Here is a 72,089-nt window from a genome sequence, read left to right on the forward strand (position 1 = left end):
AGTCATCCCACGTTTGAATCAGATCAGTTCATCCCTTGATTTTAAGGAATTTTTAAAATAGAAATTAACAAAAACGTTTACATCTGTGTAAGTTTTAAAGAGAAAGATATCAAACTTGGCACAGTGATAGCTCTTAAGGAGGGCTTTAGGCAGGCCAAATTTGATTCAGATTGGTTCATCCCTTGATTTTTAAAGGAATTTTTAAATTCCCCCCTTAAACCCATTTTCCTGATATTCCACTAGTGCAAAGGATCAATGTTCCTTTCCTTTGGTCATGTGAAGCTGTGTCTCTCCAAGTTCATAAAATAGAGATCTGCTGGTTCCCTTAATCAAGAGTAAATCCCATTGATTTTAACTTCATTTACATCCAAGTCATACTAAAATCCCATGCATGCTTACCTTTGAGTAAACCCCATTAAACAGAGAGAGACTTACTTCTGAGTAAACAGAAGTAAGACCTCAGAAGTAAGCATGGGCTTGCAGAGCACTTCTTTCTAGTTTACTGTTTTAGACTTTTAAAAACTTCTGAGTGACCACACTATTAAAAGTCAGTTCTATATGTGTTTACTCAGAAGTACGTCCCTCTTTGTTCAACGGGGTTTACTCCAAAGTAAGCATGCATGGGATTTTAGTATGACTTGGATGTAAATGCAGTTGAAACCAATGGGATTTGCTTTTGAGCAAGGGAACCAGCAGATCTCTATGTTATGAACTGGAGAGGCACAGCTTTGCATTATCAAAGGAAAGGAAGATCGACCCTTCACAAATGCAAACAGGTGGACTTTCGCATTGGTGAACTATGGGGAAAGGGTTTAAGGGTGGGAAATTTTAAAAATCCCTAAAAAATTAAGGGATGAACCGATCTGATTCAAACTTCGGGTGGCAAAAGCTATCACCATGCCATGTTTGATCTCTTTATCTTTAAAAATTACATAGATGTAAGCATTTTGGTTACCTTGGAGCGAAGGAGGGGACCTGACCATCTTTGCAAAAGAGATTAGTTAAAATGATTGTTCGTCTGCCCACCCTCTGAAACGAGCAAAACAAACGTTCACTCCAAACGTTCACTTTGGCAGCAACAGTCTCAGCCAGTACTTTTTGTAAAAATGTAAAATAGTTTCACACATTATATTGTTTTAAAAAATCTTTAATTTTGCATTCAATGTCCTAAATTCCTTTTTCAGTAAGATAGAGAACATCTGGATTACAAAATCATATCATTTTCACTGCTTTTCATACATTGTTTTCCTCTCAATTTACAAAGAAACTTTGTTATACACAAAAAGGATTAATTCGCAGCAAAAACTGAATGGATAAAAAAATAGTTCAATATTTTAATGAGTTACATACTTTCATCTTTTAAGAACTGGATTTTGCTTTTTCAGCAAATCTCATTAAAAACTAAATGACATTGCCACCAACACATTTCTTTACATGAAGTATACAGACATACAAACACGATTTAAACATCTGTTTTATAAAATACACTTACTTTGGTTTCTTAAGGAACAGTGCAACATATTGGAATGTGCAATATAAAAACCAAATCTTGTAAGATGTTCCTTACAGAACCTCTGAAAAACTGTACGGTAAAATTTTAAAAAAAGTATAAATAGTGCAAAAAGCTAAAAGAAAAGATACGCCATGATAGAAAGTTTCCACATGGGACTCTGGAGGGCACATAGATTTCCACAGACAGCAAAGACCATTGTCAATTAACACAAGACAGGGATAGCTTAATGTATGCAGCACTCAGAATTGAAGAAAATGGGGAATCCAACGGGCAACCAGAGTTCTAAATCATGTGGGGAGCCCTACACGGTCTCCCCTCATCAGTCCTTCCCCTCCAGTGTGTAAACAGTGGCAGAACTGGGCCTGTGAGAATACAACACAAGGATGGGATGGACCAGTGAGCACAGCTCCATTCTCCCTCCTCATGCAATTGTAATCACATGAATGCCCAATTAGGCCTAGAGATGTACCCCAATCTAGAGCGGCAAGGGCTGCACCTCCACAAAGCTAAATTTTTCCCATCCGACATTTAATAAGGCAGAAGAAATGGGAGGGGAAGGAGAATTGGTTCATGCGCTCCCACTTCTGAACAGCTGATCTGTGGAAATGTTGAATGGGCTCCATTCATTCAGCCACGAAAGGATCTCTCTCTCTCGCACACACACACAGAGAGCATTTGTACACACACAATTCCAAATCCAGCAGAAGTCACACATGTGGAAGCCTATTTCCATCTGTAGTCCCCCGAGTGGGACTAGGGTTATAGTCTATGCAAACACAGTTCCTATGATTGTCTAAAGTAGAGCAATGAACCCTTCTGTTCACTAGTTTGATTTTCTTTGGTAAATCAGGCTATGAGCACCATCAGACGCTGGTGGGGGGGTGGGGATCACGCTTGCCTACAGTTGCTTCTCCTGCTTTTGTTGCTCAATACTTCCTCTTTCTCTCGGAAAGGAAAGAGGAAGTAAAAAATAGTGCATGTGGCCCATTCAGGGGCCGTCTTTATCGTGCTGCTTCTCCTGCACACAGCAGGGGATAGCGGCAACTTCCGCCTTTAAAAATAATACAGACTTACTGGGGGCTTTTTTTGTCTTGCGAAGAAGGCTAGAAGGAGCGGGAGACGCACAGAAGCCAGATGATGTTGTGACAAAAATCCGCAAAAATCCGTGAGCGCCCAGTGACAAGCATGCAATAAAACACTCATCTGTGTCTTATTGTGCAATTGACAGAATAAGAGCCCGTGTATAAAACAGGACAATTAAGTGATAAAGCTTTCTGAATCATATCACTCCAGATTGCATGTTTGCATGCCTTTCCACCCAAGAAGCAACATGCAAAACTAGCAGCTCAGGAGGAAGGGTTTAGGGCTAAGAGCAAATAGCAAATAGTTGATGTGGCAATAGCAAATCTCTTTGTCTGAACCTGGATCTGCAGTAATTATGGAGAAAGAAGATAACAGGGAATCCCGTTTAAGGAGAAAAAGAAGTGTACAGCTGAGGAATGCAGAACCCTCCTGACCACTCAGTTTATTTTCTGGCAGCCTCTCCCTGCAAAGACTTCCCGCTCCACTGGGCTCACTTTTAGGACGGGAGCCAGTTGGGAGGTTAAGAATTATTGGGGGAAACACGGTGGAGAGGCAAGCTACAAGGAGCGGAAGGGTTCCACCTTCACCTGCATGCAGTTTTTGCTCTTAACGTTGGACTCTTCCAACCCACTTTCTACATTATTGCAACAGAAGAGGGTTTAAATACATGGATACACTACTTACTATCACATCTAGTTTGTTTCTAGACTACCTTCCCTATTGCATGCTATATTTTTCTATGTGGAGAGAGATACCTTTTCATACGGGAGATGTCACATACAATCACCAAACCAGCCAGAAGTGTTTCAGTCCAGTAAAAGTTTTATCACTTGTTTCTGCCACTTGTATAAACGGCCCCAAATACACAATCTATTGATCATGGTTCTCATTCAGCCCTCAAATGAAGAAGCTCTGCATAGGAACAATATTGTACCCATAAAGTACAAAGAAAAATGACACATTAAAACTGTGTTTTAGCCGGGCCCTTGCCTAATTCTATGTATACTAAGTCAAAGAACAGATACTTTTCCCATTCGTAAACACGTCCTGTTTCATGAGGTTTAATGAATAAGCTCTCTAAATCTGGGGGGGCGGGGGGCGGGCTATTGTTGGACACAACCACCATCATCCCTGACCACTGGACATGCTGGCTTCGGTTGATGGGAGTTGGAATCCAACAACATCTGATTCCCCATCCTTGCTCTAAAGACTAATATAACTGAAAAGAAAAGGAGGTAGATAAGGTTAAAACAATGTAGCCTATGATTAACTTAGGATGCAATCCTAAATGCTTGTAAACCTCTGAACTTCCAGAGTGGGAGGCACAGAGGAGGCAATCTTTGCCTCAGCCCCACTTCTGCTCTGTATTTCAGCTAGACGGGTTTTTTATCCATCTAGCCTGGCCGTCTTGCAGAAGGAGGCTGGGGAGGTCTCAGGATACTACATAAGCTGCCTTCTCTAGTCCCCTCTTCTCCCTGCCCACTGGAACACTCCCTTTACTTCCTCTCTGAGATCTGCTTTTGCAACGGAGAGGCAGCCAGTGCAGGTCTATCCATGCTGGCTGCACCGGGACCTTGAATCCCAGAATTCAAAGTATCCTATGGCTCCCCAGAGGGGCAAAAGGAATGCTCCCTTAACCAGTAATGAGAGAGACTGACTACAAATATATTTGTCTTTTTCCCCTAAAATTATTCAGGAAGTGTCAACACTCTATTTGACAAATACATCCAATAAACTAATAATGATTAAGTATGAAATCAATATTTCCCACCAAAAAACAATATAAAACATATTTAAAAAAAGATTACAGGCATGCCAGAGTTAAGCCCCATCAAATTCTATGGGAGAGATTTAAGCATATCCCTAAAACTCCCATTGAAATAAAAGGGGTAAAAGTGCTTCATGTTGGGTGGATCAGGCCCTTTGTTCCAGGAATAAGCTGTTGTTAAAACCATAGCATTTCCCCCTTTATAACATGGATGAATGTTTAACTATATACAAATTATACTGTGCCATCCCATTAGTAAAACTATGTGATATAGATCCATTTCATTTTAGTATGACTGTGCAAACAACATTACTTGTAAGGTTGTCAAATTGGACAAAGCCTACAACCTTTATTTATTAACAACATTTTAAATACTAATTTTCAACTCAAATTTACTTGGGATTAAGCTCCATCGAACACAACAGCAGTTACTTCTGAGTAAACATGTATAGGATTGGGCTGTATTATTTCTTTCATTGTAAACTTCAATGAAGAAAAAGAGGATTCATATGATTTAGATTCTAGACATATTTAAGCACTTTTAAATCTCACTGATTTCAACGGAAAGGATTCAAGCAAGTGCTTAACTCTCCCATTGTAAATAATGGGACTTAAAATACTTAACTTTAGCTGGTTATTATTTTTAGCTAGTTAGCTAGCATTCTGTCCCCCATGCATTAGGTAGCTGAGGTAACTTTCTTTTGCACTGATTTTTTTAAAAAATGGGGCATGATCCAGCCACAGCTGAGCACTTTTAAGACCGACTGATTTCAACAGGAGAGATTCCTATTTCAAATAACAGGACTTAAGAGTCCTTCACCTTTGACTGAATCATGCAGATGTAATGTTGCCATTTATTCTGATACATCCCCAGAGGTTAAAGTTTAGACGTGTGTCCCCAAACTTGGCATCCTCCAGTTGGATTGCACTACAACTTCCAGCATCCTCAGCCAGCATGGCCATTGTCCAACGCACCCGTAGAATGCCAGGATGGCTTAGACAATACCACTCATACAGTATGCTACATACAGAGAACGGCCAGATAATGGCCAGGTCCTGCAACTGTTCTCTCTTTCTAAACTCAGCCTTCCAACATACCGTATTAAGAACTCTGAGAGACAAGTGCTATAGAAAGTTAATATTTACATTTCGGCTTCTAGCTAAAAGGCACAAATGACAGAAACTACAATGCTAAATATTCCTTCCCCTCCCCCCCACCCCCCTAATCACTTCATCTTTTGATATTATAAAATATTCATCCAGTGGAAGCCCTTCTCTTATGGAGAATTGTACCATATGTTACTGCTTAGATTTTGTTCCAATAATGTGTGCCTTGACTTTCATTGGATTAGCGTCACTTTGGAATCCACTAATAAAATACCTTTTGAGTCATACATGAACGGCTGACTATGAGCGGCTCAGGCAATTGCAGTTTGTAGCAGTATTAAACCAGAGCAGAAAGTCCGATAGGCCTCGTTATAGCACTGAGTCAGACCTACACTTCACCACTACGCTACTACCTGCTTCCTGGTTCGGCAGGTCAGTGGGAAGACCACACAAGGCACCTGGGACCGCGTATATTCTTAATGTGCAACAAATACTTTGGACTTGATTCGCTTCCTGCTAGCCATCGCCAGTGCATTCTTTTCACTAGATGCAAGAAGCAGGCATCCATCCCCCCCCTCTTCTTTTTCCTTTGTCTTTGAGACCTTAACTCTTTGTCTGCTATAAGGCGGTAATACTCAAGTCCATTTGGTTTGACTCCGTTGCCTGTTGTGCCTTTGAAATACTATTTTCTTCATCAGCCAGCGATACTGGGTTTTCATGAACTTCCATAACTTTGGTTGACTTTTCTTTTGCTGTTTCTTCATCTTCCTTGCCTCTACAACATTTGCAACAGCAGCAACAGTACCTTCCACAGGCAGAGCTTGCAAGAGTAACAACGTTATCCAAGGGCTGCAAGGAGTGCATCCATCTAGGGAGGAAGTGCCAGTTTCTGAGCTTCTGCGGCAGCAACTGTGGCCATTTCCTTTGCAGAATGCTGATGATGATAACAGCGATTATGACCACCAAGATGGGAACTGCAACGCCCACAAGGTACTGCCAGCCAGCCACGGACAGGCCAAAGACAGCCAAAGGGATCAGGAAGAAGCAGAGGACAAGGTAAAAAACGGCAAACCATCTGTACTTGGCAGTTATGTTCCCCAAGGCTTTGGACAAGCGAATTGGGAGGCGCATGAAAGGGATCGGGTACCAGAGGAGAATTCCAGATATATTGAAAAAGAAGTGACACAGAGCAATCTGAAAACAAACACAGTAAAGGAACATGAATATGGTAGCATAATTGTCAAACAAGGCATGACTTGGGCTGTAGCTAGACCTAAGGTTTATCCCAGGATTGTCCTGGGGTCAAACCTGTTCATCTAAGTGCCACACAGGGCATCCAGCGCTCAGGCAGGGACGAACCCGGGATGATCCTGGGATAAACCTTAGGTTTAGCTACTGCCTTGGTTTCAGATGTTATTAATGGTTTTTTGTTTGATTGATTTTTGTTCTCTCTTCCGTCAGTAGACCCTCTGTTACTATCCAAGCTATTGTAACTTTCAAAACTACAAATAGCATAAATCAACTGGAAATTCTCCGACACAATTTCTCCCGCTGAAGTTAATAAGAACTGAGCAAAAGCAAATCTTTAATTCCACGCAGTTCATATATTTGTTTAAAACCGAAGGTCATAACAAAACACATACACCAAACATAAAGAGCATTCATGGCTTCATTACCAAACCGTGAATTAATACAGATATTCAAGATGATACAAAAAATCAATTGTTTCTTTTAACTTTCAAACACTGTTTATATAATTAAAACTTCAATTATAGTAAGGTCCATGAGAGATTCAAAAAACAGAAATTAAAAGTAGACTGAGGGAAGGGAGAATTTGGATCAGGGACATGGCTCCTAGGTGAGGGGGTTAACACTTTTCCCCTCCACTGTTTTTAAGATTGGTGAAAGCCTTCAAAGTGTTATTTGCCCCATAGGACAAAACATACAGGTGGCCAGTGCTGTAGGGTCTTCCATATCAAATCTACTTGAGTGTCTTTAAAAAAAAAAACAACTTAGTTCGAAATGAAATTTGAATTTAGAAACAAATTAAAGCCTACACTTACAATCTAATAAAACTGAATCACTTGAGTTAAAGGTGGCTTAATATAAAAAGAACCATAGGAGAAAATATCAGACTGCTGAGGTTCAGTATTGTAAGTGACACAACGGCCCAGTTTGCACACAACCACCACCCATGGATTGTTTAAACCATAGATTGTCTGGGCTGAGTGCAAGTGAGCAAGCACGCTGCCTCTCATGTACTTGACACTTCTATCTAGGGCCATAGCTAGACAGGGCCCAAGACACACCTGATGCACACTTTAGGACCGCTTTTTTCACAGTGTCGGGATGATCCCGAGACCGCGGAAAGTGTGGCCCACCATCACTATTTGTCACAGTTCCTCGCGGTTACTCATGAGGAGCTGGGCCCACACACAGGGCGCAGAGCTCCTGAGGAGCTCTGCGCCCATCAGGGGGTGGGAAAAAATAAAAATAAAAAGCCCCTTACCTTTTGCGCACAAGCACTCGTGCGCTGCTTCCTCATTAAAAACAAAAAACAAAAGGGCGGGCGCGATGTCCTCTCCCTCTGAGATCATCACGTGCCACATGTAAACAGAGGGGGAGATCTCACGTTAAAAATATCGTGAGATCTTCACCCCTCCATCGTGCTAGACTGGTATGTCTAGCTGAGGCCTAGGTTGTCAGCCATGACATTCGAACAAAAAATACCAAGTAAAGTGGCTTCAGCCACTATACTGGGTTGACAGGCATTCTGGGGTAAAAAAGATGATGGCTCCTTCTGCAGCAGTTACTTCACTCAGCACATGCTCAGTTGAATGCCAGGCTGAGCACTGCTGTCCACCTGGATTGACCTAACAAGCTAACAGTGGGGGCAGGCTGTAAGTGGCGGTAATGGGCAGCAGCTGGTGGTGAAGCCCAGTCCCAAGATCAACAGAGACGTGCTGAGGGAAGTAGCTGCAGCCCCCATCACTATCTTCATTTCCCAGGGTGGGGAAAAAGCAGGGAGCCATTAGAGTGGTGCTAGATGAGGTCCTGAGGACAGGCAGCATCAGGATCATTCAGAGTACATATGAATACTCTTCTATTCCTGTTTTATGACCTCCAACTATGTACTGCAATGTGTTTAAAAAGTATGGACATTTATTTTCCATCTCACCAAGAACCACAATTTTGCGGTATGTGGAGAAGCCATGTTGTGTAGGAAAACAGCTAGAAGGAAAAGGATTAAACATCTCCTCTCCTTTCAGCATTTCACCAGTGAAACGTGCAATTCCAATCCAGGCAAAATGTGAATTAAGTCCAAATTATCCCATTAAGACCTTATGTTTACAACTAATAAAAGCAGAAATCAATGCTAACCTGTAAGGAATACTTCAATCTACTTCCCGGACTAGCTAAAGCAGCAAGAATAGCTGTTGTGGTTGTACCAATGTTGGATCCCAGCGTTAGAGGGTATGCCCGTTCAATGCTTATAACACCAATTCCTGATAAGAAGACGCAAGGATTAATTACATCATCATTCATATAGTGCTACGGTGTTCAAAGTGTGCCATATACATCATCTCTCATTTACAGCTTGTATTACAATAGCCCTGCAACTATAAAACTAAGAGATAGTGGTTTCCATAAAGCCATCTAGCAAGCTGAGAGCTATACTTCATCAGCACTGTATTGTTATAGAATATTTGCATTTTATTATTATACAGTACAGCATGTAGAATCCATTGCTTACTTACCTTAGTTTTAGATGCATAATCTATGTTCCAATGGACTGTTGGTCTAAGTCGTAGACTGGGTTCACAGCACTGTTTCACCCTCCAAGGAGCCAGGTGGCATGGCTTTTTAGAGGGGGAAACAACCCCCAAATAACCCAACAACAGCCCACGGGACATGCAGCCTGGGTTGAGACGACATGACAAGCCATGACTGGGCAGATGATTACGCAAATGTCACCCAGCATGCACTGCAGCTTAAACAAGTCACCATGGCTTGCTTAAACCACAGTGATTGTGTGAATTGGCTCAGTGGGCAGAAGACTAAGGCCACAGCTAGACCTAAGGTTTATCCTGGGATCATCCGGGGTTCGCCCCTGCCTGAGCACTGGATCCCCTGTGTGTCACCTAGATGCAGGTTTGACCCCTGGACGATCCAGGGATAAACCTTAGGTCTAGCTATGGCCTAAGATGTTTCTATTTCCTTCTTAGTCATATGGGACTGGTTTTTGTTTTAAAGAGACACCGCAACATTAAATGCTATGATATAAAAACTGAAATTTCTCCACTCGCACTGAAATCCTGCAGTTAACAACCAGACAAATACCCACCAAAAGGCATTTATTTAAAATACTTCCATGTAATACTTACCAACAAGTGGGGTAATAGCAGATGTGAACACTGAACTGCTTTGAACAATGAAGGTCATGCCAGCTCCCACTAGCATAGCCAAGTATCCTGTCACCCAAGAAAATGGAAAAGGAAAATCTAGAAAACAGAAGCATGAGAGGCATTAGAAGCAGGAAAAACATTCTGACCTAAATAATGTGCTAAACTAGCCTTTTTGTTAAGCGTGACTTTATGGTGAGCAATGGTCATAGCAGTGCCAAAGCAGATCTTTGGGGACAAAATGGGAGGTAAATGAGCTCAGCCTCCGGAAACGTGTGCATAGAGGAAATTGGCACGTCTGTTTTGCTACACACTAAAGTTAACATATCCTGCTTCCAGAGCTTGGCTAGACAGCTTGGAAGTCACTTGAGGCTTGTTCTTTACCCTGACCTAAATGCGCAGGTTCACATTAAAGGACACAAGACGCAGCCATCCATTTGCCGTAGCACTGGGTTTTTAACACAATAATGCGCATATTCACATTTGTGATTTACCGCGACTTTTGTATCAACGTCTGAGTTTGCACTGTGTTATAGTTATGTGTCATTGGGGGAGTTAAACTGCAGTTTGACATGTGGGCGGAGCTTTCAGGGCAGGAAAAAATGATTGGCCAATTTCCCACCTTCCCACCTATCGCGTCCTCTTCTGGCTCCCTTGTTCCTTCCCGCCATTTTCATTTTAAATTATATGATTCTGCGGAGCTCCGCAGATAGAGCTTATAATATTAAAACAAAGAGGGGTCAACGGGCAGCCAGAGGGAGGAGACGTGTTCAGTCCCTGTCTGGCTCCTTGGAGAAAAGCCTCCGTTTTCTTTTTGAAGGGTTGTCTTTTGCAGCGTGCTGCTTCCCCCCCCCTCGCGTCCTCCTTTGCTGCCTCATTCCTTCCCCCCCGCCCCGTTTTTTCTCTTATATGAATCTGCAGAGGTCTGCAGATAAAATTTATCGCTCACTCGTTTCTACGCTAGAGCATCGTATGTGCATATGTGCCTATGTGCGCATTAATAACTGCACTACAAAAAAAATTTCAAGAGCTAAATCGCTGTTGCTGCTGCAGTGTAACACTCTTTGCCCAGATTCGAATCAATGAAAATTCGGGTTTATATTCATTGAGGAGCAATCCCCTGTTGTATAGACAGGGTTGGTCTTGCTCTGAAATAAAAAGCTAAAGGGAATTGTGATTTCCCTAGGTGACTTTTTCTAGGTACATTTCAACTCATATATAAGTTTTGTGCTTGGAAAGTTCAAAGTTCTGTTGCTGGCTTTTCCTTTTTTACCACCCTATTTTATGATAGATGGTGTTTAGCTTTCAAAGTTCGAAGCACTAAGTAATGCAGCAGCCAGTAGGCCTTCTATCTCGTTCTTCCACTGATCCTTTTATCTACCCCCTCTCCTTGCCTGCTCTGGGCCAAAATTATCTTTCTGCAGGCAAGGAAAGAGGGAAGGGGAGAGGACTGGTAGAGGGAAAGGATAGGAAATGTAGCAGCTGCAGCCACAGGAATGTTAAAAGTATAGATACTATGAGGTGAGAATCTATCAGTGCGAACCTGAGAAGAACAATTAATTGACCAAAGAAATCTGGTATTCCCACCTCATTTTCATATGGCTTTTTAAACAACTATTTTAAAGAATTTGTCACTTAATCCATGGGGAAGGTCCCTAATTCAGTGGTAGAAGAAGGGCCCAGGTTCAATCCCTAGACTCTCCCATTAAAAAGGATCAGAGAATAGGTGATACAAAAGGCCTCAGCCTAAGACGCTGAAGAGCCATTGTCAGTCAGAGTAAGACAAATCGAAGCTACGGCTACATGTGGACAATAACACAGCTCACTATGTTCCTTATACCTGCATAGTGGCTGCTGAGGCTCGAGACAGAGCAGATGGGATTCCTCTAAGTTGCTGTTAGGGCTCTAAGGGCAAGTATAGGCTGCTTGGGAGTTGGCATCAGCCATCTTGGGTGCCTTTATTGGCGTTAGCGTCAAGTGTAAAGTTGATTGGGTACAGATTTGGATTCAGCAGGTCAAAAACAACAACAACAGCATACACTAAGGCAAACAAACTCCCCTCAAAAGTCTCAAATCTGGAGCATCTCCCTGACTATGAGCTTTATCACACCAGCGTTATACTGTGCAATCACTGTGAATTGCATGCAAAGGACTCAGATGTTTTCCACCTTATAATCTGCTTTGATTGTGAAGGACTCCCAGGCATCCTGCCTTAATTGTGCAATAAAGCCAAAAGATTCGCCTTATTTAGCCTCTACTTTTTGAGCTGCCGCTGAAGTGCAGGAGCAGGATTTTAAAGAAATGCTTACATCTGTGTAAGCTTTAAAGATAAAGACACCAAAATTGGCCCCGTAATAGACATTAGGGAGAGCTTTAAGCATACCAAATTTGAATTGAATTGGGTCATCCATTTATTTTTAATGATTTTTTACATTTCCCCCCTTAAACGCACTTCCTGGTATGCAAAGGATGGCTGTCGCCCAGTATTAAAAACAACAACAACCGCGAAAGCTTAGCGCTATGGGGATAATCCGAGGGAAGCAGGTATGTGGGATGAAGCTTTACGTGTTTGAATAAAGGGAGCTCATGGTCAGTGCCAAACAATCTACTTTCTCACTTCACCAGGAGGCTGGTTGAATGGGGAAACCGCTTGTGTAGCCTCACCCATACGATTGTGGTATTCACACACATACCACGGCTACGTGGAATAGGAACACCAAGTAGTTTCCATACAATTTGATGTGTGTATGGAGGGAGACAAAATTTCAGGGGCTTCTGTTTCACCTGCATGCAGTGTAGCGGTGTTTTTTTCTTCTTCTTTTCAATGATATACAAGTATGGAAAATAAGCACAACCTACTAGGCATCGCCTCCCCTTAATTTTACTAGAGTTTGTACTAGAAATGTTCTTGGTCAATTGTACTCAATATTAGTAAATGTTACATTTGCTATGTTTAAAAACACACAAAAACATAAGTGATCATTACCAGTGTTGAGCGTCTTCTTGATAACACTTGCTACTTGTCCTTTAAGTACCGAATTTAGCAGCTTGACTATAAGTATCAAGCAGGTGCACAGAACAATCAAGGACAATGCAAGCAAGATGAGACCAATGGCAAGGTCCGGGAGACTTGTTCCTGCAAAAATGTGTTCACCTACACAAGGGAGGGAAATTAAGTTTAGTCATCCAAGAAGTGTTGGGGTTGTTATTTTTTAGAGTTGCTTATACATGTTTGCTATTGTGGCAAGAGAAGTCTATGCTTGCTTCCTTCCCACCAACCCCACTCCAGATTCCTCTTTGTTAGGGTGACCATATGAAAAGGAGGACCGGGCTCCTGTATCTTTAACAGTTGTATTGAAAAGGGAATTTCAGCAGGTGTCATTTGTATATATGGAGAACCTGGGGGAATTTCCTCTTCATCACAACAGTTACAGCTGCGGGTGCCCTGCCCTCTTTTAAATTTTATTATTATTATTATTGCATTTATATCCCGCCTTTTTTCCTCCAAGAAACTCAAAGCGGCATACATAATCCTCCTCCTCTCCATTTTATCCTCACAACAACAACCCTGCGAGGTAGGTTGGGCTGAGAGTTTGTGATTGGCCGAAAGTCACCCAGTGGGTTTCCATGGCCAAGTGGGGACTCAAACCCAGATCTCCTGACTCCTAGTCCAGCAACTTAGCCACTACACTACACTGGCTCTGAAGAACAAGAATTGGACAGTATATATTATTTTTCTTTCACATTGTGGAGAATATGTACTTACTGAAATTCCCAACCTTTGTTTTACTCATTTTTTATTATGAGGTATAAACCTGTTGCCCCAAAAGGAATATCTTATGTGAACCACCCATGTGAACCCAGAGAGCTTCGGCTATGAGGCAGTATACAAATGCAATAAATAAATAAATAAATAAACTTTTGAAAACCTTCAAAGTACCAAATATGGCATTTTCCCCCTTACATTTTTTAATATATTCTGTGGTGGATACATTTTTGATGGTCCAGGTCATGTTTCCGTTAGTCCAGCAAAGGTCTGGAGAGGTGCAATTTTCAGATGACGGTACAGTGGTATTCAGTGCTGTCTAGACATTGATATATAAAGAAGGCCAATGAAATCATTTCTATCCTGTTCACTTATGAGCTCTTGCAGTTCTTCTGCAATTTAAAAGCACTACAACGAAGAATCTATCACAACTGTGAAAATTAAGAAACTGTCAATATATGGGCCTTCTCCCTCCCTCCCTCCCCCCCCCATCATAATGAAAGGTATTCTATTAAGGAAGCTAATCATCATTATCTCCCTTGTCAGGTTAATAATGTACATGAATCAATTTAAAGCAACATCTTCTCCGTATTAAATGGCATCTTAACACAGTACCTACCACATTGGTTTTAGTTTGGCACCATCTTTTCACTAGGCTTTCATTTTTTGCAGACTCATCTCCTGTAGCGATTTTACTTATCACTGATTTATCAAGCTATTAATCAAAGCAATTAAAAAAGAGGATTAATTATTATACATATAAGAATACATAGGTTAGGTTAGGTTAGGTTATAGTGTACTTGCATCAAAAAAACTGGAAAATATAAATTCCAAACAAAATAAAATACAATTTACAACAAATTAATTTGAAAACAGCAATATATTTTTTTAAAATCTTTAAAAAGAGATATGAGTTCTTGGGAAAAGATTTGTCTGATTTTGCTGGAGATTTCTTAGTTGCAGATCCTTTGCCAACAATCTCCATTGTGGGAAAACAGCCTCACTCTTGAAACTGGTGTTGCCAGGAAGAGAGAGAGAAGAAATTTAGTTCTCATCCCAGCCATGTCCCTGAGTACACCTCTTTGAATTTTCTCATAGAAATAATAATAATAATAATAATAATAATAATAATAATAATAATAATATATTTATTTATTACCCGCCTCTCCCTTTGGATCGAGGCGGGGAACAACATTAGAGCAGGAATGAATACATCTTAAAAATTCTTGATTTTATATTGATCTGGATAGGCCTGCCGGAAAAGGCTAGTCTTTAAGGCTGCCTTAAAATCACACAGAGAGTTAATTTTACGAATCTCCTCCGGCAGGCCATTCCACAATCTGGGGGCGACAGAAGAAAAGGTCCTCTGGGAAACTGATGTCAGCCTAGTTTTAGTTGACTATGGATATATATAATATCTCTCTGCATACAGAGCACACATTGAGTCCCACACAGAACATGCACTGTGCCACTGCAATATATGGGGCCTCTCTGTATTGTTTCTGATGATGATGATGATGATAGCAGAAAATACATCTAGTACAACAGAAAAGAAGTGCCAGATTTAACAGTGATCATGGCTTTAGATTAAAGCCAATTGGATCGACATTATAGCAGCATGCAATCTTTTCAACACTTCTCAAAGGACTTGTTTTCTATATCCATGACCATTCTCAGAGGAGGGCAACAAAGATGGTCAAAGGAAATATCCTTATAAGAAATAGTTGAAGATTTCAGTCTGTTTAGCCAGAAGAGAAAACTCCGAGGGGAAAAAGATAGCATACTTCAGATACCTGAAGGAATGTCGCACAGAGGAGAGGAAAGACTTCTTCTCTGCTGTCCCAAAAGGCAGAAGAGGTTGGATTAGATGGCCTATAAGGTCCCTTCCTACTTCATAGCTCTAATCCCTGTTTCTAATGGTTTTACATTACAGGTGGGCAGATTTCAGTTGAACATAAGGAGAAACATCTTATTGCTCAGAGAGGTTCAACAATGGAACCAATTACTGAAAGGGTGGTTGTCTCTCTCCTCCTAGAAGTCTTCAAGTATTGCTTGGGCAGCCATCTGTTGGGCATGTTCAAGCTCTGGATCTTCTGCACTAAAGTTGGACTAGATGACCTACAGGACCCCTTCCAACTTTTTAAATCTAACCCATGTTACTTGTAATGTTGCGAGGATTTCATGTCTATTATGTCTAATAAATGGACCTGAACAAAACTACAGATTATTTACACATGTGCAACTTTGCAGTCCTGAGTTAAGCTATCATCTTTAGAAAGGCAACTGTTTGCACATTCTCAGTAGTATGTTTCTCATAAACAAGATTCCAACCAATGTGAATAACAATAAAATATACCAATATTCATATGCATATTTAGGAAGAAAAAAGTCCTACAAGTCTTGTAGGATTTCTTTTTTTGTGTGTGGTCTAAACACGCACATGAAGAGTCATTTCCATGATAAGAGCTATAAGCGTATTAGACTCTAATAATTAGAGGTCAAGTGAGATCTGATTACCCAGTTAATTGATTGCCCAATTGATCACCCAAACATTAATTGAGGAAAGAGCCTACCTGGATAATAAGTTTTGTAAAAGGATCAGTGATGACTTTCAACAGCTCAGGAGCATTTTCCCCACTTTCAAGTTGAAATGATTTCACTATAACATTTGTAAGGTGATAAAGATAGCCTGTGGCAACTTCAATGGGCAATAGCACAAACACTGAAAGCCAGTTAAAGAAGTCATGGACCGTAGCCCCAGCAAAGGCCCTGCAGAAAAATCAAGGCAAAGGCATGTCATTAAAAGCAGCAAAGAAAGTTGGGTAAGAAGGTAAATTAACATTCTTTCAACAGAAAGTGCTGGGCCATTTCAAGCGGCTGCACTCTTTGTCAGGTAATATTAAGAACAGCAGTAGAGAGAAAACATGCACCTTTTTTACTAGACAACTGCGACAAAGAGTCATGCTCAACTGCAAACGCATTATATAGGCTAGCCACATGTAGAAGAAACCTGAACATAGAAGAGACACATTCGGACAGTTCGCAGGATAACCGAGGGGAAATAAGCACAATCAAGGAGGAAAAATAAGTCATGGTGGCTTAGTTTTCCTCCCCTGCATGTGCTGGTTGTGAGCTGTCTAATTAACATCATTACCCTCGCCAGACGATGGTTGTTGTGATGTCCAAATCCAGCAAGGTTGGGTGGCTGGGGTGATTTATAAACTACCCTGAAACCAATGGCTTGTTCTAGGATAAGTCTATTTCTCTGGATGCATGGACTTCTAGACTGTTTAGGCATCAAACATACTGACTGTTTGGTTTATTGCACTATTAGATATAAATATTCTTATTTATACCAACATCTTTATAATATTGGTTCTCCTTTCTCTTCTTCAGTGTTCTTTCTGTGCAGTTGCACCTGCTCCTTTTTTATTATAGATGATGATGATGATTTACATTTGTATACTGCCCCATAGCCGAGGCTCTCTGGGAGGTTTACATAGGATAAAAACAATTAAAAACGATATACAAATATTTAAAACCACAAAAACAAACCCAGGCTAATTACATATTTAAGATTAAAGCATTGATAGTACCTTCGAAATTCATTCCTGTCTCCAGCTTGCATGAGTGCCACAATGGTGTTTGTGACGGAGGTACCAATATTGGCTCCCATGATGATTGGAATACCATGCTGAACGGTCAACACTGCAAAATAAGGAAGAAATAGGAAGTTAAAAATGGAAAGGGTGGGGAGTGTTAATACTTGCAGTACGCTGAACAAATTTAGGGTCCCCCTTTTGTGTCCTTTGGGATCTGGATTTAATACGTAAATGAATTCATTTATTTTTATTGTATTTATTTAGAAAAATAACTACACCACCTGTCCTGTATAACATAGCTAGGCAGTTCACAATGCTAAAATTACAATGCAAATATACATTAGGCTAACACAATGGGGCTGTTTGCATGACATGACAGTCCACTGTGGGTTATTTAACCCATGGTGAGGCTGCTTCGCCTGGTGGGCATGTATAGCCACTATTATAAATATGTAATCCCCGCTTGGGGATTGTTGTGTCATGTGAACCTGGTGAATGTGGGTTATGTGAGGCTTAAACAACCCTTGCCTAACCCATGGTTTGTTTTAACCCTCGCATAACCCATCCTCGCTGGGTTTGCACAACATGACAACCCCCTAGCAAACTGGGGGATATGCAATCTGGGGCTCATTGTATGAATCTGATCGATCACTACAAATAAACCAGCATCAATGAAATTAAAAAAATTGTAAGACAGGTGTTACACATCAACAAATGCCAAATGCTAAGCATTATTATGGAACAGACAACCTAAAATGTTTGTTTTACACAAAGCACTAATGAGAATATGATTTGTGTTTAGCTTCCAGTTACTGTATAGATTTTCTCTGTATCTCTGTTGTTCACTACTTCTCTAAACTGCCATCTTGGCCCTGTGGGGAAGAAGAAGGATCGAGGGAAAGGAGCAGGCAGAAGTAACATCGGGGCCTGCTCCTGCTGGACTCCCCCCCCCCCACAGGGCAAACTGCTATCTTGGCCCTGTGGGGAAGAAGAAGGACCGAGGGGACAGGAGCAGGCAGAAGTAACATCGGGGCCTGCTCCTGCTGGACTCTCCCCCCCCCAGGGCAAACTGCCATCTTGGCCCTGTGGGGAAGAAGAAGGACAGAGGGAACAGGAGCAGGCAGAAGTAACATCGGGGCCTGCTCCTGCTGGACTCTTCCCCCACCCCCACAGGGCAAACTGCCATCTTGGCCCTGTGGGGAAGAAGAAGGACCGAGGGAACAGGAGCAGGCAGAAGTAACATCGGGGCCTGATCCTGCTGGACTCTCTCTCTCTCTCTCTTTCTCTCTCCTCCCTCCCTCCCTCCTTGACTCCTTTTCCTTGTGTGTCATGTCTTTATTAGATTGTAAGCCTGAGGGCAGGGACTGTCTTTTTTGCTAAGTGTAAGCCGCTCCGAGAGCCTTTTTTGGCTGAGGAGCGGGGTATAAGTATGATAAATAAATAAATAAAGTTCAGCAAAAGTATGTAAGAACACAACACTTCATAAACATACATGTATGGTCAAGATATTTCTTAGTTAAAGATGCTATAAACCAGGGCATTAATACTAAAGGTGTTGTGGCTGACTTATCCTCTGGGTTCACACAACATGCTAACCCACATTGAGTGGTTGAGCATGGGTTGTTGTTGAACTGTGGGTTATTGTGTCGTCTGCAGCATGATTTCCCCAGGGTGGGTTATCGTGTTGCCTGAACGCAGTGCGTTTTCTACAGGGGGGCTTGTTAATCATGCAGTGTGCCTTGTTAACCACCCTGAACACCCCTACAACAAACCAAGGTGACTTGTAAAGAAAAATAAGCCACATTGCACAGTTAAAAAGCCACTCTGCGGAAAACGCACAGCTTGATTAGTAATTAGATCTTAAACTAACAGAACTGTCATTTTCTTGTCACATTTTTTCTTGATTAAGTGGTTGAAATAAGGGGTTGCATTCAATGTTAGTTGGACTTAAGTCCCATTCATTTCAATGGGTCTACTCGAAGTAGGACTATCACTGGAAACAGCGCATTAGAAGTGCAGCTGCAGTTTGACCCTGGCTCTTATCACAGCTCTGCCCTTAGGAGTCCATTCCCACTTAGAGGTGCTTTTTCCTGACACTGCAGCACTGTGATGAGAAAAGTCACACACAACAAAATTCCCCTTCCTGTTTCCAGAATGATGTGCTCATAGTTATCACAGACTATTTTTGACAAAGTGCAAAGGTCTTTCAAATATCTCTTCTTTGCTCCCCATGTTTTTGTGCGGACAACTTTCAAGCTGACCTGGACAAAACTGAAATTCCTTCGGTTAACTTACATGAAGAGGACACCATGCTGACTATGATTGATGAAGAGGTGCTGGAACTCTGCACCATTACTGTCACCAGAACGCCAATCACTAGGCCTGCGACAGGATTTGATAGCACAGAACCATCTTTGAAAATGTCCCCTGCTGCTTTACCTATGAAAAAAAATTCCTTTGATAAATAACATTATTACTATAGCCAATAATCTCTGCATCAAAAAGCCAGTTCCCAACATTTTGTCTCAATCATTCTCTCATGTGTTAAGCTTTAGCACAGAGATGGGGATCCTGTACAGCCTGGCTGGCTGCATGAGGTGTTGGGTGGGAAGCCAGGGGTCATAAACACACCTATGTATATCCTCCCCACAGTGATCTTACTACAGCGAAACAGAGCCTTGGCAACAACAGCAGCAGCAGGCAGTTCTACGGTGCCTGAATACAGGCAACTCCATGATGCAGGAGGGTGAAAGAACACCCTCCTGTACTATAGAGCCCTGTGGGGCACAGAACAGAGCATCTCTCACAGGGATGGAGTCTCAGGAAAGGAGAGGAGGTTTTGTGTGGGTGGGAGAGGAGGTAAGAGGCAGCGGTGACTTTGGCCATTTGGTTTGGGTGGAGGAATGAGGAGAAGAGGCAAGCATGGTGGCTAGAACCACCATGGTTATGTGGGGGTGGAATGAGAGGAGACAAGTGAGGCCACCGGTTTTTTTATTATTACTTATTTATTTAATTTATATCCCGCCTTTTTTCCTCCAAGGAATCCAAGGCAGCATACATAATCTTCCTCCTCGTCTCCATTTTATCCTCACAACAACCACCCTGTGAGGTGGGTTGGGCTGAGAGTCTGTGACTGGCCCAAAGTCACCCAGCGGGTTTCCACGGCCGAGTGGGGACTAGAACTCGGATCTCCCGACTCCCAGTCCAACACTTTAGCCACTACACCACACTGGCTTACTGATGCTTTCTCTGGCCACAACCTCAGCAACTACTTTGACTGGGGAGTTGCACACAGACAACCTTCAAGGGCCACATACAGTGCATGGGCCCCCTGTTGTCCATCTCTGCTTTAGCATGGCCAAAAAAGGGTATGCAAATAGTAGCAGCCTTGATCCTTGGTTCAACAAAGGCAGAGAAAAGGTTTAGTCTTAACCCAATGGAGTTATTGAGAGCTGCCTTTTCAATCTCCTATATATGAATGCAGTTCATTCTTATGGGGGAAAGTAAAGAACTCTGGATGGGGAGAAATTTGAAATGAGGGCAAAGCCTACCCACCAGCTCAACTCTGAGTAGCCCATCTACCACCAATAGAGACACAGGGGGAAGCATTCTTCTTTCTACCCCTTCTGAAGGCAGCTCCAGGGTTATGGGGAGAGGGGAATCCCTACTCCCTAGAAAACGTGGTGGCCTTTTACTTGGTGGCCTTTTGATGTGGTTTTACTAGATTAAAGAGTGGTTTTGAAGTGGTTTTATTTGCCTATGAGATAAGATTGTGCCATCAAAAAAGCAGCAGCAACAGGTACATAATTCAGAATTTTGCCCTTTCTTTTTAAGGCATATCTACACATAAACTAAACTGTAGTCACTTCTTCCCCACTCTCTCAGGAACCCACACTTCTCTTTAGGTCCTGGGAGAAACTATGCTAGCTGCAAGAAGCTAGTACACATAGGATTTTCAAGTCACTGTCACACACCCAAGAATTGGTCCTCCATAGATGAGCATTGGGCATCTGGTACCCAGTAAGAGCCAGGTTGATGTAGAATAGACTAGTGCAATAGACTTGAGAGATCAAGCTTCACTGGTAAGCTTTCAGCAGGTCACATTCTCTCAGCCTAACCCACCCATTGTGAGGATTAAAATGGGATTACCCACCATGGGATGGGATGGGATAACCCACCACCCTGAGCTCCTTGATGAAATGGCAGGATGCAAAGTGTTTGGAAACCAAGTTCAGAACTGGAATAGCCATGTGACAAAATCTCACTCGGCTGGGGCTTTTATGGCAGTGACTTTCCAGCTGTCTACACCTACGGGTGTAGAGGGCCAGAGAGGGGGCAATCCCAGACTTACCTAATTCTGGGATCATCGCCCTGTGTCTACACAGCCGTGCGATGTCCTGGATGGGATGAGGGACATCGTGTGGGTTGCGGGCGCCATTTTTTTAAAGGAGGAGGAGCTGAGCACACTTGTGCTCCAGCGAAAAATAACACACCTCGCACTCCCCACCCCCAATGCCCGGTACCCAGTTCCTCGTGGTTACTTGCGAGGAGCCAGGACGAAACCGGGATGCCCGGCCACACCTCCCACATTCTCCGGATTATCCCGGGACTGCGGGAAGAACCAGGATTAAAGTGTAGGGCCATATCCCAGGGAAAGGAAGGGATCATCCCTTCCTTGTTGTCATGTGGACACACAGGGACAATCCCCGGGATATTGTCCCGTCTAGACATGCCCCTAGACTTGCAAATTATATTTTTATATATCTAAAGAACGTGGACATAAGGTAATAAAGTAAACCATTTTGCAGCTCTCCACCTTCATCAAGCACTTCATCAAGGTGCTTGAGTAAAGGAATAATAGCTTGCCTTTTTTTTTTTGCTTGGAAAGAAAAGTTAGATTTAAAAGGGGTTTAGGGACTTTAATGAATAAACACTTTGAAATAGTACTCTGCTGCACACACACCCTTTTTTCTCTTCTTTTTTACAGCACAAGCAGCTTTGGGAGGAGGCAACTGAAAGCAGGATGAGTTGGAGGGGAGAAAAGGGGGTGCTTGATTTTGCTGTGGCTAATCTCCAATGTCAATAATCACCTTGGATTTCTGGAAACAAAAGAGATCTTTGCAAATAAAGGGAAGTCAACATTCATAAGAGATAAGGCTATCAAGGGCTACTACTCATGATGGCTATATATTACCTCCAGAATCAGGGGAAATGTGCCTTTCAATACCAGTTGCTGGGATCACAAGCAGGAGGGTGCTACCACATTCATGTCTCACTTGTGGGATTCCCACAGGCATCTGGTTAGCCATTCTGGAAACCGAATGCTGGGCTGGATAGGCCTTTGATCTGATCCAGAACAGCTTTTCTTTAGTTCTTAACTAAGAGCTTTCCCTTTGCATAGTTATCTATCTGAAGTGTGTTCTTCATGAGATGGGGAGCTTAAAAGTTTGTTTTTACAGAATTAAATCCAAGAGCCTTGGTACATTATCTATCCTACGCGTGATATTTTGAAAAGCTTGCCTTACCTCCTACTAACTGGAAGGCGGAGCTGAGCACATCCAAGGAACAGACAAAAAAGTAGAGCAATCCAAGCAAGGCAATAAACTTTCCAATGCCTTTTAACACACACAGTATTTTGCCTTTCCCATCGAGTTCTGCAAAACATAAAACAAGCTTTTATGTATAACACAGCAGTGAATCTAAGGCTTGATTTTCAGTAGTGCCTGAGTTTCCAGGAAGACCGTGGAGTCAAGGCTGACGCCATGAACTCTGTGGATAATAAACCAGAAGGAATGTTTCCAGTATTAAAGTGTAACTATAACTCAAAGGAGCAGTTTTATAATGAATTTTGAAGTGCAGGTGCTCATCATGACAGTGTGGGTGCCATCTTCATAGCCACACTCCCAATGAGAGTCCAAAAAAGGCAGATAGATGTGTTGATCGCTATCTTTATATGAATGTTCACATATATATGAGCACACTCCAAAGAGCAGCAGTATGTTACATAATATGCAATGTATTAGGTTCAGCTGACAGTTAGCATGTTGGACTTTGGCTGGAGAGATCCGAGATGGCACGAGAAAGGAAAGAGAGGGACACAACGTATCCCCAAATAGCATAAGACTCAAGATTTTCCATGGATTTCTTTTTCCATCACCAGGGAGAAATATGTTTATGTTAAAGTTAAAAAACAACAACCCATTCTAGCCGTTTCCATTTCTATTAGGAGCAGGAGTTTTGTAAATCTAATGGCCCTTAATTGCTTATTCAAGACCCAGCCACCCCAAAATACTTTGCGTTACATCAGGGACAGCTCACCGAAATATATTCAAGGTGCTGGTTTTAACCTATAAGCCTTACATGGCTTGGGACCACAATACCTGATGGAACGCCTCTCTTGACATGAACCTACCCATACACTGCGCTCAACATCCAAGGTCCTCCTCTGGGTGCCTACCCCAAGGGAAGCTCGGAGGAAGGCAAAAAGAGAGAGGGCCTTTTCTGTAGTGACCCCCCAATTGTGGAACAATCTCCCTGATGAGGCCCACCTGGCGCCGACATTGTTATATTTTTGGCGCCAGGTCAAGACTATTCTCTTCTCCCAGGCATATGTAATTAGCCTGGGTTTGTTTTTGTATGTTTTTGTGGTTTTAAATTGTATGTTTTGTGATTTAAATTTTTTGTATATTGTTTTTAAGTGTTTTTATCCTGTGTAAACCGCCCAGAGAGCCTCGGCTATGGGGCGGTATACAAATGTAAATAATAATAATAATACCGTATTTCTTCGATTCTAAGACACACTTTCCCCCCCATATAAACACCTCTAAAAACGGGGTGCGTCTTAGAATCGCGGGTGTGTCTTAGGGTGTGTGTTTTTTCTGTTGGTACTGAAATTAGTGTGTGTCTTACAATCGATGGCGTCTTACAATCAAAGAAATACAGTAATAAATTTTGGCTGGGAAAATAATTTCTTCCCCTGCTACTGTAAGGATTCAGCTAAGCTTAGAGGCAACAGGGGTGCTTGAGGAAGGGTAACAAATGACATCATCATCCCAGCTAATCAAAAAGTCGTAGTTCTTTTGACCCTGCAAGCTTTGGCTTCACTACATCACTGGGTAAAAGATTCATATGAAGCTTTAAAAGCCCAATAACATTTGAAAAGGTTACTCTTTCTCACCCCCCACTTAATTCAGCGTGGTGACTGGAAATGCAAAATGCGAAAATAATAGTTGTATGGTATTTTTACTTTCAGACTAGGAAGATCAGCATTAACAAAAGGTTGTTGTTAAATTCCATGCACTTATGAGGTTTGGAAGGTTAAGTAACGGTTAACTATTTTTCTCCCTAATGTTCTTACAAAGGGAAGATTAATTCACCAGAATCAGCTGCTTAAATGGTCTCATACATATAGCTGACACAATTTAAACAGTTACATGGGGCAGCACGCTAGATAGAAAGGGTTCTTCAGGATGGATTAAGGAGCACAAGCTTTCTCCCCATTCTGAGGAACAATAAATCCTAGCCAAAGCAGTAGCTTAGAGCTGCTCCATACTTTATATGACAGCCTTGATATATCAGTCTTCAACTAACATTTGTCTCTGTAAACACAAATCAGCAGGGACGGCCGAAGTTTGCATTTTGCTGCTTGCAATGAAGGACAAGATGTGAAACAGCTGCGTGGACTGACAGTTTAATTGTACTTCAACTCTGCCAAAGGAATAGCATCCTTCACCACACCTGAGGCAGCAGATCAGTGAACCCAAGACAGGTTGTATGGTGTACACAGCTCTGTCCTCCGACAGTGAGCAGCAGCTGGAGACTTCATGAAGAACAGCTGGGAGGCTGCCACCACTGCCCTCTCCTTCAACTGCTGCCTGAGGCAGTTGCCTCACTCTGCCTAATGGTAGGGCTGGCCCTGCAAATCAGTCGTGATCAATTTTTTGGCAAGTGTGCTACAAGTAAAGCCCAAACTCTGAGGCTCTCCATACTTTGGAGAAGTCTTCTCTCTAGTCTACTATACCACAAGGAGGCAACTACATAACACTGAAGAGGCAGGCACCGTAAGTGGTTCTGCTCCAACGTAGAGGTGTCACAAAACTGCTGACGACTTTGGTCTCCTTGCGATATCTGTGTTATGGTTTGGTTACAAGTTACATAGCTTGAATGGGAGGTGGATATCTCAAACATGTAGTGGACATCTGCTAGTAAGCTGTGGACAGTCATGGCTCCATGGATAATGTCTATGACCAATTTAGGAAATATAGGTCTCTGTTTCAAAACGCATGTGTGGCTTGGCAAACATTAGACAAACATCAATGTACCCAACTGCTTGGTAAAGTATGAAGCAGTTAATTGGCTTCTGGGGAGGTGGGTAAGGGAGGGGGCTTTCCTCACTTCCATAAAAGTCCACTGGTCAGAACTTCCATTTGTCTCCATAACAGAGGTGGCCCCAGCAGGGCTTTTCCTGTCTCATGAGCTTGCAACTGTCATGTCTAACCCTACTGTCCCTGTTTCGGGAGAAGGTGCTTCAGGTAATCAATCAGAATCAGATTCAGAACTAGAAGACACAGCACCGGACACCAGCCAGCCTGTACCAGTAGGGGAGGAAGCTCTCACGGGCGATTCACCAGCTGGGAGTCAGCCCCTTCCAGAGCTTATCTCCTCAAGGCCAAATCCTACACACTCACTGGGAAGTGAGGTTTCTTCTGGGGGCGAGCATTCTGAAACATTAACTGATGCTAGGATCCAACGGAAGCTAAAACACACGGCGCATAAAGAAACCGTGAGAAAGTCAGAAAGAATACGCCAGAACCTATCAACCACTGCAACAGGCGCTTTGAAGTTACGAGCATTTGAGAAGTAACTTCTCTCTCTTCTTGAAGGGACAATTGTCTTGCTTAGTTTGCATAGTTTTGCCTGGGGGGGTCACTTGAAAGAGGTAGACTCTATTCAGGTTGAAGAGACATTTGTTGCTTAATTAAAGCTTTTTGGATTACACGACAGCAACAAGAGAATGCCCTTGAATCTGACTCCCATGACTAAAAGCCTTTTGGAGATCATAGGCATTTGGCCCAGAAAATGGTCTGGAGGCACCATTCTACGGTTAAGGCTAAGCAGTCCAAACTCTGAAAGGTGACTGGAAGGGAGACCACCTAAAAACCAATATAAGCCATTACAAACTCTCTAGAGAACTGCAAGGCATGTGATAAGTACATCATCATCAAATTTAAAACTCCACCTACTTATGAGAAAGTTAAGAGTTCTATATGCTGATTGGCAGCATTTTGCATAACCTTCAGTGACATCTTATAGAAATTATTTTAGATCTAGAAGAAAATTCAAAAGAACTCCGCTGATTCGTAATCCTAGCACAGGAAACAGGACAAGTTTAATGACCTATCATTTAATATCAGCTTCATTAGTTTTTGCACAGATTTCTCATTTTGCCTGTTTTTGCACCTGCTGTCCATTTAAAGCCAAACTAAACAGAGAGCAGATTAGTAAAATGAAGGGACAACGATTCTGAGCAAAAGATTTAAAAAATCCAGCTGGGCTTTAGTATACCTTTCTCCAGAACGTTTATACCTGGGAAGCACAAATTGAACTATAAATAAAATGCAGAAGAGTTTACAATTTACCTGACCATTTGACTCCAGTGTTCTGGAGCACCGGTATATTCCATGGATCCTCTTCTTCGTCTGGTTCAGTTGTCAAAGCAATGGTGGAATACGCAGGCAAGAGTTCGATCTGATTCCTAAAGGAAACTCCCTCATCTGATGGAACAAGCGGAAAAGTCAGTCTCAATCGTTCCACCATCAAGTACAACATTTGCAAGCTTCTAAAAATGGTTACATAGAGTCTATAAAGGAAGATATTTTAAGTTCTGTTAGGAGGAGATTTTATTTTTTTACCTTTGGGGTTTTTCATCTCTTTTTCAGACATGACTTGGTTTTGTTTGGAGCAAGGCTGTTCGATATATTTGCTGGTCTCTGTGTCTTCTAGTTCAGGCCATGGAGCCATGTCCTGTAGCAGGAATAGCAATTGGTGGAGAAGAGAAGACGTATCAAAGAAAGGCAATACAAAAGTTCTCCAAAGTAGCAAAACGGGTTCATGAAATAAAATCAGGGGAATAAACTCTACATATCTTCATAAAAGAATGCATTCTCTAAAAGGTTTCTTCACTGGTGATCTATTATCAAAGTACCATTCCATCATCAGAAGCATTTTTCTTTTACATTTTTTAAAAAATCTCAACAAAATATAGACTAAGCATTCTTACTGGGAATAAGCTTAATTGAATCCCGCTTTGAGTACCTTTGAGGGAACTTGTTTAGGATGCTGCTGTTAATGTCCACTCATTTATTTTAGCTTTAACAGCAAACAATAGCTGTAATGGCAGTTTTCATTTTTCTTGGGTTCTTAATTATTCCATCATTAAATGAATATGTTAGAACATTGCTTTGCAACAAATAAAGGATAGCCATCACCTTCATGCATCTCTTGTGAGGTATCTGACTGGTGGTTCTTGGAAACAGAATTGTGGACCAGATGGATCTTGGTTTGATCCACCAGGGCAATTTGTATGGACAAGTGGCTGAACTAATTGCATTGAAAATATCTCCTTTATGCAGAGAAGAAGCAGCAAACCCTGGATTTACAATGCAAGGGAAGGGAACTATTTATTAGGTGGGAAAGCAAAGACAATACAAGGCAGAAGCATTGGGACAAGGTGAACAAGAACAACCCTACTTTTAACAATGGTTTACGGAAACAAGCCAGCTTCAGAAACCACAGTTTAAGGTTTCGATATAATGGTAAACCATGGTTAGTTCATAATGGGTTCCAATTTACTTGTGACCATGTCAGAGAAGGGAAGGGAGAGACTGAGGCTTGCCTGAAGATTCATTACATCCAAATGTATCAAATATTTAACTGGATTCACAAGCAAAGATTTTCTGGTTATTTTGAAATCTAGCCCTTCTCCACATCTTTTCCACCCATTCCCTCATTCTTGTATGAGGTTCCACCCTTCAGTCCAGGGACATAGCTAGGGTGGGGCCAGTGAATGCATTGCCCAACAGAGAGCAGCTGTCAGCCCCACCTAAGAACTGCTTGGTGAGAACATGATAAATGCCTCTGAAACTCTTTCCCATCGAACTCAGTGGTTCTTAAAAGTAGCTGACTACTGGAGCTATTCAGCTATTAAAAGCTGAATTGCTATTAATAGCTTTAGGTAACTCATTAACACAATTCACATGTAACCGGGGCAAACTGGGTTAATTAACCCACAATTAAGTAGTTTAATGAGTAGTTAGGCTAATAGTGGATTGTTTAACCTATGATTAACCTACAGTGCCCGGGTTCAGATGTCACATAGCAACCCCCTATCAAGGGTTGAAATTCAAAAAGGCTACGGAACGTGCCCGATATACACGATGGAAAATTATGGGTTAATTAACCCACAATTTGCTGCTGTTCGCTCAGTGAGTGTCAATGTTCTTTTGCTAAACTTCTCAGGATTTTATTCTTCTGTAAGAGATGGTGTTTGTACTCTGCTGAGTATAACGCAAAAAAATATAAACTACTGACTTGTGTGTGACTACAAAGCATTGTTTGTAACTCGCCATCCATGACAGCCCAATGAAAGAACAAGCTGTGCTTGAAATGAGTACAGTAAGGCAACCCGATTTAGAAAATCCAAAATTACAGGGGAATGGACAAAGTAAAATTGAGATGAAACTGGGAGAAGGGATTTCGGTGGAAAGAAAATGCCAAAATGTTCAAATACAACTACTTATTAACTCAGAAAGCAGTTAGACTTTCATACACACACATTCTTCTCATGTATTCAAGGAGACAAGAGACTAGAGTATGAGAAATTATCTTGGCTACCTGTTCTTCCAAAGCATATACTCAAAATGACATCTGGCTTATTACAGTATTTATCTTGTTGTAGAACGTCTCCCTCTGTATACATATGGATATGTGTAATACGCATACACCTGGGGCCAGTTACACAGCCGATTTAATACAGAGGGGGAGCTGTTTGAGGTCATTTGCAACACATGACTTCGTGGCTAATCTACAGCAACCTCGCAGATTCCCTCCAGAAAAGGCACATTTTCACAGAGTCCTTCTAGTCTGTTGTTCTCCCTTAATTCAGTTCCCATGCAGTTCAGCTGCGGTGTGCCTCATTCCTCCGGACTAAATCTGGCATGATGGGTGTTCCCGGAGGTGCTTTTTTCACCTGGCTGTGACCTTGGACAAGGTGGGGCCTTCCCTGTTTCCCCCCCATTGTTGTGCTTTCCGCCATTTCGTGGTACCTGCACAAATACAGGTCAGGTTTCTGTTCTTTGCCATTCACTGTAATTTATTCTTCTTTCCTTCTCCACCACTCTGAAGTAAATGATTGGGGTTTAGCTGCCTAATTTTCAAAAACTGCCTAATTTTCTGACTCTCTAAATCACAAAAACTCCAAAATCGTTAAATCACAAATCGTTAATTCACTCTACCAATAAAGTTGCCAAATCACTAGAGCACCAAAGTGGCAACTGGGGATTTCTTCTGCAGCTCCCTTCTCTATCTACTCTTCATTTGTATCTTGCACCTTTTACTTTTAGGGACCTAACAACTTATACCTCACCTTCCCTGGTACCGCTTTCAATGGCAGTAGCTGAGTGGGTGGGATGCAGGGCAACTTCTAGACAAAAGGCTTTGCTCCTTTTCTCTGGGTGCCTGCTATCCCTTGCAATACATTTTCTTTCCTTGAGCAGGGCAAAGAGGGAGAGGGGGACCAAGCCCCCACCTATACGACAACAGGATTGCTCCTCATTAAATATAAACCCGAATTTTCGTTGATTCGAATCTAGGCAAATTGTGTCACACTGCTGCAGCAACAGCGATTTATTTCCTGAATTTTTTTTATAGTGCAGTTGTAAATGCACACATGCGCATATACAATAATTAGATGCTACGGAGAATGGAAGCTATAAATTTTATATGTAGAGCTCCGCAGGTTCATATAACAGACAAACTGGGAGCTGGGGGTGGGGGGGAAGGAATGAGGCAGCAGAGGAGGATGCCCATTCCCCCCTCTTTGTTTTAATAAGCTCTCTCTGCGGAGCTCTGTAGAATCAGAGAATTCAAACCAAAAATGGTGCAAAGGAACAAGGCAGCTGATAGGTGGGGAATTGGCCAATCATGTTGTCCTACCCTCAAAGCTCCGCCCACATGTCAAAATGTGATTTAACTCCCCCAAAGACACATAACCATAACGCGGTGCAAACTCGGACATGATCCCAAAGTCACGGTAAATCGCAACTATGAATATGCGTATTAGCGCGTTTAAAACCTGGCGCTACAACGAATGGACAGCTGCATCATGTGTCCTGAAACTTGAATATGCGCATTTAGGTTGGGTTAAACAAGCCATATAGACAAGCCCCAAGTCTCTCATTTTGACCGGCAGGACTCCGCCCACCCCAAAGTAAGGTGGATTAGAGTGCAGTGTGAACTGTGAAAGCAGTTGGTTTGGAAGGGGAATAGTCCACTTTTTTCAGCTTAGTGTGCCACTGATAGACCAAAGCGAATTTCAGGGAAAAGCAGAGAAAAGCCGAAAGCGATTCTCAATGCATTTCCATAAAGTTGGCCTCCTGGACTGGTGTCTGGAGCCAGAAGTACACTGGACTGAGAAATCTGTTAACCCTGATGGAGGCTTAGAACTGACTCTGGATGGGGTTGCATCCCCCTCAAAAGGCCAGCTACACATTCTGGGACTTAACCCTAAACTCAGTGTTCTCTATGGAGCTGTAGATGGTGAGTTGCCAGGAACGCTTTTTACTAATTTAGGCTGGTTCAGCAGCTGTGGCTCTATCTAGAGAAAGGTAACCAAACAGAATGACAAATACCTGGTTATGTCCAGGTTAGATAGTGTAGTGCACCTTATGCAAGACGACCCTTGGAAGCTGGACATGACAGCTAGGGACACTTGTGGGAGCTGGGCACTTAGATATATTATACCTATTCTGCATCAACTATATTGGCTGCCTATTCATTTCTAGGCTTAATTTAAGATGCTGATTTTGGCCTTTAAACCCCTAAACAGTTTGGGACCATATCATCTGAAGCACTTCCTGTATGTGTCTGCCCAAGAAAAAAGATCAGTATCTGAAGCTCTGTTATTTGCCGCACCATTATGATGGTGGGTATTAAAGACAGGCCTTTCTCAGCTTCACACCTTTGGAAGAGAGATATGTATAGGGTGACCATATGAAAAGGAGGACAGGGCTCCTGTATCTTTAACTGTTGTATTGAAAAGGGAATTTCAGCAGGTGTCATTTGTATATATGGAGAACCTGGTGAAATTTCCTCTTCTTCACAACAGTTACAGCTGCAGGTGCCCTGCCCTCTTTTAAATCTGGTCAAAGTATAGCTGCAGAATAGCTCCTGACCTCATTCCTACAGGTTTTAAAGAAAACTGACAAAACATTTGTTCTAGTCTGCATTTGGTACATAAAAAATATTTTTGCTGCTTGTTTTCTTTTCTTTTTTTAAATTGTCCTTCCTCATGTATTGCCTTGTCAATTGCCTTGTGAGGGCAGTGTACAATGAAAGGCAGGTTTAAATTATTTAAAGTAAAGAAAGAATATATTATTAAACCCATTCTGTCACACACTTGCATGACCAAGGAATGGAACTGGTCCTTAATTACAGAACCAATTTTGCTCCACGATGTTTCAAAGCTTGACCTTAAGCATCCTCTGGAGATGCTACAAGAACTTTTTAATGCATTCTAACTTTTGATGGCCTGGGATGAGAAAACGGAAGCATTGAACATTTTATATATAAACCCAATACTTGCTGAACATTCACAGTTTAGTAATCCTCAAGAATTGACAATTTTAAAAGTTTCTATATGTGTTGAAGAGCATGTAATCTTTTCAAGCATAATTTATTTGAATCGGGCCCGGGCCCGATTCAAAGTGCTGGTATTGACGTTCAAAGCCCTAAACTGTTTGGGGCCAGGTTATTTGAAGGAACGCCTCCTCCCATATGTACCTGCCCGGACCTTAAGATCATCTACAGGGGCCCTTCTCCGTGAGCCCCTGCCAAAGGAAGTGAGGCAGGTGGCTACTAGGAGGAGGGCTTTCTCCGCTGTGGCACCCCGGTTGTGGAATGAGCTCCCCAGAGAGGTCCGCCTGGCGCCTACACTGTACTCTTTTCATCGCCAGCTGAAGACCTTTTTATTTTCTCAGTATTTTAACACTTAATTTTAACTTAAATTTAAATTTTACAGTTCTATCTCTGTATTTTAATCTTATTTCAATTTTGCGGCGTGGTTTTACCTGGTTGTGCTTTTTATACTGTATTTTGTATTTGTGTTTTTAACCTGCTGGTTGTTTTATTATGGTTTTAATTTTTGTGAACCGCCCAGAGAGCTTCGGCTATTGGGCAGTATAACAATGTAATAAATAAATAAATAAATAAATAAATAAATAAATAAATAGATAATAAATAAATAAATAATCCAGCCTTCCCCAACCTAGGCCAGACACCCTGTGTCTTAATGATACAATCCCATCATAGTGACACTATATCCCTCTTGCGCATTTATACTTCATAGCATACACAATGACATCTGTTATAGTATTTAGATAATGTGGAATTCAAAGCAGGAAAAGCAATATACTGGATGCATAATGTGCCCCAACAGTCCAGTGCACTTCAATACTGATAAAAAAGCACTATTGTAGTTCTAGCCTTGCTGCCCTCCAGATATGATGGGACTACAACTTCCATCATCCCCTGCCAACATGGTCAGGAAATAATGTGAGTTGCAGTCTAAGCACATCTAGAGGGCACCAGGCTGGGAAAGGCAGATCTAATTGGTCCAAAGTGCCACCCTGTTATCTGGGATTGGACTGACCGCACATATTACTCCAGCCCTATTTGATACGTATTGGTTACCTCTTCATTTCGGGATTCAATTCAAGGTCCTGGTTCTCACCTTTAAACTCTAATATAAACTTTTACACTGTATTTTCATGTTTTTACGCTAATTTAATGTTTAATGTTTTTAAACTTTGTAAACTGTCCAAATAATAATAATAATAAGAATAAGAATAAGAATAAGAAGAAGAAGAAGAAGAAGATGATGATGATAATGGCTTAGACCTGGGTATTTTGAAGACTGCTTTCTCCTGCATGTGTCCTTCTTAACCGTCTGATCAACATTGGAGGCTTTGGTCTGGATTTCCACCCAAGTTAGGTACTGCAGGTGTGTATGAGGGGCTACATCTCCATCATGTGCCAACACTGTGGAAAGGGGAAGGCTACCTGCCCCCATTTTAATTTTGTCTTGTCACCTAGTCTAAAAGTGCCTTTTTAAGGCAGTTTTGTGGAGGGATGGGGCATACTGTCTAGACTGTGTCTTTTTCTATTACTTTTCTTCCCCCCCCCCTTAGCTTTAAAAAGGTATATTGTTATCTTGAGTATTTGGTTTTGCTCTATTCATCACAGTAAAGCTATCAATGTGGGTAGAGGACAACCCCTGTTTTTCTGCTCAATGTCCTCTATCTGCAACAGTTACATGCCACTATCTTTGATTATTATTTTTTTGAAAATTGGATATTTTTGATAACTTGATTTATTTTGATTTTGTTTATTGTTACCATATTGTAAGTCATTTTGACTTTTTTTTGGAGGAAAGCAGGATAAAACAGCACACAATTAAAATAAATATTCCGCAAGCATCCTAATTATGGCTTTCCACACGCACAGGAGAAAAAAACAGATCTCTTTTGCCATATATGGAATCTCACGCAGATTGCCAGACAAGATTTGCTTCTGTATCACAATGGTAAATTATTTTCATTAATTATTTCTATAGAACCATCAGTATATATGGCACTTTACAGGAAAACATAAGTAAAGGCAGAACAGTCTCTGTCCGAATGTGTTTCTAATACTGGTAGCTGCTCCAAGCTATCCACACCTGCTGTTACACTGGTTTAACAAAGGATATTTAAAGTTTTTGTGTGTGTTTTATTGTTTTGGGCATTTCTCGTGACCTTACTTGGGATGTGAAGCCTTCATTTTCTAGAATGTGCATTCACCTTTAAAATGGTATCCACAAGGGAGGCATTCCATGGGGAAAAGCCACCCTTAAGGACACTTGTATAGAAGGCTATTTATAACTTATCATATCAGTTATCCTGGCTTTCCTCCAAAGAATGCAGGGTGATTACCTGGAGTTTACCCATTTTACCCAAAGAACAATTGTGTGAGGTACATCGGCTTGGAAGATAGCACTTTGCCCAAGGTTAACCAACAAATTCCATGGCTGAGCAAGCATTTGAACTTATGCCACCTGAGGCCAAGTCTAACCCTATCACCACACAACTGTCTCTCATTAGAACCTGTATCTGTGGGACAATTTCCCAAACGGCTTTTCGATCCAGCGCACAAGAGTTATTTTCCTTCTGGGAACAGATACGAGACCCAGTGACATCCAGTAAGCAGGGCCATTTCACCTCGGCCTGAAGACCTATATTCAAGTTCTTCCTCTTTCAGACACTCATTTGGTGGGTTTGAGCAAGTCATTCTCCTTCAGCTACAAATCCCTGTCTTTAAAATGGGAATGATAGTGATTTGCCTCACAAGGCTCTTGTGAGGAATTTTAATAGTTTATTATCCTACAAGTGTTCTCCATGAAGCTTAAATCGGCATACACCATGTGCTCCCTGTCCATTTTATCATTACAACACTGTAAGTTAGGTTAGACTGAGGAATAAAGACCTATTCATGATTATCCGCTGAACTTCATGACTTAGCAGGGATTTGAATCAGAACCTCCACAATGTAAAGCTATCCCTTCCACCAACCTAGTTTAAGATAAAAATAGCATAGCACCTTGCAAATGGAAAGGAATATTTAACAGAACATTTAAGCTCCAAAGTTGCAGCAGACAAAACATAAATCTTAATTAATATGACTACAGCTGATTTGAAGTTTCAAAAATCTTATTTAAAAAAAAAAGATTTTACAAATCAGAATAGTTTAATTTAAAGCTCTGGGGCTAGACAGCTTTACATTAAATGCAAATCTAACTCAATTATCTTAGCGTTGTAACAACAGAGTAAAAGACTTTTCTCATGATTTAGAAATTGTGTACTCTAGTTTCTCAGTGGTGCATTCATCCCAGAACACTTAGCAATGTCACTGGTGTACAGCACTCTGCATGATGGAACAAGTCATAATTTTAAATAAGCGCTCACGCTTGTTTAAAATTACTAAGACAAGTTTTTCTTGCTTTAGTCAGTGACATCCTGGGATTACCTGTAAGGTTAACATCATTTACATTTTGCCCTACATCTATGAGAAAGGGAAGAAGAATACTCAAAAGTTAAATACTGATTTTTGAGCTTTCTAACTGCATCATGGAAGAAGACATTTGTGAAGTTCAAAAGCCTACCCACTCTCATCCCCAGATAAAGATCCAGTTAAAAGTATTATGTTAGCTGCTTTCCTGTCTTAACCTTTGGGGCCATACAAAGAGCACTCTCAATAAAAAATACAGTTCATTCAAACCCAGGTAAAGAATCTCAAAGAAAAAAACATAATGGTCACTTCAACACTGCACTTAGATCTCACACAAAAACAAAACTATAAAACAAAACATCCATTACTTTGATCTCAATGGATTTCTGTCTGCTGGATACACTCAGCTAACCATGTTAGCCTAATGTAACCTGTTTATCTCAGTGCATCAAATCAAATTAGCCACTGGTTGTTGTTGTTTTTAAAAATGAACAGCCTGAAAATAAAATAGGAGATATATTCTGGCTATATGCTGTTCTAGTGAATTAAAAATCACACACCCATTTGATTTAAAGAAATGGAGAGGGCTCTTTAAAAAATAAAAACCAACATTTAGGCAGCACTTTATTTACCATGGATATCTTCATTAATAAGAACTTCTCCCCCCCCCCCCTTTCAGTATGCTTGGTCTTTGGGAATAATATATTCCTAATGTAGCTCTGCTAATTATAAATCCCACTTTGTGTTTATATTGCCACAGTTCGTATACACTGTATTCCACAATATACTTTTCAAAATCCCTATATTAGATTCACCAGGCAAGAAGCCAGAGGATAATTTGGCAGGCAAATATCCATGAATGCATAAAGACAATTAAAAGATTGAGCTCAGATTTCCTTTTACTCACCTGCTCCTTCCTTCGTAGACAATGAAGGATTCAAACAGGTATCCTTCTGGGAGCTACAATATATAGAGAGAGCAGGTATTGGGCAAAGTCTCACTGGCTCACATTCCAATCCTTTCTCACCCTCTCAAGGTACTGCCTACCTGGAGTTTAATAATCCTGTTTTTTTTTTCCTTCCAGGAAACTAGAGCAAGCAAAAGTTTAAAAACTAAGCAAGTCAAATGATCCACATCAACAATAAAGGGGAAACTTAAGCATTGTTGTATCATTGTTGAAGAAATGGTTATATCCGTGCCACTAAATCTGTATCAAGTGTTCTAAGATAAGGCATGCCCTGGAAGGATAAAGTATTGTTTATCTAGTTTATCTTCCTGCTGATCTCCTAAAAAAGGATGGACGGGAAATATCAGATGAAAACACACACACACGCACACAAGAGCCTATCAAAACTAAGAACTCCTTTCAAACCAAATGGATGCCATTATTTGTTTATTATTTGTTAGCATTCATTTGAACCACTCTTCCAAGCAAATCTCTTCAGAAAAGATGTTTTAAATGTATATACACTCCTGGTAATAGTAACCTAGGAAAAGCAAGACAAAATCACAAGCTAAACAAACACATTAGAAAGGTCACAATACTGATTCCTATTTGAATGAGAACTAGAATCTCACAAGCATATTATTTGTGGGGTACTGAGGAAGCTCTAATTTAATGTTCTGAATTTGAACAGGCGTACATACCAAGTCACTTTTAAAAACGCAGCTCTATTTAGTAACATTACTACATCGTCTGCCACCTTCACACACAGGCAACTAATGCTTCCTGTCTGAATAAGCAAACACACCTCCTGCCTTTATACCTGTTAGATTTGCTGAGTTTGAACACACTAGAGAAGGTGGTAGCTGAAGTCCCTTTGCATGCATCGTAAACAGATTTTTGTTTGCTATACCTAACCAATGGGTGCAAAAGAACTCTGGATTAATGGTGTTAAATTTGCACAGTCAACGGTGTAATTAACTTTATTTATTTGATGTTTTCCCCGCCCTAGCTCAAGGGTTCCATGCAAATCATAACATACTTTTGCCTAATGTTATCCTCACAACCCTCTAAGATTGACTGGGCTGAGAGATAGTGATTTGGCCAGCCCATTGAACATCAGAGCTACGCAAGCATTTAGACCTAATCCTCCCAAATCCAACTGGCCAGAGGAGGCTTCAAAACCTGTCTTGACGTTTTAGCAGAACCCACTGCAACTTCTTTCTGGAAGCTTCCCTCTGGGTGTGAGGAGCAGAGAATGTCACATCAGTATAGTTCTTGCGCTTCTCCCCATGTCATGCATGTGGGCTGGATTTTGTGATATGACAAATATTCTAAATGTGGTAGACTTTACTATTTTTTTAAGGGCAGCTGATTTCTGGTTTTATTCGCTTCATTTGTATTTATTTTGCTTGTTGACTGCTTTGATGGAAAACAATTTGAAGAGAGTTCTAAAATAAAATTAAAAAAGGTAAGATCTGATGACATGAAAGAATGATGCAATATACCCATTCCCTAGAATTCACAAAGTACATTTTCAACCATAGATCTTATAAATTAACACAGATTTGGGCACAATTTTGCATGAGAAATACTGAAGTCATCCGAATTTTAAAAGTTCAACAAAGTAGAAAAGTGATCAGAACCAGCTTTCTAGAAAGGCAAAATAGTTTTGTGCCAATTAAATCACTCTGTACATCTTTTGGAGTACTTAGAAAAATGGAAAATATGCTGCATGCTTTAATAACAAGTGACAGGTAAGTTCAAGAATTAGGTACAAATTTTTAAAAAACCACCAGATTACCTACACACAATGAAAAAGGTAGGACAATTGTTCCTGTACCTTAAATAATTGCCTAGAAACGGGAATTGTGCACCACAGGTTGAGAAAAGCTGCACTTGCTGAAATTCCCTCTTCTGCACAGGAATCCTGACCTTTATTATATTCTGTCTGGCCATCTATCTTGTCCCCCTCCTCCATCCTTCCCTCAAGCAGACATGACAGTGTCTGTTGCTAAGGGAACCTGCACAAAATGAAACAAGATCAGGAAAAAGTTTAGCGGCTACCCCGTCTGGGACATGACTGCAAAAAAGTCAGCCTTTCAATACGTCTTTTAATAGCCCTCATGTTTAGGCGACCTCCCTCAAAGGTCTCTAATGTACACAGCAGCAGTCAGTAATACAGAACCCAAACATTTCAAGCAAACAAAAAATGTACAAAATACTTGATCCATTTGTTTGCGGAAGTCAATCTCTAAACAATGCTTTATTCATCACGTGCCAAGTAGGCGAAACTCTGTGGAGAAATTTTCTGTCAAGCTATTAATAATATAGGACAGGAAAATAAAAGGATCTATTCACATTACAAAACTAAAATATACTTGAAATAACTTATTGGCAGACTGAAGAACATCAAACTGATAAGATTATATGGTAATTAGGAATATAATTGGGAAACTGGTGGGAAAGGTAAACAATAGAGCTTAGAGAAGGAAATAAAGCAGTCCTTTTTTTTTAGCCCTAGGCTCATTGGCACACTTTTCAGGCAGTTAGACTAGTGCTTTCAGCAGCCTCTGCTTGGAGAAATCAAACAAGGGGCTCAACTCGTGAAGTTAGATCATCAGTTGATGATCCGGAAGGTCAGATGTTGTTTACAATAGAGCCCTATTTTAGGGTGACCATATGAAAAGGAGGACAGGGCTCCTGTATCTTTAAAGTTGTATAGAAAAAGAAATTTCAGCAAGTGTCATTTGAATGCATGTAGCACCTGGTGAAATGTTGTCTTCTTCATAACAGTTAAAGCTGCAGGAGTCCTGCCCTCTTGACCAGATACAAAAGAGAGGAGGGCTCCTGCAGCTTTAACTATTGCAATGAAGAGGGAATTTCACCAGATGCTGTATGCATACAAATGACACCTGCTGAAAATCCCTTTTCTCTACAACTGTTAAAGGTACTGGAGCCCTGTTCTCCTTTCATATGGTCACTCTACCTATTTAGGAATTCTGAACCTGAACAGAACAAACACATGTGCTCCAACCCTACCGCCTTCCATCACATTTGTTGCCCTTGACTAGAGTGGCCATATGGAAAGGAGGACAGGGCTCCTTTATCTTTAACAGTTGTTTAGAAAAGGGAATTTCAGCAGGTGTCATTTATATGCATGCAGCACCTGGTGAAATTCCCTCCATCACAACAGTTAAAGCTGCAGGAGCCCTGCCCTCTTGACCAGATACAAAAGAAGGCAGGGCTCCTGCAGCTTTAACTGTTGTGATGAAGAGGGAGTTTCACCAGGTGCTGCGTGCATACAAAGGACACCTGCTGAAATTCCCTTTGCTATACAACTGTTAAAGATACGGAAGCCCTGTCCTCCTTTTCATACAGTCACCCTACCCTTGACTTGTAGAGGGCATTGGTCTGAAGAGGAGAGCCTTTTGTATGTGTGGATGCTCTCTTCAAACAGTCACCCTCCAGGAGTTAAGAGAAACAAATCTGACAAAGGAGATGGTGGGATCTAGTGCTCTCCTTCTAGCCACATTTGCTCCATACAGGTTCGGAATATCTGAACAGGGCTTATGTCAAGACTGGCTGGGCCACAGGCAGCAGTCTGAGGAGAGCCAGGACCAAAGAGCAATCAGGATCCAAGGGCAAACTAGAAAGCCGGAACAAACCAGGACCCAGGGCAGAATCACAAGACACACTAGCACTCAGGTAGACCTTGTTGCTCAAGCAAGGTTCAGCTCAATAGGAAGTCCTTTCTACTCCTTCCTACCCAGGAGGAGCCAATGTCCAGGCAGGGCTGGTTGAGCCAGACCAGACCTGGAAGGTTCTTTTCTGAGAAGCGGCAGTTACATGGCTCACCTGTATTTCTTGACACAGGGCTTTGCTAGACCTGCCGGGATAAGCCGGCAGGGAGGCGGGGCGACGGCGCGCTAACTTTAAAGCGCGCTGCCCAGCCTCCTAGACGGCTGACGCGTAGGGACGACGCAAGCCCTGCAGCGTCGGCCATTTTTAATTTTTTTTGGTTAAAGGGGCCACATGCGGCCCGAAGCCAAAGGCAAGGTAAGGGGTTTTTTACAAAAAATTAAGGCCCCCTGCCCGCCCCATCTCCCCCTTCCCAATGCCTGATGACCCCTCCCCCCTCGCTTGCCCATCCTCCCCCCCGTGCCCGATGCATGGCCTCCCCTCGCCCCTGTGCCAGCCCCGTGTGCCCGGCTGCTTTTCCCTCGTCCCCTGTGCCGTGCCCGGCTGCCTTTCCCTCGCCCCCTGCGCCAGCCCTCCACCCTCCCCCGTCGTCACCCTGTGCCAGCCCCCGTCGTCTTCCATGCCGCCCTCCACCCTCCTCCGTCGTCGCCCTGTGCCAGCCCCTGTCGTCTCCCTCGGGATCCTCCCTCCTGGCCCGATGGGCACAGCGCTCAGCGCTGTGGCCAGTCCGCGGCTTTTTGCAGCTACTCGCGAGTAAGCGAGTAGCCGCAAAAAGCCACAGAAGTCTCTAGACGTTCCGCAGCTCCGGCCTCAGGCCGGAGCTGCGGAAAAGGCGCCATAAGTGACTTCGCTTATGGCGCTTTAGAGGAGGCTTCAGTGCGGCCTGTAGCCGGATTCCCCTGTGCGTCATGTGGAAGCACAGCAGGGAAACCGGCTCTCAAGGCGCGCTAAGGCCTCATCTAGGAACGCCCACAGTCCTCATTTCACCTGCTCCTCTCACTCCTCCTAGTTGATGAGACTGAGGCCTTAGCTAGGCCTAAGGTTTATCCCGGGATCATCCCAAGGTCATCCCTGTTCATGTAAATGACACACAGGATATCCCGGGAGCAGGCAGGGACAATCCCGGGATAAACCTTAGGTCTAGCTAAGAGCCAAATCTTTCAAGCTTTAGTTCAAAACCACCATAGACTGTCTTTACTCCCCTGCTGGGATTGTCACCAAGACCAGGAAGGTCTGTCAGTCCACCTCTTCAAGATTGAAACAGGGGAAACTGCTCTCAAAGTAATACTCATTGGGGAATCCCTTTTTTAAAGGCCCTCACTCCTTTTCAGAATATTCAGCAGTCCTTCAGCTCTAGCCAACCTTTCAAGATTATAAACGCCCTTCAACTCCTGAAATTCTGTGTTGTTAAAACTAGGATGGTTATAAAATTAGGGAACTGGGTCAAGACACTGGGAACATATACCCCCATGCCAAAATTGTACTGGCTCCCAGTTGACTACCAAGCCCAAAGGTGCTGGTTCTTACCTTTAAAGGCCTTCACAACTTGGAATTGGGTACCTGAGGGACTGCCTGGTCTCATATGGGCCTGCCTCTGGAATGGTCGGAGGCCCTTCTTCAAATGTGCATATTTTTGAAGCTACAGTGAATGACAACCAGAGATCAGACCCTCTCAGTAGTAATGGTCTGACTATGGTATGCTCTTTCCAAAAATGCTCACCTGGCACTTAATATGTTTGGTGCCATGAAAAGAACTTTCACCCCTGTATTTTAGGTGGGTGTTTATTGTGTTTTACCATCTTATTGCTACTTGAAATTTCTAAGTTGTTTTTACTGGTATTTTATGGTTATCTTACTGTTTTTATTATATTCTGTTACCTGCCCTCGGGGAAAATGTTGAAAGTCAGAATATACATCTCTTGAATACAGGATATAAATCTCTTAAATAAAAACAATGTACTTAGGAAGTTATACCACAAAGTTAAAAGTAATCCCTTTCTAGTAACCAAATAACATAATTAATTACGTGAGGTGGCATGTACAAAACTATTAGACCCAGAGCAGTATTCTATTTCCTGAACATTAATAGTATTGTAAGACTGGGATTTCTCTTCCAGCAGGCCTACCCAGATGAATTTTAAACCTAAGGATTTTAAGATGTTCTGATGGTTATTTTAATATTGTATTGGTTTTGTAGGCTCTTTTAATCAGTTTTATGCATTCGATTTATGTTGTATTTAATGTTGTTCCCCACCTCGATCCAGAGGGAGAGGCGGGTAAGAAATAATAATAATAATAATAATAATAATAATAATAATAATAATAATAATAATGTGCCAGGTTTCCTGATCCCTCAGGCGAGCACATGTTTCAGCAAACTGACCCGGGACACCCAAATCAGTGAGACTTCTTTATTGCAGGAAATCTCATGGGAAAAGCTTAATGGTTACACACTTCAGAAATCATATCTGATGGTCAGTAGCTATGGGCTCTAAGAAATTCCAGAACAGTCAAAAGCTAATCCCTACTACCATGACTAAGATCCTCATTAATGTGGTTTCCCCGTCACCATCTCCACATGCTAAACACAAGGGAAGGGTCAATCCATACATGGGTTCCAAACCCAAGTGAAGAAAAGGAATGATTCCTGGCATGATCAATCAAAGGGGCAAATTCTTGAAAGGCCTAACAAACCACCCCAACTTTGAATCTTTCATTGATAACTCCAGGATACGTGGTCAAGGCCTAACACGTCCAAGGACAGGATAAACTCACAGACACAAGGAGTCAATGCCAGCACTTTCCCATTGGCATCTCCACACCACATGAGTCCAGACAGAAGAAAGTCCAAAGGTCGTAGATCAAACCCAGTCTGCAAGTACACTGAGCTGATGACAAAGACACACAATCCACAGCAAATGAGAGTTCAAGCCTATGAAAAGTCTCACAGCACTTTTCATGGCAAGTCCTTGGCAATCCAAAGTTCCAAGTAGGAGAGTCCATGTGCAGAGTACTTCCAGAGGCCCAGATAATGCTGGATCCAAGCAGAGAGTGCTTTGGGCAATGCAGACGAGAAGTTCTTAGCAAAGGCTCCTCACCTTTGCATCAGCTTAAAGGGGAGGCGTGAGTGCTAGAACCTCCTCCAGACCACTTGACTGGCAAGGGCTTTGGGCCTTTCAGCAATGCCCCTGTCCAAGCAGGGCATCACTGCTCAGTCCTCCAGGATGACGCTTCCGTCTGGGTGGTCCTTCTGCAAACCCCACCAGTCCCCCTGCTTCTCAAGATCGACTTCCCGGATGGATGGGGGGGAGTAGAGTAACTCCCCTGCTCTTCTCTGAGAACACTAACAGAGATAAGCTTGCACAGGTTCTGACATTCCATTTGGCCGAATAGGCCCAAACACTTCCAGACTACTTTTAATTAAATTTTAGCTAGAAATTACAAGGCCCCTGCAGTGCTGAAACTACTCCCTGACAGGATGGAAGTTTAATGGAGCCAGAAGGACGGCTAAAACTCCCTTAATAGTTGGTGGCAACATGTTTAAGTACATGTTTTCTGAGATTGCTGGCTGATTGCTTCCATAGCTGGGCCTTACTTAAGTCTCTTGAAAGGAGCAGACCTGCACCTAGGGAAGGATTATGTAAACTGGAAGTGCTTCCAGATGGAGGGCTACCAATCAAAAGAAATGTGTAGAAAAGAGGAATATAACATCACACATGGGGTGGAGAATTGAGTGGGAGAAAAACTTGTCGTTATCCACTAGCATTAGAACCCAGAGTCATCCAATGGAGCTAAATAGTGGAAGATTCAGGAGAAATAAAATGTATAGGTAAACTATAGAATTCGCTACCCCAAGATGTGGTAAAGGCTTTAATACCGCCGTTTGGATGGCTTTAAAAGTAGATTGGGCAAGTTCATGTAAGCTACTAGTCCTGGTGGTAATTGCACGGATGTCCTGCTTGTGGACATCCCATTGGACGATCTGGATGGCCACTGTGCAAACAGAATTCTGGACTAGAGAGGCCTTTTTATGTTCTTAGAATTGTGCAGCTATTTTGTCTTTCCATCCTGAATAGATACTGTATTCTGGGCCAAGAAAAAAGACAAGAAGCACCAGCGGGGAAACACTGGGGGATTACAAATGGAAAATTTTGCCTGGACATTGCATAAAATTCAGTGAACAAGGCAACCTCCTAGGTGGGTGGGTGGGTGTCTATGAAAGGAAACAAGACACAGACTGCTGGGGCGAATCTACACAAGTGCTTATAACGTTGTTTATTACCACTGGAAATGTTATATTTATTAGCGCTTTAAAACGTCACGGGCACACTCTGGGAATACAGCATAATTTACCTTTCTTTTTCCCATTAGTAATCCATTAAACCAGGACACATTCTATGTTGTGCCATTGTAGCTAGGAGCTTCTGTTCGTCGCTCGTTTCAGTGATCCGCCCACTTCCTGTTCTCCTGCCTTTGCCCTCCCCCCCCCATTTTCTAAGATCTTTGCGCAGGAACAACTGTGGTTTTCGGCGCCGAAATCAACAAACCACGCCCCCAAATCAATGATTGGCTAGAATACGAGGTTTGAAATTTAAGAGAGATGTAGCGATAATGAAGAAAGGGGGCACATACAACATCCTGCAATGCTTTTACAACATGAGAAACGAAAATATTTATCGATAGGAAGAAGAAAATGACGAAGATACAACGTTAAAAGACGAGCGTCATGTGTCCCAAACAGTAATCGTAACCCTTCAATAACTTTTTTTTAAAAAAGTGTAGATCCACCCCAGATTTGAGTGAGACACAGGCCTTAGCTAGACCTAAGGTTTATCCCGGGATCGTCCCGGGGTCATCCCTGTTCATGAAAATGACACACAGGGGATCCCGGGAACAGGCAGGGACGACCCCGGGACGACCCTGGGATAAACCTTAGGTCTAGCTAAGGCCGCAGAAAGAGGAAGATATCTGTGTTTTAGCCTCTGAAAGCTCTAGAATTGATCGTTTGGCTGAAGGAAGCTACCTGATGTATGGCATTGGATCTGGCTGTTTATTGAACATAATAAAATATATGAACATAATAAAACACAGAAACCTTAACATAAAATAAAACTGGTATGGAATGAAGCCAAAGTAGTATATGCACCACTTGAAAGATCTAACAGTATTTAGCTGAATAGCTTTATATATCTTCATTTAGTTTCTACATGATTTCATCTATCTAGAATGTAAGCTGAGGTCAAGTGTGGCTGTCACACTCTTTAGGTTCAAGTGTTTTCAAGCTGAGGTCCGAACTGCATCTGTCGGACTGGTACATGTTAGTATATGTCAAAATCTAAGACAAAGGCCGAGGTTGAACACCAATTTATATTCATTTTAAAAATACAATGTTTCCACCATACATATCAAATTTGAAATTAACATTCCAGAAGATAACAAGACACCAGGAGTTTCAACTGCTGCTGCTTTTTGTGTGTGTGTGGGGGGGAGTTCAGGATGACCACTATGCAGCACAATTACCAAACATGGCAGGATTAGCAGGACTTTGTGAGACATACGTAAAAGTAGAAGGTCATGGGTCTACCTCTAACTAATCTATACCAAGCAGGATATTGCTCTATGAAAGTGGCATATAAAAGTCAGGAGTTACACGACTGCTTTAGGGCGGTATTGAAATGCACTGACAACTGTGGGGGCCTACTGACACATACTATATACTGCTTTCAGGTCCAGGCTACCTGCGGGATCGCCTTCTCCCGTACAATCCGCCCCGTGCACTCAGGTCCTCTGGGAAGGGTTTATTCCAGTCAGCCACAACTAGACTGGCAACTGTTACCCAGAGGACCTTTTCTTCTGCCGCCCCAAGAGTGTGGAATGGCCTGCCAGAGGAGATTCGTCAGCTAAAAGCTCTCTCTGAGTTTAAGACAGCCGTAAAGACTAGTCTCTTCCAACAGGCCTACCCAGATGAATGTTAAACCTAAGAATTTTAAGATGCTGTGATTGTTATTTTAATATTGTATTGGTTTTATGTGCTCTTTTAACTAATTTTATGTATTATATTGTGTTTGGTGTTGTTCCCCGCCTCGATCCAGAGGAGAGGCAGGTAATACATTTATTATTATTATTATTATTATTATTATTATTATTATTATTATTATTATTATTTCATACTGCTATATCCTGCTTGGTGTGGCTCCTGCCTTTTATATTTATTTTATTTATTTATTACATTTTTATACCACCCAATAGCTGAAGCTCTCTGTGCAGTTCACAAAATATATACCACTTTCATGCTTCTTTCATAGTGCAATATCCTACTTGGAGGGGATCTACACTAGTCAAGTTAGAACGTGTCTTACCATTTTTAAGTGTGCGTTTGGTAGTATTTCGCCACGTGACATATAGTTTGTGACGTTTTATTGTTGTCTGTTCTCCGGTTTTTATTTTGAACTTCTCTGAAATAAGTCGTTCTATTTGGTATGATGTGGCCAATTTCATCGTATTAAATGGGTTTCTTGTATTTCCTAATTAGCCAATCACATTCCGGGGGGGGGGCATATTTATGTAATTTCCGCGCCCAAAGTTGGAGCCGGGGTTTTTTTCCCCTTTCAAGCATCTTTTTTACAGACACTTCCAGTTTCACTTTTGGGAGGCTGCTTGCTGGATTGTTTGTAGGTGGAGGATTGTCTCGGAGAGAAGAGGAAGTGGGAGGGGAAATTGGCAGACGGGGAAATAGAACAAACAGATTTATTTTCTTAGTGTGGCCAAAAGGAATGCATTTCCATGGAAAGAGAAAAGTAAATGTTACGTTTTAAATCGTTCAAAAACAAAACGTTCAATGACTGTAAAAACAACGTTTCATATACTAGTGTAAATCCCCTCTTGGTTTAGATTAGGCCCTAGATTTCTGCATGCTCTGATGCCTGCTTCCTGCTCAGTAGCCTAGGAGAAGTGCCCCCTCAATTAGACAAGGGGGCAGGCAGGAGTATCTCTTGAAGTGTCATTAACTTTAATGACTCAGACGCAGAGACTGTGAGCCCCAGGTTCTGGGATACAGGTTCTATATTACCCAATTTATCTCTTAAGACCCCAATTATTGTTGTTTTGTCATGTCATGCTATCGGCTTCAGCTGAAAGTACTAAGTACAATGAAATAGGATTGATGGCAAAGTGTGAGCAAGAGCGCGCATGATGAATTTAGACATGTCATAGTGGAAAAGGGGGAGTAAAGACTTGTGGGAGAGCAAAAAAGGCATGACAGGCATAACGGGGAAATCAGGAGATGTTTCTGCCTGATGGACATTTGCCAGTGCCATACATTTTAAGTAAGTGGGCTACAGATAAGTTTCAGAATATTGTGAGTATGTTTTATATCTGAATGTGCAGGAGCCAGGGCTTGTTCAGTGGCTGGTCCCCAGTTGTGGAACAATTTGCCACTGGAGATTAGACAGGCTGCTACTGTCAATTGTTTTAAAATTAGGGTGACCATATGAAAAGGAGGACAGGGCTCCTGTATCTTTAACAGTTGCATAGAAAAGGGAATTTCAGCAGGTGTCATTTGTATGTATGCAGAAACTGGTGCAATTCCCTCTTCATCACAACAGTTAAGGCTGCAGGAGCTATACTAGAGTGACCAGATTTAAAAGAGGGCAGGGCACCTTCAGCTTTAACTGTTGTAATGAAGAGGAAATTTCACCAGATTCTTCATATGTACAAATGTCACCTGCTGAAATTCCCTTTTCAATGCAACTGTTAAAGATACAGGAGCCCTGTCCTCCTTTTCATATGGTCACCCTATTTAAATGCCTCTGTATAGCATTTTTACTTTCACAAGAGTTTGGGGGAGAGTTGGTTTAAATTTTAATGTGGGTTGAGGGTTTTTAATGGAAATTGTTTAATGCTTTATTGTAAAGCGCCACAATGCCAGAAATGGCATTTATAAAAATGTTTTTAAATAAAATAAATAAATTTTAATTGAACTTCATAGTTTTGTTATTTTAAAAAATATTTCTACCTAGCATGAATTTGAGAGAGAGAGAGAGAGAGAGAGAGAGAGAGAGAGAGAGAACTCTGTACAGCACCATGTACATTGATGGCGCTATATAAATAAATAATAATAATAATAATGTTCTCTGCAATCTTTCAGCCCCTTCCCCTCACCGAGATGGATTCAATGAGGAGGAAATGCATTGATATAAATGACGTCTTCAAACTGTGGTACTGTAAAAATTGCAAAAACCACTCTGTTGGGCTGTCACTGCTTTTTAAATTACCAGGATCAAAGGAATCAAATTCTGCCCTCGGTTACTAAATATCAAGATGACATTTTAAAGCGTTTAAATATTGCACACAGCATATTATTTACAAAATATTTACTCAGTCCCATCTTTTTGTAGCACAAGAACTTCTGGAATAAATTAACAGGGTTTTTCAAACAGAGGAAACTGATAGTTAATGCCTCCCTTATCACAAATACCTTGGGGGGGGGGCAGGAGGAGGAGAGAAAGGGACCTTGAGCTCTGTCCTACTTACAAGCTGCTGTTATTTATCTATATGGATTCAAAAGTCTGGGACAAGGTCCTATCTGCTCAGCTCAGTCAGATCTTTCACACTTTAATTCCAAGAACAGTTTTCAAGCAATAATGCCTTTGTAAACATTAGCATTCTAGGATTACTAGAATAATGTGAATGTACTTTTATCCTTTCGGTCAATATATGTAAGGAAAGCATATAATGGGGTGAACAAATAATTGTTTATTATATTCACCTTATTGGAAGATCCAATTTTTAAAAGATGTGAAATATTTAAGAAGGGACCTTTCAAACAACCTCTGCCCTGAAGGATCACCTGGCACTTGTTCCCATGCGAATAATTACTTATTTGGCATTCTCTAGATTTTGCTGTAATAATTTGGTAATACACAAACCTTAGGACCAAAGTAGACAAATATTCAAGAATGCTGCAAGTTGGAAGTCCAAAGTATCTGGAGAGATACTGTGATGAAATTATAAATTCTGTTATTCTTTATATGTGGAAATTTAAGTGTTTGGTTCAGGTTTGGATTTGCAGTGGCCAATTCTTTTATTTTCAGGAAATGGTAAGTAAGTGGGATGGGGGAGTTAGAATGGTAAGCGATTGGTTGGTTGATTTGAATGGAGAGAGTTAGAGAAGTCAGGGGGTAAAGGAGTGAGTGAGGTTTAGTAGAGGCTTGTTTCAAGATAGTATTAGGAAAATGGGATTATAGTATTTGGTGGTTAGGAGTCCCTGGGAAGTTGAGGTAGATGTATGTGGATAAAGTAGAATAATCTTTAAGTGTTGTTTAACATCTTTTTCTATAGAAATAATAATAATAATAATAATAATAATAATAATAATAATAATAATAATAAATAATAATAATAATAATAATAATAATAATAATAATTTGTTACCTACCTCTCCCTCCGGATCGAGGCGGGGTACAACATAAATGCAAATGCCATAAAATACATATAATTAAAACATTTAAAAATAATACATTATTAAAAGCAGCACATTATTAAAAGGCATCTTAAAATTCAACTTTATTCTTATTTTGTTTAACAACCATGTCTGCTTGGTCATTTGCATTACTTCAGGTAGACAATACATATGCATGCTCACACACACAAAAGGCTTGTTATTCCCTCATCCTTTCAGAAAATAAAGAATAGGGTGGTGGCAGCGATAGGTTTGATAATAGACATCACTGAGGTTGGTGATGAAATCAATACTGAAGATACTGAAGCTGCTAATTTTAACAATATTGATGATGTCAGGAAGCTTAGGCCTGGATATTTGGAAGCTACAGTAGACTGGTTTAGATTAGAAGATACAAGGTACCTGATGGAAAACCAGAAAACCAATTTGTGTTCAATGGAGAATTTAAAGATACTTTTTGTCCATCCCTGCACTCTTTCTCCTAATATGGCAGCTCAGGAGAAAATCTGAGCCTTGCTTCCATGCACATAGCTACTTTGGTGTGTACTGGATTCCTGGTTACACTATATTCACACCTACGTAGCTTTAGCGATGCTTGTGGGATAGGTCCGTGTGAACTACCATATCTTAAAATAGCCTTTTAAATACCTGAGGACATAATTTTAAATTAACCGAATTACCTGTTCAAAAGTCAAACTCAGGGCTTATTTCTGAACATAGTTATACATATGCACGGCCTGATATGGACAAATATATGTCACCTTCTAACCACGTGCAGAATGATATGTGCGCTCAAACGGTGACGTGCTTTAGAACTTATTATTTATAAATCATAAATAAGACTGGAGAACCATACAATTTGAATGACCATTATCAATAATACTAAAATGTTCATTATTTTCTAGTATAGTATAAAAAGAAATATTATTGTTAATTTCAGAAAATGTTTTCATTTCATTTAGCTAACTTCCAATGAAATGTATTTTTTTAAAACCTAAAGGAAACAGGTGTAAGTGTCCATATATAAATTCGTAATTGTACAACTCTTACAGCTGATATGCAGACTACAGACCTACATATTATAGGAAACTCTTAGCAGTTTCTCATTACCAATAAATGTGATGGGGAAAATATACAGAGATAAGTTTTTACTATGCTTTATCTACAAATGATTATAGAATGATGTTGCTATTTATAAGTATTCATGAATCATTTAGCAGAAAATCTGACTTGCATTGCTTTTAGATATGGAAAAAAGTTATTGTTCTTGTTATCAAGTTTTTCCTCTGATATAATTATTGATGAATCATATGCATGATAGTGTTTATTGCTTTGCTGTGTGTATTTTTAAATCTGCAGATTTTAAATCTGACCATTAGTTTGTTACACATTTTTAACTCAAGTGTCTTGGTTTAGAATCCAGGAAGGACACACAGAGCTTCATCCCATGTAAGCTTACACCGTTGTTGTTTTTGCTACCGGGCGACAGCGATCCTTTGCATACTAGGAAGTAAGTTTAAGGGGGGAAATGTAAAAAAATCATAAAAAATCAACGGATGACCCAATTCAATTCAAATTTGGTATGCTTAAAGTACTCCCTAATATCTATTACTGTGCCAATTTTGGTGTCTCTATCTTTAAAGCTTACACAGATGTGAACATTTCTTTAAAATCCTGCTTCTACACCCCAGCGGCGGCTCAGAAGATACGCTCAAAAAGTAGGGGCTAAATACGGCGAATCTTTTGGCTTTATAGCACAATTAAGGCAGGATGTATGGGAGTACTTCACAATCAAAGCAGATTATAAGGTGGAAAACTTCTGAGTCCTTTGCATGTAATTCGTAGTGGTTGTACAGTATAATGCTGATGTGATAAAGCTCACAGTGGAACCTGTCCATATAGAAATTAGACATAAGGACAACAGTGAACACCATAGAGCAATGCAAGTACTGTTGAGTGGGGGACGGGGACTTGCACAACAACAAACCTTGTGTATGGGAAGAGATACCACAACTGTGACAAACATAACCATCTATCAACACAGAAGAAAACCAAACCTAGTGTCCACATTAAATATGGAGAGTGGCAATGAAGGTGAAGACAGGACAGCATAAACAATTGTGTGCAACCGTGTGATTGGGGGATAAAGCATTACCATTTCAATTAGGTTGTGGTGCCAATTGTAACATTATTCCCATCCACCCAATGAACCGCAATATTCCATTGGAAGAGACTAATCTAGGCCTGCTCCTGTTGGACTCTTCCCCCACCCCCACAGGGCAAACTGCCATCTTGGCCCTGTGGGGAAGAAGAAAGACCGAGGGGACAGGAGCAGGCCGAGGAAACATCGGGGCCTGCTCCTGTTGGACTCTTCCCCCACCCCCACAGGGCAAACTGCCATCTTGGTCCTGTGGGGAAGAAGAAGGACTGAGGGGACAGGAGCAGGCCGAGGAAACATCGGGGCCTGCTCCAGTTGGACTCCCCTCCTTCAGGAGCAGGACAATCCCATCAGCCCTTTTCCCAGTCCACTTAATTTCTCTCTCTCTTTACCTCTTTCCTCCTGAACTCCTTTTCCTTGTGTGTCATGTCTTTATTAGACTGTAAGCCTGAGGGCAGGGACTGTCTTTTTTGCTAAGTGTAAGCCGCTCCGAGAGCCTTTTTTGGCTGAGGAGCGGGGTATAAATATGATAAATAAATAAATAAATAATCAGCTTTAAGAATGTATAATCACACTACATCAAAAACAATGGGAAAATGCAAAGTCAAAATTTCCCATGCAAAGACCAACAAGAATACAGGCTAGAGTTTGTGGTTGTAGATGATCCAAGTGCAATTCCACTGTTACGATTTGTGGAGGTCCAGGTTGACTGATCAAGGGACAATTCCAGAACATACTGACAGTAGATTGTGGGCTGATGGAAAATTCAGATGAAGCTGGAATCAAGAAAAGATTCAGGGGGAATTCAAGGATTTTTTTTCTGTTGGTCATTCCATTCCATTCAGAACGAACACCAAAAGTTGCATTACTGTCACTATTTGAAGATTTTAAATGTAAAAAGGAAATCAAGGAATTGATAACGAATTTGCTGACTGCAGCAAGATTGATTGTAGCTAGGAACTGGAAGATTCAAGGGGAATATTCTATTGAAGAATGGTATAAAGAAGTATGGGTTATAGCTATTAATGATAAATTGACAAATAATATTAAATGGAGAAGAGGTATAGCTAAATGAAATGATTTTGAAGGAATTTGGAAACAGTTCCTAATATTTGTGTTTTCTAAAGGAAGTGGGAAACCACCAGCAGAAGAAACTATGAGATTTTGGAATCAGGAATGAGATCCCGAGGTGGGGGGGGGTGCACTTATATGTTAATTTTGATTATGTATTTAGATAAGATATTATGTATTCAACGTTTCAATATTATGTAGTATGTTGTTGTTTTTTCTTTATGAGAGGATGTAATGTGTATGTTTAAGTATTGTAGAAAAATAAAATTATTAAAAAAAAAGGATTTTTTTTTTAGGAAGATGGACAGCTAGATGGAGATTACAAACTAGAAATTGATATGAGTGTGAACTGAGTTATGTTACCCAAGAGGACAACACTAGTAGCTTTAGTACAGCCCCTGAAAGAAGAGTTGCAAAGTCTACAACAGTGGGGAATTATTCAACCAGTAATGTACAGACTGGATAAACAGTCTGGTGGTGATCCAAAAATTATCAAGGAAATGCAGAATATGCATTGATCCAAAGCATGTAAATAAAGCACTGAGAAGAAGTAATTTTCCATTGCCCACTATTGAAGATATATTGTCAGAGCTGTCAAATGCAAGACTATCTGTGATGTTAAAAATGGATTCTGGCATATTGAGCTGGATGACGAATCCAGTTATTTGATATCATTCACCAAACCCTTTGGGAGATATTGCTGGCTAAGAATGCCAATAGCCATCAGTCCTGCCCACAAGGTATTTCAAAACAGGTTGACACAAGCCTTGGAGGGACTGGAAGGAATTCAGGCAATAGCTCATGATGTGCTGATAGTGGGAGAGGGTGATGACCTACACCAAGCACAGCAGGACCATGATCATAAACTAATAGCATTTCTGGAAAGCCTCAGAGCAGGAATCTCAAATCGAATAGGGACAAACTCAGACCAGGGATCATAGAAGTACCATATGTTGGCCATTTGCTGACCTCCAAGGGCCTGAAGGTAGATCCTAAAAAAGTAAGAGCTATTTGAGACATGGTATGACCCCAAGATGTCAAGGGAGTCCAGAGAGGTATGGGAATGACCAACTATTAGCTAAGTTTTGTGAAATCCTCTCAGAGAACTGTGAGAGATGGAGGCAGCTGACACATTGAGAAAAAGTGTGGGAGTGGATGGAGCATCATGAAGGTGGTTTCCAAAAGGTAAAAGAGATGATTGCCACACACCCCATCTTGAAGTATTTCAGCCTGGAAGAGCCATTACTGCTTCAGTGTGATGGAGGTCTAGGGACTACCATGCTACAAGTAGGACAGCCAGTTGCATTTGTGAGTAGAGCCTTATTCGAAACAGAAAAGGACTATGCCCAGATTAAAAAAGAATTACTTGGAATACTTTTTGGAATGGAAAAAAATTACCACTACACATACAGACACACGGTAGATATCCAGACTGACTACAAACCTCTGGGGGGAAAAATATGGGGGAAAAAGTCTTATTCAGTGCTAAAGCAACTAATACACACGATGATGCATCTGCAGACTTATGATATACAAATCAACTACTGCCCTGAAAGAGACCAAGGACATCTCACATTAAGAGGGGGGGGGGAAACACCCTTACTGGGCTTTCTTTTTCTCGAGTCCTTCCAAATTACTACAGGCTCCTTTAGACAGAGACCAATGATGACCATGTGATTTTGAATTGAACATTTCCCCCTTGGGCAATGCTCATTCTGCTAAATGAAACAGCACTACTAGATGAAATTAGTTCCATCTAGTAGTGGAACTAATACCACAATAATTTAAATATTGCATTATCTTTATTTTTTTCAAAAAGTGAGATTACCAGGGGAAAGTGCAGGAGACATCCTAGAAGTTGACGGCATCATGTAAAAGACCTGCAAAGTTCTGTGATGGCCAATCTTGAGCATGCAATAAATTGCTCATGTAGAGAAGCTCCTAGTATTAGCAGATAACCTGAGCCTGGCATACCTACTAGAAGCTGCCATGGAGGGATCAGTAGAAGCTGAAGTAGGAATTATCAATATGGTACAGTACTTACTGATATCTGAGGAAAGACTGAGAGATTCAATGACTAACAGACAGAATCCTCCAGAGCCTAAAACTCATATTACAGGATTGGCCAGAAAACAATAGATTCATGTACCACAGGAGATAACACCATTTTTCCAGATATGGGATGAATTTTGTGTACAGAATGGCATCATTTTCCAGGGAGAAATAAGTCCTTTGGACAGAAATCATGCACAAAGTGCATCCATCATAACTGGAAATGAAAGAATGTCTATGATGAGCCAGGGAAGCAATTTACTGCCCAGGAATGAATGAGCAACTGAAGACATTCATGGGGAAATGTTAAGTGGGCAGATACTGAGAAGACTGCCAACCCAAAGAAACCCTATTACAGTATGACATTCCAGAGACACCTTGGGCAAAAGTAGATGGATTTGTTTAGCTGGGCAGACAAGGAATTGCAGATTATTTGAAGATCATTGTCGATTATTTTTCAAATTTTGGGGAAATAGACTACTTATCAGATATCTCTTCCACACCAGTCATACATAAGATAAAAGCACAGTTATTACACTTTTCAAGATATGGGGTACCAGACACTGTGTGTTCAGATAATGTGTCCAAGTTTGTTGCTGCAAGATTTCAGAAATTCAGCAAGGACTGGGAATTTGAACATACCACTTAATCACCTGGGTATTCTCAAAGTAATGGCAAAGTAGAACCTGCAGTAAAAACAACTAAGGTACTCTTGTGAAAAGCAAAGATAGCAGGGGGAGACCCATATCTAACAGTTCTAGAACACTGGGACATTCCATCCAAGGCCTAAAGTCAAGTCCAGCACAAAGGTTAATGAGTTAAAGAACAAAGACACTTTTACCAACAAGTGGCAAGCTATTGGAGCCAGTGGTTATGTGGTGAACTGAGGAGACAGCAGCAACAGAGATAGGCCCTGTATTACAACCAATTAGCCAGAGATCTTCCAGGCCTAGACACAGTTGAAGTGGGTGAGCTATTAAGAGACCTGACCATCTGAAAGACTATGTGCAATGTTCCAGTTTATCTTTTTCTTTTTTAAAAATCATTCTCAAAAGAGAAGGGATGAAACAATATGAAAGAACTATTAGATTTAGCCTGAGTTGGTTGTGCTTCTGGGGAGAAACCACGAAGTAGTTAAGGGCAAGCACACTGCATTTGTTCTGCACAATCTCTGTCAAGTCACTTCTCAGTATAACTGACTGATAGCTTCAAAATGCAGATTTAGTAACAATTTACCCTGAAGCAGTGAAAGTGTCTGACTTTTACTTGTTTCTCAGTAACAAAGAAAAACAGATATAAATCTTTAATTTATTAAGATGACGGGGTGGGCTTTGCCATATCCACAGACTCACTTGGCCTAGCGGAGACTCTCGCACTCTGAGGCTCTGCAAATTAACCATTCCTTGAAGAGTAGCCTGGAGGCTAACCTAGTCCAGATACAGCAGCACCTCCTCCAATTATACCATCAGGAGTCAGGCACTTCAGCATTCCGCCCAGTTCTTCATAACCTGGCAGGTCCCATCAGATCAAACATCCCTCTTTGGGATATGAAGCTCCAGTTCCTGAATGTTATTGCTGGTGCAACAAGAAATACTCATCTGTTCAGTCTAGAAGCCAAGTCTAGCTGCCTCCTAGCGAATTTTCTCACAGCCAGAATTTTCTGTGAGATTTTCTCACAGCCAGAACTTGTGTAAGGTTTCTTCTGCGTACGAGATGCTTTTGGCAAAAGAGGGACAGATTTCTTCACCTTATGGATCTTTTGTCTATGGTTGTCAAGAGACAAAATTCCAGAAAGCTCAGTGCTGTCAACATTCAGGGCAGTACTACACATCGGGATCATTGTTTTTGCCTCATAAGACTAATGCAAGTGTAGGGAAAATTTGCAGGGAAGAACTGACAGGTGGACAATGTTTAATTCTTTGTTTTCCTGCTGATTCCTTCTGGCAAATGGTCCCTGGTGATTTTTAAGCTATTTTTCTTATCTGAGCTCTGAGCTTAACCGGGTGAAAAACAGTCAGGGGGTGGGGGGAGGAGGAGGTTGCAGAGAAAAATCAGTAGGTGAAGGGAAGAGTTAAATATGCTCTCTCTCCCTTCACCCATCACATCCTTCCCCCTTTGTATTCATATTACCACGACAAAAGTAGGTTTTGAAATATGTGTTTCCCAGAGTAATTCTGCCGTTTTAGTGAAATCAAAGAAGCAGACCTTGCCAAAAGAGATTGCATTTACATCATGAGGAGTTCACTTCAATTCCTGTTCATTTTGTAGTTCAGTTCACTCATTCAGTTCACTTCAGTTCCCATATTATTAAATATAAAATTAGTAAGCATATAGAAGAACAAGCCCTGCTGGAAAAAAATCAACATGGCTTCCGCAAAGGTGAATTCTGTCTCACTAAGCTTTTCGAGTTCTTTAAGAGTGTCAATAAACATGTGGACATGGGTGATCTGGTGGACATTGTTTACTTGGACTTCCAAAAGGCTTTTGACAAAGTCTCTCACCAAACACTCCTGAACAAACTTGGCAGCCATGGAACAGGAGGAGCGGTAAATGGTAAATTCTCCCAGTGGAGGGATGTAAACAGTGGAGTCCTATAGGGATCTGTATTGGGACCAATACTTTTAAATTTATTCATAAATGATCTGGAATTAGCTGTGAAGTGGCCAAGTTTGTTGATGACACCAAATTATTTAGGGTGGTTAAAACAAAAAGGGATTGCAAGGTGCTCCAAAAGGATCTCTCCAAACTGCACTTTTAATATACCAAATGTAATAATTTTATGCCAAACCAACTTGGACATAATTACATTTTATGTTCCGAAAGTAACAAAGTGACTTTCAATCTGTAAAAAGTGCTAATATTGCATTATTTCAATTTTTCCAAAAAAATCTGTTTTTTCTGGGGGGAAATGGGTTTTTTCCATGGCTTCAAAATTTCTGGAAATTTTACATCTCTAAAAAAGACAAATTCCATGTTAGGCATAATTAGGAAAGGCATCAAAATTAAAACTGCAAAGATCATACCCCCCTCAAACAAGTCTATGGTGCGACCACTGTGGATAGTTCTGGTCATCACAGTCAAAAAAAGAATATTGTAGAGTTGTAAAAAGTGGGTTGTGGGTTTTCTCTGGGCAGCTGGCTGGCCACTGTGTGAACAGAGTGCTGGACTAGATGGACCCTTGGACTGATCTGGCATGGGTCTTCTCATGTTCTTATTGCTGCTTAGCCACTGGCTAGAGCAAATATCTTTTCTTTACTGGAACCTTTTCCTAATGGAACAGTTTCTGTTGCAGCAAACACAACAAAGAGATTCCTAAAGTCATTAAAGACTTAAATCTTACATTTATATGCTTTTTTGGACCTACTGTTATCTCTTGCATTGCTTGGCCTTTTGGTGTCATTGTGGAAGAAAATAATCCCCCTTCTTTCTGAAGCCCAGCTATACACAATATGGAAGATCCATGATCACCATCTCTTGCCATTAAAAACAAAAAAATTAATAGCAGCTGCAGTTAAGGGATCAAATTGGATCAAAACTGAAGCACTAGATGAGAGAGCTTAATTATTTCCCACATGCTATTTACCTAATTAAAATTGCACCTCCCAAAGCTATTTGCTCCACAGGGGAAAACATACATGTGGCCTTCCTGACAGATGGCTGTCTGGCTGCATTTTCAAGGCTTCTGGTGTGGGAGAGCCCACGACCTCCCTAGATAATTGGTTCCATTGTTGCACTGCTCTAACAGTCAGGATGTTTTTCCTGATGTCCTGCCGGAACCTGGCTAGTCACCCACCTAAGCTCAGAAAGTAAGAGCACTCACAGCAAGGCCTCTGATAGCGATCTCAGTGAATGGGCAGGTTCATGTGGGAGGAGGTGGTCCTTCAAATACCTTAATCCCAAAGCATTTACTTAAGGCTTCATAGGTCAATGAGAGCACCCTGTATTGAGCCAGTGTGCACTATATTAGGCCCACAAATTCACAAGCAGAGTTGATAGCTAACTTCAGAAAAAAATCATGCAGAACACTGGTTAATATGATCTAAATACCAAAATTGCATCTTCAAGGCAGGTATCTTAGGCCAGGCCAAAACTTTTCTAATCTATGGGAGCCCCTGAAAACCTTCCAAAAGGGAAAAGCTTAAAACAGGGCAGATATCATCAGAGATCAACACTATGCTGCACAATCTCCAACCCACCATATGGAATGCAGGCCACCAACCAGGTATTGTTGTCTGCCATGTATTTATTTATTTATTTATTTATTTATTTATTACATTTCTATACCGCCCAATAGCCGGAGCTCTCTGGACGGTTCACAAAAATTAACTTGGGACAAAAATGTACTTGGGACCACTCATTTTTGTAGTCCCAGGTGAGCTTCTATGCATGTCTGATTGGCTATGTTTGGTCTGGCAAGTCACCCAAGTACTGGACTCATTTATGTCCAGAAAAACATCAGGTATCACCCAAACAAATGATAGATCACAACCTGGAAACAGGTTGAAAACATTCTCAACAGCTGGATATCTACTGTAACAGGAACAGACTGTTGGAGCTCTAAATGGCCAAGTAAACCCACCATTAGCCTCAAATAGTTCACTGAATACAATTGGAAACTCCTGCACTGTTTGGATCTACAGCTGGGCACCTAGCCTGGCAAAACCAGTCCAAGTATCAGTGCTTGCAAGGAGTATAATTGCCACACCCAATTACTTAGGACACCCTGGCAGAGTTAAAAGCCACGATGATGCTTCCTCAAGGCAGGACATGTGGGGGAAACCACCTTAGTTTGATGGTAATCTTAAGTGACAAGGGGAGGTTGCCAAAGCAGAAACGTGAATGCATGGCATTTCTCAGTAATAAAGGATAATAATAACAACAACCAGTTGATCACACATAACAATGTTTGTCTTCTGAGAGATAGGTTTTCATCAGAAAGCAAAGGTACAAAATGAGCCAATGCTGGAACGCAACGTAACATTTCATGTCTTTTCTTACAGGTGTTTAATTAAGTAGTTTAAGCTCTCTTGTAAAAGTTCCAGAAGGAAAGGGAACTTTCAAATGGAAGATTTTCCCACTAGACCGCAGGGAAGCTGTATCAATTGTCCTCAAGGGAGGGTGAGTCACATGGTGCCATAGTCCCTGACAAGGTGCCCTGACCCTCACACTGTCCCCTCCTTTTTTTTTTAAAGTAACAAACTTTCTAACCAGTCATTAGGATTACTAAAGAGAAAAGTGAGGGCTTTTAGCCACCCCTATCTTCATTTCCCACGAATGCCTCTGGGCCACATGTGGAACTCAGAGATATTCTTAGGAAATGAAGATGGTAGGAGCTGCACGTAGATGCTTTGCCCTGCAGCACACCCAGCCACCAAGGAAAAGAGGGGGGGGAGCAAAAGGGATTCCTGACACTTCGTTCTGATAAGCTGGGTGGGTAGGGGGCTAAAGAGAGCAGTGGAAGGACTAGGAAGGGCAGTGGTAAGCCAGCTTGGGAGGCCAGCAGGAGGGGGGAGTCAGGAAAGCCAGCAGGGACTGGAATAGGGAGCCAGCAGGAAGCTGGTGTCTTGGAAAGTCAGCTGGGAGCAACCTGGTAGGTTTGAGAGGGTTGTGTGTTTGCATGTCTGAATGGATGGGGGATACATGTGTGTGAGGGAGAGGGAGGGAGAAAGTGTTTAGGGGGATTTGGAAGGGGTGTGGGTTTTTATGTGCTTGCATTGAGGAGAAGGGAGGAAGGTGCTTGCATGCATGATGGACACATGGGATGCTTGCATGTATGTGTGAATGGATGGAGGGTGGGTGGCCGGTAGCTTCATCCCATGTACCTTCAACCCTCAAATTATCCCGTACAGTGCTAAGCTGGCATTGTTGTTGTTAGCTAAATCACACCCCGGGCGGCAGCGCTCCTAAGATCCTTTGCATACCAGGAAATGGGTTTAAGGGGGGAAATGTAAAAAATCATAAAAATTCAACAGATGACCCAATCCGATTCAAATTTGGTATGCTTAAAGCTCTCCTGAATATCTATTACTGTGCCAATTTTGATGTCTTTATCTTTAAAACTTACGCAGATGTAAGCATTTGTTTAATTTTTCTTTAAACATATCAAATCCTGCTCCTGCGCCCCCAGTGGCCGCTCGGAAAACAACAAATGATTCGCTCCAAAACTAGTAGCAAAATAGGTCTATTCTTTTGGCTTTATAGCACAATTAAAGCAGGATGCATGGGAGTACTTCACAATAAAAGCAGATTACAAACTGGAAAACTTCAGAGTACTTCACAATAAAAGCAGATTATAAGATGGAAAACTTCGGAGTCCTTTGCACGCAATTCACAGTGATTGCACAGTATAACGCTGGTGTGACAGAGCTCTGGGAGTGAGCATGCGTGTCTGTTGGGGGTGATCCGGGGTGGGAGAGAAAACAAGTGGAGGTGGAGTTGACTGGCAGAGAGAGGGGTGGAGAAAAAGAGTTTGCCTTCTGAGAAATCTCATTCCATTCCATTTATTATATTTCTATACCGCTCCATAGCAGAAGTTCTCTAGGCGCTTTCTGTCGGTGCTGAGAAGTGTGGGTTCAAAGGAGTTTAGTGCATTAGGGCCCAGACTCCACCTCTGCCTTGTACTCAGTCTTTAGAGAAGGTTGCTTGTCCTTTGTGGCTAACCAAACCTCTTATGGCAGCCATTTTGCCAGGACAGTTCCTTAAATTGGCAACTGCACTCACAGGCCCCCAAAGGCTGCCTGTCTCTATCCTAGACCCTTCTTAGGCCACCTTGGAGAGGGCACAGCTCCAAATGAACCACTCAGGCAGCAGATCCTGATTTGGGAAACCTAGTTGCTATTTTTCCTGCTCTACCCCCGCTTAGTCAATTGCAACTGGGGAGAAAACCAGGTGCGAGTGAAAAAAGTGTTGAGTACATCTCCTCCACTTGCCCGTCAAATTCACGCCCTGTCCCCTGCTGCTTTTCAGGTGTCAGGGGTTACTGGAGTTCCCATCCCATGTCCTCTACCACTTTCTTTGGAAACTCTGTTTTTAACTTTCTGCAAGTGCCAAGTCTAGAACTTTGATTCTGCCTGTAGAACGCATTGTACCAGCTGCTGTACAACACGTTGAACAAGGCTTTGTGATTGCTGTTGCAGATGTTGCACAAGCTGTTCTGCAACTCATTGCACAACCCTTTGCACAACTTATTATGACTTCATTAGATATTGACTTGCCACTCTTTTTTTCTTTTCTTTTCTTTCTTTCTTTCTTTTTTTTTGCTAGCATAATATTGGATATAACCCAGGCCTAGTATAACTAGCGAAAGCAGTACCTAGGCAACATGGTGTCCACAGTCACCAATGAAACCACGGGCAGCTTTCTTGAGGCTTGTCAAGATACCGTATTTCTTCGATTCCAAGACGCACTTTCCCCCCCAAATAAACAGCTCTAAAAATGGAGTGCGTCTTAGAATCGAAGCAATATGGTAGATGCAAATATGGCTTTTTGAGATCACTTTGCAGGGTGATTGGGGCCTACAGCGCGTCCCGTGCAGCCCTCGTGAGTCGCGCCCGGAAGACACGCAGCTCCAAGAGTCAGGAGGCTCACCCCCACCCAAAGCACCGGGTGCCCCCCCCCAGCCACCGCGCTGGGAGGCACGTGCCCCCAGTGGAGCCTGGAACTCCTCACGCCCGCAGAAAAACCTGTGCGCAGAGGCCAAAGAAGCACTGCTCTGCCGAAGCTGCTCTCACGCAGCAGCTCCAGCTCCAGTTGTCTCTCTCCTCCTCGTACAGGCAGGCCTCCAAAAGAGGAAGCTCCTGCAGCAGCCGCCAGCCGTGTGAGCGAGGACTTACTCGCGTGTAGTCATGCTTTGTGACTGCGTACCCTGATAGACGCGGGACTGGAGAGTTAACCGTTTTAGCTCCTTAATCGCGTCTTCTCCTCTCTCTCCCCGCCCGAAAATATTGTTTACTCTTTGTTTCTACACACTGTTCTTCTCGCACAGAGGGAAAAAAGAAAAGGACACACCATTAGAAGAAAGCGCGGAGGGCAGGGAGGAGGTTGGCTGGGTGGTGAGGGAAGTAGTATTTCTTCGATTCTAAGACACACTTTCCCCCCCAAATAAACATCTCTAAAAATTGGGTGCGTCTTAGAATCGATGGCATCTTAGAATCGAAGAAATACGGTAACCTACTGTGATGTCCTGCCTTCTCTTGCATACTCAACTTCACCTGAGACACCCACAAGCGACCTGACAGGACTCTCCACGCCACTAGCACCCAGGACCACTTCAATCCCCCCTGTGCTAATGACGTATGTGAGGGTTTGGGCCTACTGCTGCTGCTCCTATCTCGCCTTTATTCTTTGAGCCCCACAAACTCCACAGCCCAGCAACCTGGCCCTCAGTTTCCCATTCCGCTGCCACCATTAATTGTTTTCTCCTCCGTTACTTCTCCACAGACCACACCAGTTGTTTAAACATGTAATTAGAATATATTAACGTAAGTAAGTGCATGTACAAAAGCTGATTGGTTTCTTCAGTTCAAATCCATATGGTTACAAGGTTCTAAGCATATTGGTTTCTGTCGGTTCTTTCTCTTACAAGTTCCACTATAGAATACTACCATCTAGGGGGAATCCGCATGTCGTACCGAGACCGCTTCTAAGCGACCCCAGTTCGACGTGAAAGCGATTGTGTAACTTGCCTTTGGAAGAGCCGAGGAAGAGACGTCCTTGCCACCGCTGCCACCCACAGACCTCCTCACCGACCGGCGAGGAGAGCTCAGTGGAAGAAGGCGGGGTGGAGAACCCCGCCTTCTTCCCCCGAGCTCTCCGTCCCAGCCGGCGAGGAGGTCTGTGGGTGGCGGCGGTGGCGGCGGCGGCGGCGAAGACGTCTCTTCCTCGGCTCTTCCAAAGGCAAATTACACGATCGCTTTCACGTTGCACTGGGGTCGCTTAGAAGCGGTCTCAGTACGACGTGTGGATTCCCCCTTAGTCTAAAGCACAATAATAACCCACACCAAACCTTTCTATTCAGTATCTGCTTCTCACAGAATCATACACTTTAACTCTCTTATAATTAATCACTTCTACCCTTCACTTCACAGAATCGTAACCCAGACTTAACTCTCTTCACGGAATCCTAAACCACACCCTCTCTGACTCTCTCTCCCACAGAATCCTACACTTCTGTCTCTTATCATACCCCTTACTTAACCGTATATAGATACATTTCTCCAGCTCCGCCCACTCTTACTCAGCCCATCAGCACTCCCCCTCAACCACCCAATCAGCACTCAGGCATTCAAAAAAAACCTTGACAAATTACTAAGCACCTTGAGGCCTACTTACTTCCTGGAACTTTATGCAATGCATAATATAAACAATAACCTTGTAGATATTTACATTTACATCATATAAGGCAGCTGAACATCACACCTACCCCTCCCACTTACTTTTTTTTAAAAAATATTGGGCTTGTTCAGACAACACGTTAAGCCATGGTTAGGTTGTTAACCCTTTTGCAGCAAATGGTTACTGAACATGTTCAAACCCTGGTTATATAGCCACCCAATGGTTAGGAATGGTTCACATGACACACAAAGTCATAATGTTTAGCTCAAAATGCTTAAACACCATGGCTGTCGTCTGAACAGGGTCATTAGCACTCTCCCCCCCTTGACATCTGGGATCGCTGTGAAATAGGTTTCTGCTGGAGCTGAAACCTCTGGGTTCAAAGATGGTGTTTAATACGTTGGGGCTCAGATCCAACTTCTGTCATGTTCTCAGGTTACTTGTCCTTTGCCTTGCTTCCCGTGGCAGCCATTTTGTGTTGGTGCCCAGCACAGTTTCTCAAATTGTCAAATACACCCATGGCCCAAAACGTTTGCCTACTCCCAACCTAGTCCAATGAAGTCATAATGAGTTCTGCAATATCTTGTGTAACAATTTCCAGAATGATTTTTTACTCTTCCGTTTCAAGCACAGATCACAGATCTGTGCCAGTTATGCATCAGTCTCCTTGATGCTTCTCCTTCTTGTGGCAGCTTCCCACATTGCCAGAGGAGTTACTCCAAAGTTCAGATGACATTGTCTTCCATATATAACCTTCATTTCCCTACTGCTTCTTTTGTCTTTTGTCTTACCCCAGCTAAACTATTAAGGATGAAAAACTGAATAGCTGTGCAATGTCTTTTGATAGGTAAGAAACTAGGAACCCTCCATCTGGAATTAAGACCCTGAAGCTCTTTCAGGACCACCCGATACTGAACTTTGGAATAACTCCTCTGGCAATGTGGGAAGCTGTCACAAGGAGGAGGAGCATCAAGGAGACTGCTGCATAACTGGCACAGATGTGTGATCTGTGCTTGAAATGGAAGAGTCAAAAGCTGTAAACGTAACTGCATAATTGCCACTTAGGCCATAGCTAGACCTAAGGTTTATCCCAGGATCATCCCAGGTTCGTCCCTGTGTGGCACTTAGATGAACAGGTTTAACCCCAGGACAATCCTGGGATAAACCTTAGGTATAGCTACGGCCTCAGATTATCAAATGGTAGCATTATGGGTTTGAGGTTGGTTTGAATGACCTTTTTGAATGACCACTTCATCACAACAGTTAAAGCTGCAGGAGCCCTGCCCGCTTTTGAATCTGGTCACTCTAGCTATACTATGTGATGTTGTGATGAAGAGGGAATTTCACCAGGTGCTTCAGGCATACAAATGACACCTGCTGAAATTCCCTTTACTATGCAACTGTCAAAGATACAGGAGCCCTGTCCTCCTTTCCATATGGTCACCCTACCTTACAGCCCAGTGCCTCTGACTGCAAAGATTTCTGTAAATAGGCCTGTCAGTGTGGGTGCCTTGAGGCAATATCTCATAAGACCTGAAAATGACAGTTAATCGCAGGTAAGTGATGTGTTTCAACAGGACCTCTGATGGACTGTCTGGGTCTCATACCTTGGATTTTGAGACTTGTCCCTTCTAATTTTCAACTGGGTCCACAGGAGTCAGCTCTGTAGATCTCAGCTATAATTTCCCTTTTTATTCCTCCCACCACCACCTTTCCCCTAATCTTTAGCTTACACAGCTATGAAGTTGGAAACTGTAGGAGCAACATTCAAGTAATTGGACAGGTGGGAGTTTGGGTGGAGCTAAGGAGCAATTGAAACTGCTGCTAGTTTTGCCTTCAATAACTTTTGAATATCACAGCTATTTCATTTGACACTTTAATATAGTTTTACTATATGATGCTAGTAGGCATCAGCAAAAGTTAAATTGTCATTTACTTTGCAACCTTTGCATTTAAGAGTCACCTGCCTGATGGTTTACAATGGTATTTTCTCTGTAATCATTACGTGTTTCATATTTTATTTCCTCATGAAAATTGTTTTGCATAGCGTCCTATCTAGAGATTGTGTACATTTATTATCTTCTGATCTTTCCTGTGTGGCATGTTTTCATCTTTCAGAAGTTGAAACGCATCTACTGTTTCCCTGCTTGAATTTTAAATAAAGCTTTCAAATGTACTGAATTTTGAATCGCTTCAGGGCCACCTCTGGTTATACTCTTTTGCTCACTGGGGAAAAGTAAGAACCTCATTTTCACAACATTATTATGACCAAGTTCTGTGAGCTTTTAACAGTGCACTCCTAGGCATATCTACTCAGAAGTAAGCCCTGTTTTCTTAAAGAAAACTTTTATAAAATGATGTATAGATGGTATATCCTTCTAAATTGTTTAAAATGTGCGGGGAACCTGCTGGAAATGTGCAATATTTTATCAGAGAAAAGTTAACATCTAGGTTTATAACTGAATGGAAACTTTTTATAGGCTTTTTTCAGAGACTAGAAAAAAAATAACTTGTTTATCTGTGGATTCAGTGAATGAGAAGAAAATGTTAAAATGAAAGAAAGAGAGAAATTCTTTTTAATTATAGAGTAAGAGAAAATATTGTTACATATCTTTTGCTGAGGAGGGAATCAGAAGTCCACCTTAATTGCGTATGTTTTTTATGTTCGCTATGTTGATGTTTGATTTTATGTTCTGTAATGTTTATGTGTTTGTTTGTTTGTGTATTAGAAAAATAACAAAACATTTAAATGTGAAGAAGTAAGCCTTGTTGAGTACAGTGGGGCTTACACCCAGGTAAGTGTGTATAGGGAATACATCCTAAGTTACACAGAACTCTTCCTCAAGCTGAATGTAAAAAAAAGAATGATTGAATGAATGGGGGGAATGTGCTCTATAATCATTTATTTGATTTGCTAACCTTCCTTTGTAACCACTAGGGTATTTCCACACACACAAGTACAGTTTTTATTCCTCTGCTTTTATAGATTGAAAACTCATATATGTGTTTTTAATGACTGCTGTATTCATCAAGAGAATCTGAAGAAGATATTCCTCCTTATTGGTTTCTATACGTATTGCATTTGTAGTGCATTCCATCCCAAAGTCTCAGGGTCAATGACAAAATAAGATACGCCGACCAGTTTCAATAAAATAAATAAAATATTAAGAGATATTAATGCTCCATCTCTACATCATCTTGAGGTCCCTTTAAGACAGCCAAACGTTTTGAAGCCATCCTATGTAGTTTTTAGACAAAGGATGGGCAACTGGTAGCCCTTGAAACAATTTTATACAGCTGATGGCCCAAACACATCTCAATCAAGGTGCGGCAGTAACTTTGATCCTCCTCCCTACTCAACCTGTATAACAGGAAACAACCAGATATTATAGACAGACTACAATTTCTTGCTTAGAAGGAAACTATGTAAAACAGCTGTGGAGCATCTTAGGGTGAACAGTGCAATGTTCCGTGAAGGACATTCTAAATTGGATTAGTCCTATCTTTTTTGTTATTGTTATTAACAGATTATATATATATTTTCCATTTTCCAATGCAAACAGTAAAAACGTTCCCCATCCTGCCACCACCCAATTTCCCCATCCTTTCTCCATACTCTGTATTGAAGGAGAAAAGGCTTCCTGTGACAAGGTCCCAGGTGTCATCCGTCTACCAGAATCATAGTCAGAGGATGAGCAAGAACCTTCAGAGCCAGCTCTGATGCTGCTGCATAATGTCACAAATTGTGCTTGCTGACAACTTGCATTCAGGACCAGGACAGCATGGGGCGTCTTTGCTGGTCCCAGGCACTCCAACGTCTCCATCTGGATTTGGGCCTAAAAGACTAAGGAAAAGTGTGGGTGCATGGAGGATAAACTGTAAGCAAGCACAATTTGTGACACTGCACAACAGCATCACTGACTATGGGGCTCCTCAGTTAAGGCTTCCTTAGCTTCCAATTTCCTGCCTTTTGAAACTTGAGCAATCATGAGATAGCCTTAAATCTTAAACTGGCCAGGTTTTTTTTTAACCACTGAATTTCCCTGGTTTTTGAAAAGGACATTTCTTCCCAAGATATTTGAATCTGCTTTCTTGTGCGTCAACCTATGTGATACATGGGATGATAAATACTAAACTAGTGGTAATTATGATTTCCTTTCAAGGTGCACATTTATTTATTTATTTATTTATTGCATTTATATACCACCGCTTAGCTGAAGCTCTCTGGGTGGTTTAGGTGTAAACCTCAATCAAACAATAAATGTGGGTAATCATATTTGCTAATTTGAACAAATCAAAAGCACAATAGTATGGGTAGTACTTTTATTAGGAATAACCAAAAGTTACAATCTAGGGAGCCAGCTTTTGAGATTTGCTGAATCATAATAGAAAAGGGAGGATCTAGATCAATGAAAGTGATCCTCTCAGCCTTCAAAATTAATTCACTTATTCAGTTGACAATTTTCCGCTACCTTCCCCCCCCCCCCCCCCCTATCAGAATGCTGCCAGGAACCCTGGAATCCCACTCAAAATTCTGGAGTACTGGCAGCATTCTCACTTCAGAATGAAACCCAACTTCAAGTATAATCTGATAGGATATGAGCTAGTGGTGACCGACAAGAAAGAGATCTTGGGGTTGTGGTGGACAGCTCAATGAATATGTCAATCCAGTGTGTGGCCACTGTAAAGAAGGCAAACTCCATGTTTGGCTTAACTAGAAAAGGAATTGGGAATAAAATTGCCAGTATCATACTGCCTTTATACAAATCTATGGTGTGACCACACTTAGAATACTGTGTACAGTTCTGGTCACCACACCTACAGAAAGATATTGTAGAACTGGAAAAAGTGCAGAAAAGGGAAACTAAAATGATCAAGAAACTAGAGCACGTTCCCTATGAGGGAAAGTTACAACAGCTGGGATAGTTCAGCTTGGCAAAAAGGAGTCTAAGGGGAGACATGATAGAGGTATACAAATTATGCATAATATGGAGAATGTGGATAGGGAGACATTTCCCTCCCTCTCTCATAATACTAGAACCCGGGATCATTCTATCAGGCTGATTGGTGGGAGTTTCAGGACAGATAAAACAAAGTACTTCTGCACACGGCACATAGTTAAACTATGGATTTCAGTACCACAAGCTGTAGCGATGGCCACCAATGGATGGCTTTAAAATAGGGTTGGATGAATTCCTGGAGAAGAAGGCTTTCAATGGCCACTAGTCCTGATGGCTATGTGTTACCTCCAGTATTCAAGGCAGTAAGCCTATATAAACCAGTTGTTGGGGGATACAGGCAGGAGGGTGCTGTTGTATCCATGTCCTTCTTGTGGGTTCCTGGTTGATAGCTGGTTGGCCACTGTATGAACAGAGTTCTTAACTAGATGGACCCTTGGTCTGATCCAGCATGGTTCTTCTCATGTTCTTATGCCTGACATAGCTTTGCCAGCAGTTGCTGCCATAGGCTTTCATGGGGCAGAAAAACTTTAATAATATTTGAAATGCTGCTCAGAACTTCACCAAACCATGAAAGGCACATCTCCTTGACCAATCTGAATAAAGTGCATCTGTCGTTTTATTACGGTTTTAATTTTTGTGAACCGCCCAGAGAGCTTTGGCTATTGGGTGGTATAAAAATGCAATAAATAAATAAATAAATAAATCTGTAGGTTTCACCCAGATTTGAAAGGAATAAGTGATATGCCAAGCCTCAGTTTGGAGTAAAAAGTACAAATGTGGCAGTTTTCAGCAGTTTTCAGCTTGAACTTTTGCACAATTGTAGACCTCATCAGACAGATCATAGATGCTAAGATTCATATTATTATATCAACAGGTGTCATTTTTAAAAAGCAGCAGAATTTTGAGGCTTAGAATGGCAGAACCTTCTTTCTTTTCTCACCTTAACCAAAACGGTATTCCCATATCCTTTTAATTAATCAAATAAAAGAGTTGTGTTATGCACATCTCTTTGATGGCCTGCACTGGTTTTGCGGTCGATCATATTATGCTGCATGTAATTCAAGAACATTTTGCCATAATAATTGGAATTTCTCTTCTTTTAGTAATTTGGTTTAATATGTCTTTTCATGGGGGGCTATGGTCAGTAGATCTTGAATCCAATAGTTTATATTTAGGGTTATATTTGCCTTCCAGTATTGCAGAATATACTTAGCCATTAGGGTGGACAAATTAAACTATGCAGCATGATCCTGTGCCAGGTCCCATTTGCCCCTGGAATGTACCGTTTCTTCATGCACTAAAGCAAGGGCAACTTTTACATTAAGTGAGGTTTCCAGGACCATGTTGATAGTGGTTAGGACCTTAAGACAGAAAGGCATCACTGTCAGGCAACTTAACTCATGCTCTAGAGTAATCTAGAGCTTAAGTTGTTAACTCTCCAACACTGTCCAATGTGCTGGGTATAAAATATTTTACTGTACAGATCTATGTTAGACATTTGACAGATTTCAAGACTGCTTTTCAGTGGGAGGGCTTCAAATGAGTTCCTCTCTTGAAAGACACATTTGGTCTTCTTGCTTAAAAAACAACAACAATCTGTGTCAATATTTGACATGAGCATTCATTTATAATGTGAAAATACCTGTGGGAGAATTTGCATCCACCCAGTATCTAAATCATTTACTTTTCAGGTTCAGTAGAAGCTTGTGCAAGCTTGGTTAACAGGGAAAAACCACAAACATTGGACTTGCAATATATTTGCCAGTTTCCTTATTTATGATATAGGAATTGGCACTGATCCACAACAGCTTTCATTTTGATTTTTCTGCTACTAATCTAGTTACAATCTATTAAATACTGTTTCTATGCAATCCCTAGGACTAGGGTAGATGGAAGAATTTCTTACAGCACATATTACAATTTTCCAGTTCTGCTGGGAGTTTCCTCCTACATAAGCCCCATTGGACTTAATTAGGGTGACCATATGGAAAAGAGGACAGGGCTCCTGTATCTTTAACAGTTGTATTGAAAGGGAAATTTCAGCAGGTGTCATTTGTATATATGGGGAACCTGGTGAAATTTCCTCTTCATCACAGCAGTTAAAGCTGCAGGTGCCCTGCCCTCTTTTAAATCTGGTCACTCTAGTATAGCTCCTGAACCTTTAACTGTTGTGATGAACATAGAATTTCATCAGGTTCTCCATATATACAAATGAAACCTGCTGAAATTCCCTTTTCTATGCAACTGTTAAAATTACAGGAGGCCTGTCCTCCTTTTCATATGGTCACCCTAACTTAATGGGCAAGTATCATTCGAAAAGAAAAAGAACTACATGTGCAAAAGGTCATTTGGATCTTCTGCTATGGAATCGGTGTGCTTCTCTCTGGAAACAGTTTAACTTTCTAGGGAACTCTGGAATATATAGTTTGGAGGGGCTTGGGATTTCTAACAGAGAATTCTCAGCACTTCACCAGCTGGAGTTCCCAGAATTCCTTTGAGGAAGCCATGACGTTTCAAATAATTGGCCAAGCAAAAGTGAAGCCTGTGGTTGTACTTCCCCATCCAGCCTTCCATTTGTTTATTTTCAATACAATAACTCTCTTGAATATTGACATATTGGACTAAAATTTGGTACACATATTCAGCATATAATTCCATATTTCAAGTTCACCTACAAGTTTGTCCCTTGCACCCGTTTTCTAAGGGTGACGGAAATGCAAAGTGTATTGTAATGTGATATCTGCTTTGTAGACTGACATATCAGAATCAAAGTTGGCATGCATGTTTAACCCATCATTTTATGTTTTGCATTCAAAGCAAATCTAATAACACAAACTCTCTACTCAACA

At 41.5% G+C, this 72,089-nt stretch overlaps 1 protein-coding gene across 2 annotated transcripts; it reads right to left on the reverse strand.

The window, feature by feature from the left end:
- Window positions 1-5,791: 5,791 nt before the first annotated feature.
- SLC34A2 (solute carrier family 34 member 2) lies at window positions 5,792-37,264 on the reverse strand. Of its 2 annotated transcripts, none has more exons than XM_063135238.1 (13): window positions 37,208-37,264; window positions 27,154-27,265; window positions 26,881-27,015; window positions 22,768-22,896; window positions 19,538-19,681; window positions 17,237-17,348; window positions 16,214-16,409; window positions 14,260-14,355; window positions 13,839-13,959; window positions 12,861-13,028; window positions 9,857-9,973; window positions 8,853-8,977; window positions 5,792-6,665 (listed from the first exon to the last, which is right to left on the reverse strand). In XM_063135238.1, the coding sequence occupies exons 2-13, from the start codon at window positions 27,260-27,262 to the stop codon at window positions 6,090-6,092; spliced, it is 2,028 nt and encodes a 675-aa protein (XP_062991308.1). In that variant the 5' UTR covers window positions 27,263-27,265; window positions 37,208-37,264; the 3' UTR covers window positions 5,792-6,089. The 2 variants fall into 2 exon arrangements, with proteins under 2 accessions (XP_062991308.1, XP_062991307.1); XM_063135237.1 differs by lacking the exon at window positions 37,208-37,264 and adding an exon at window positions 36,468-36,505.
- Window positions 37,265-72,089: the final 34,825 nt, after the last annotated feature.

The sequence above is a fragment of the Elgaria multicarinata genome, chromosome 10 (assembly GCF_023053635.1).
Source record: "Elgaria multicarinata webbii isolate HBS135686 ecotype San Diego chromosome 10, rElgMul1.1.pri, whole genome shotgun sequence".
NCBI classification, from domain to species: Eukaryota; Metazoa; Chordata; class Lepidosauria; order Squamata; family Anguidae; genus Elgaria; species Elgaria multicarinata.

Coding starts and splice junctions, on each gene's coding strand:
- SLC34A2 (XM_063135238.1), bottom strand. CDS start 27,262: ATGGCTCCATGGCCTGAACTAGAAGACACAGAGACCAGCAAATATATC. Junction 27,016..27,153: donor AGAGATGAAAAACCCCAAAG/GTAAAAAAATAA, acceptor TTGTTCCATCAG/ATGAGGGAGTTTCCTTTAGG. Junction 8,978..9,856: donor TGCTATTACCCCACTTGTTG/GTAAGTATTACA, acceptor TCTTCTTATCAG/GAATTGGTGTTATAAGCATT.